Here is a 72,089-nt window from a genome sequence, read left to right as displayed (position 1 = left end):
CTGAGGCGATCCTGGACCTCGTCACGATCGGCCAGCTCGCGCTCCAGCTGGCTCCCCTGACGGCCTATCGTATCTCCCTCTTTCTGCAGCAACACCGCTGACGCCTCGAGCATCTTTGTGGTGGACGCCTGCCGCTTTTGAAGCTCCCCGAACTCCCACACATAACAGAGGAGCATGGCACTCCTATCCTCCTTGAGCTCACGGAGCTCCACATCCTTGGCCCTGAGCTTCGCATCCTTGGCCTAGAGCTCCTATGTCAGGCGCCTCACCTCGGACTCCGTGATCTGCTGCGCGGCCATGGCACCAGGTAGAAGCAATGGGGAGAGGAAGCAAAGGGGGCTAAACGGCTAAAAGGCAATGCAATCTACGGGAAGGCGGAGGGAGCCAGCCGAGGAGCGGGGAATCTTTTGGTTTTCACCATGGTAAAACACCAGTCAACAACTTCTCACATCAGGGAGCAGTGGGTTTTATAGGCGGAGTCATCATGACTAATTGTTGTCGCGCCTGCTCTCATCAATCAAAAAATTAAAAATCCTGCCGCACCTGCTCCCGTCAATCAAAAAATTAAAAATCCTACCGCACCCAAACACCAGAGCAACGCCGCGGTGGATATTTAAATTTACCTGCCAGCAAGTAGATAAAAAAGGGGTGAAAAAACAAATGTGGCGGCGGCCTAGCTAATCGGTCGAACTAGCCCAACTAGCTAGCCACCATGCTTCACTGATGTACTCGGCGGGAATGGTGGTCTTTTGTGATTTGACAACTCATTTACTTGCTTCGATGCTACGACCGAGGAGGACCCAGAAAACGCGTGGTAGGGCATCCCACGTTAGGAAGAATATATGCGTGCACCACCCAGGAGGACCCCAAAACCACGCGGTAGGGTGTGCCACGTCTCGGCATGGAGGAAAAATGTGCGTGTAAAAATATACTGTATCAGACGTAGTACCTATGGTTCGACCTCGGGACCCAGCCAGTCGGTCGAAAACATCCTACTAGCCACACAGCTTCATCATGCTAACGTGGCACGGAGGATAGGTGTGGTTAGCTCCATCTCGACCAGCCACAATGTCTCTTGTTCTGGGCGATTCTTCTATTTTCCAAGCTTTTTTTAGTTGTAATAACACCACGGCAAGCTAGCGCCGGTCTTCGTGTGTGCACGTGCAAAGTTTAGACGATGGAGAGGAGAGAGAGATAACAGACCTAGGACTCACCAGTAAGTGAGTCAACGGTCATGCACGTGTTGACGAGGCACTCCCTCTACTCTACTCAACGTAATACTGTATAAAATCAAGTTATGGGACAAAGACAACAACTGTTGTTGTTTCAGGCAATCGACTTATGCTTTCTAGTCCAGGTTGCCAGTATGAATCTTGTCATTCAGATTTGTTAGTTTTAGGTCCAAATTTAATTAATGACAAGTGGGACCCCCATGTGTTGTTCCGATATTTCAGTGTAGGATGGTTTTTTTGAACAAACACTTTGCGCGGTTAGACAAGTAACGGCACGAGTTACACATATTTTGCAAGTTTATGAACAAAAATGACAGCGACATAGAATATCACATCCACCCCGCAGCTTAGATGCTATGGTGATACGAGTTTTTACACTGTTGGAAGTGAGATCCAATGGCTTGGGAGTAGTCTTTGTAATTATGCGCAATTTCCAAACTCTCCAAAGGTTTTTTTGCAAATAAAACATTCAGTCGTGTGTGCCGCTACATCTTGGATCCAACGGCTCCCTGTTGCTCATATTAGGTGCTCCCCGTAGCTTAATTACTCGCTACGGTGATATGAGCATCTAGGTCGTATGATCAGTGACCAGATGGCACATGTGTAGTACTTGTACTTTCTGCGCAATTCCCAAACTCTCTCAGCCTTATATTGCAAAAACATTCAAACCTCTTACTGTTAGCCGTTAGATCTCCGTGAACTCGTATTACCATAGAATCTATGGTGCTGGAGCACCTCATATTCTCCCGTGCGAGAAAACATAAGGTGCTCTCGCAGCTTGGATGCTACGATGATACGAGCTTCGAGGTTGTTTGATCTGAGATCCAATGGCATCTGAGCAGTCTTTGTGCTTGTAAGCAGTGGCCGAACTCTTTGGGTGTTTTTCTGCAAAAAAAACCATTCGAACCACCGAGGAGGTGATGGGTCACAAATCCAATGGCTCCGAAGAGCTTGTATTACCAAAGCATATAAGGTGTGGTAGCACATGATATTCTTACATACAGGAGAATATGATGTCCTCCTTCATCTTAGATGCTACGGTGATACGAGCTTTGAGATCATTGGATATGGGATCCAAGGGCATTTGAGTAGTTTTTGTACAAATTGTGTGCAATTCTCAAACTCATCAAGGTTTCTTGTTAAAATATTAAGACATCATGTGAGCTGCTATATTTCAGATCTACAAGCTCCAAGCAACTCGTATCGGCATATAGAATCTAAGGTATGGGGGCACATGATATTCTCACGGGGAGGAGGGGTGGGGGTGCGCAACCAATTGGTGGTTGGGAGGGTGGGGACAAATATAATCTAAACAACCCTAAACAGAGCTTCACAATTTTATCTAAGGTCGAGGGGTTGACCCCAGACAATCATAGCTCCGCCTAAACACAACATTTGCATGTACTGTAGTGCTAGACTTAATATTCATGTTTCAGTTTCCTGTTCATTTTAAATATTGAATTGAGGACCATGCACGTCTTACATTTTACTCCCTTCGTTCCTAAATATTTGTCTTTTTAGATATTTCAAATGGGCTGGCACATACGGATGTATATATACATATTTTAGAGTGTAGATTCACTCATTTTGCTCCGTATGTAGTCACTTGTTGAAATCTCTAAAAGATTAATATTTAGGAACAGAAGGAGTATTTTTGAATTCATGTCATACATGCATGGTTTGGAAAAATAGATGCACTATACTTATTGGATTGTTGTTGTGTTCGTCTCTCTCTCTCTCTCTATATATATATATATATGTGTGTGTGTGTGTGTGTGTGGTCATATGCTTGATACATACAAAGTTTTCTCACCTCCATATTGTTCATCTTTTAAATTTGAATTTGCATCGGAAAACTTACTAGGGATACCATGAAATGTGAAATCCACGTTGAGATCACTATATCACAAACTCACTCTAATCCAACAACTCATCATAAATCAATTATCACGTTGAGATTAGTATTTGCAAGGAAAATACGGGCATTGTAATACACATAGATTCATTCGGCAATTTAAAAGGTTCCTTTCGTATTCTCAAATGGTAGGACCCAACGGCGTACCAGCCAGATCTTGGCTCGTGTTGATCCTAAAAAAACCGGGCTCATGTCCTTCTGGTGGCATGCGTGTTACACACATTAGGCAACCCCAACTAGTCGAGCATCCGCGTTTCGAGTCAAAATATCTGGCGGCCAACATTCCAGCCCTAGGAAATTCCCCTCATGTCCCCGATCCATAATGACTACCGATGAACAACGGAGGGATGCTTTAGTGACTAGACAACGTTACCTACCGTGCCGAGCACGGTTCAATTCCCTCGATCGCCGCTCGCCAAGGTCACCCGTCAACTGCATTGCCTAGTACTACTACTACTACAGTAGGATGAGCACAGAATTGAGCCCGTTTGTTCGTGCCTAGTACTTGAGTTAATATATCAGACAATGCACTAGTAGGGAGGGATTATCCTTTTACTCTGCGAATATAACTTGTCTGAAGTCTAACTAAGCAAAATGTTTGACCAAATCCTTTCTTAAAAAAATACTACAGGACAAATGTATGGCTTGATTTTTTATTGCATGATGCAGGTTATGATATTGTTTCGAATCCTGGATCTTAAATTTCAGAAAATCCAAAAGTGACCATAAATTCATGAAACTGAGCATGGTCACGTGATATGGCACAAATACTACTTCGTAATTTTTTTCTTCAATTTGAGACAAGCTGCTTATGACAAGTTGCACAAATGAAGAGCCAAGGTATTTTGGAACAAAGACCTGTCACGTTAAGGCAAACGCTTTCACTATTGAAACCATGGCGTTTACGTGCCGCCATGAGTCCCGCTTCTCATCGGCAGGTGCTGTCCGAGCAAGCGTGTGAGTCGACGGGAGGCGTGCGAGAAGACCCCTGCGCCGGCTGACAGGGAGGCGTGCGAGCAGACCAAAGTGTAGGCTCACCGGGAGGCAAGCACTTTGACCAGGCTCGCCGCCCACCTTCGTGCCAACTGCTCCCACTTTAAATGTCGCTGGCGCCGCAGTTTAAAATCAACCCCGCACTACCCGGTATCGCTACAATCTTCTCTCTTTCTCTCTGATTCTCCTGTCGTCTACCTCCAACCAGCCTGACCTAAACGTATGCCATGCCGCATCATGATGGTCCGCCCTTAGCTAGTCTTCGAGTTTCCTGAGGAAGACACCCAGCCGCAGTCTCATGAACATAAGGCACTTTGGGACGAGCTTGAACTGGCCTTGCGGGAAGATGTCGCGCCTCTCCCCGCTCCCGTTCCGGCTCCCGTCGCCCTGACTGTGCCAGCGCCCATCCCCGTGGCATTGATGGGCTGGGAGCCACACATTGTCGCCGAGCTTGATGCCACAGGGTTCCACGAGGTCCCCGCCGACTTTCACGTGCCTGTGCACCTGCCAGCGCATGCGCCTGCGCGTGCACTGATGCGCTCGCCTGTGCCGGTGCTCATGCACCTGCCAGCGCTTGCGCTTGCACGTGCACTGACATGCGCGCCCATGCCGGTGCCCGTGCAGACGAATGTCCCCGCCGCACCATTGACAGCGTCTATCCCCGCGCGGATTCTAGTGCCCCCTCAGCGGCATGGATGGCCATCGTCGACCGCTTCCTTGCACCAACGCCAGTCGCCTCCTCCCGCCAGTTGACTCGCTCCAAAGTCCAGAACATTTTGGCCTTCCTTGAAGCTAGGCTAACGTCCAGTAGTACACCAACAACGGTGCAAGACGTCACCGTCGCCGTTGGTCAGTGGCCCGATGACACACAGAGCACGGTAGAGGAGCCGCTTCCCACCGCAAGACACCCCCGCCCCCGCCGCGTAATCTAAATTTGCCATGAAAAATGTTCAGATTGCCATGCTTAAAATCCGAACAATTATCATTTCTGTTTATTTTAGATCGATCGTCGTATAATTTAAAGTCAGAGTCAGACTGAACGAAATCTATAGTTTGATCGATTGAATGTTCTGCTAGAGCCGTATCACATTAAATATAAAACGTTATCAAGCCACATGTATTCCTTGTCATCCAACGACCTAGACTGCTTCAATGCCGAGCGCTCAACACATTTAGGGTGCATTTAATTTTATGCCAAAAGTAGTGCTAATCACATAATAACACGCAAATAATATCCTACTTCATATCCGCATGCAGTTAATATACTTCCAAATTAACGTGCATTGCACATACACATTGACTAGTGCTGCTAGTACGTGAAACTAGTGCCGTAACTTGTGAACACGTCCAGATATGGTCAACGACAAGATCGCCCGCGAGTTCTTCGTGTTTGCCCGTGCGTTTAAACACAAAAGGGGAGGAGATAGAGAGCACACATGGAACCCACCAGTAAGTGAAGGCGAATAATACTAAAAATAATATTACATGTTATCCATTAAATAGGTTGTGGTAATATAAAAACATTATGTGAACAAAGGGGGGTACAACAAACATTGTTGTTCTATGTATATTGCCTATTGACGTGCGGCTTGAAGGCCCTAGTCGCATGTTCGATCCTCGTCCTTTATTTTTTAATTTGTATATGGGTCCAAATTTGTTTCATGACATGTGGGCCCCTCGGTGTGTAGTTTGTAGCACTTTAATTTGTGGGTCGAAATTTGTTCCATTCCAAGTGGACTATCGGTGTGTAGTTTTGTAGCTTATTTATAATAATTAAAGAGAACAACATAGTTTTTTGCAATAATACCATGGTGCGACATTAAAGGCGAGAAAGGACATGCGAGAGAGCGATGACCGAGCCAGAGGGAAATCAACTAGGGGAGTGCAGGGGTTGCAACGGTGTTTGGAGTAGTTGTGGGCCGAATGCTAGGAAAATATAATCTAAACCGACTGGAATAAATGCCTACACAAATTAATCCAAGGTTGGAGTGCCCCTCGCAATGTAAATAGCTCCGGCTTTGCGAGGGGTGGAGAGGTAGATACAATGTGTGGAAGATACGGCGTGAGAAAGCAAGGTCAATCGAGAGACATATAGATAGAGAGACAAAGTGAGTATGGTCCGACATTCATTGAACAGATATATATGCTCTGGAGAGATATTATCCAATTGAGCTTTTGGAAAGGGTGAGGGCTGTAAGATCGAGCTTGAGAGATGATCCAGTCATAGATGTGTAGATATTTTGTGCGTGGGAGGAAGCAGGGTCAATCGATCACATAGGGTCGTCGTGCGATCGAAAGAGTGAGACGGGTTGGAGAGAGTGACCTAGATAGACAATTTGTGGGAGAGAGTATACAATGTGAATAGGTCGAATTGGGCTCAAACATGGTGATATATCGTTTTTGTCTGAGAAAGAGTGAGGTCAATCGAGACATAGAAAGAGAGAGAGAGAAAGGGAGAGAGAGATAGAGAGAGATAGAGAGAGAGAGAGAGAGAGAGAGAGAGAGAGATTGAGCGAGCGTGGCCCGCCATGAGGTCGAAAGAGTGGGGCGGCTTGGATGGACTGACCTAGATAGACAATCTGTTGAGAGAGTAGAGAGTGTGTCGATCGAGGCCTGAACAGGGAGATATATCATTTGTGTGTGAAAGAAAACGAGGTTAAACAAGACTTAGATAAAGAGAGCTAGATTGAGCGAGTGTGGCCCGCCGTGCGGAAGAAAGAGTGAGATAGTCTCGAGGGAGTGACCTAGATAGACAACGTGCATGCGTGCGCACGAGAGGTTGGGGGGTAGATAGGCAATGCATGTATTTAGCGCGAGAGGGTGAGAGGGAGAGGGAGAGAGAGAGAGAGCTCGGCATGGGGTGCAATGGCGGGTCTGTGAGGTGAATACATTTGGTAACAGAGTGGAAAAAGGGGGTTGTGTAGTTGAGAGAGTTAGAGACGGAAACATGGAGAGAAAGAATGAACGTGTGTTGGAAACCGATAGCTTCCTAAGTTGGTTAGGAGAGGAAGATTGACCGATGCAGGAAGTATGTAGCATGTGTGCGGGGGGGGGGCCAAAAACAACATTTGAATGTACATAGTACGAGACTTAATATAGATGTTTCAATTCGGTGTACATTGTAAGATTTGAACTGAGGACCCGGCATATGGGTAATTATTTCGAATTCGTGCCGTACTAGGTTTCGAAACGTTGAAATTGACTCAATTTGTTGTGCTATTTTGTAGGTCACATGTTTGAATCCATCCAAAAGCTTTCTCACTATCATGGTGTTCATCATATACATATGAATTTTTATTAAAAAAAGTAGCGCGGATACAGTGAAATGCGAAATCCATGTAAGAATTGGAGATCGCTATGTGACACACACTCTAATTGAAATAACTAATTATGTGACACACACTCTAATCCACGTTAGCATGGATATCGTGGATACCGTTCCGATTTTTTTAAATAAGTCATTAATTAATTTATAGTATCTCATTTCAAATGACTATTTATTGCAAGGAAAACACGGGCATGCTAATACATACAGATTCATTTGCAAATGAAAGAAGATTCGTTTGCATTCTCAAATGTAGGCGCACCAGGTAGACCAGGGTCGTGTCGTGGTGGTCGCGTGTGTCGGACAGACGCTTAGCACCCAGCCACCCACCCCCGTCCCTCCCTCCCCCCTCCCCCCCAAAAGGATGACGACAAAATAAGTTCGCGCTTCCACGTTTCAGATTGAAGTATCTAGCGGCCCCAATTTCAGCCCTGCAAAATCTCCCTTCTCCACGGTCCCCTTCCACGCCCAGATTGCGCAAATCCCTAATTCACTGCCAGCCCAAGCAAAGTTCAAATCGCCCCTCGTCTCGTCTCTTTCCTCACCTCTGTGTCGGACGACGACGAAGACGATGGTCGCACTTCACCACCGTACCAGAGCTACCTCATCCACGCCCTCGTCCACCGCACCGGGTGGTCCACCAACAACGTCGGCCACTGCAACCGACATGCCTCACAGACACCGACTTCCACCGCATCAGGTGCGCTTCACCGACGCCGTCTCGCAGCTCACTGGGGCTACTTCACCGAGCACATCGTCGCACCTCCGCCACCCGAGGCCGTTGGGACTTCACCAACGGTCTCGTCCACAACATCGTAGCACTTCACTGCCACTCATGATCTGCATCCATGCGCGACCAGCCAACGCAGCGCATCACCCTCAACGGCTCTGAAGTGACCCGCACTCTAGCTAGGCGAGCATGCCCAAACGCTGACCCGAACTAGGTATCCACACATCACTCCCTTGTGCACTGTTCCGACGATGTTTGGATATCCTTTCATTGCTCTCTTAGCTTACAGGCCTATGCAACTCTGACTTAAACTCTTATTTCTTCTGAGATATCATCTGAAACAAGCAAAACCATTTTTAGCGAGGCATGACGGTGCTACAGAATCTGGTACACATCCTGCACACCCATATAACCTTGTAAGTATCTGTCCTCTAGTACAACAGCAAGGTCGATTCCTATTATTTGATCAACCATTCGCCGTGTCAAAAATTCAGAGGGGGGTGAAAGGAGCACAAGGCCTGCACATCCAAGCAAGTGGTAACATGGACTAGTACAACGAGCAGAGCGTAAGTCCCTGCATTTCATTTAATTCGTACTGGCATTCGTGTATGATTTGTGTGAAGTGGTGGATCCACGAATTCAAGTTACCAGGGGCGAACATTTAACTTAGAAAATACGAAGGCACTTGCACTTCGGAAATCAACATAACTTGAGAAATGTGAAGCTACATGCACTTTGAAAAGCAGCTAATGATCCAAAGTAGTTCAGATTATAAACACTAAATGATGCAAGCACCAAAAAACACAAAATGCAACATGGTGTACAAGGACTACAAACATGGTCTGTACGTGCCAAATTATTCGTTCTTTGGCTGAAAATATCAAAGTGTAATTTGATACGTCTCCAACATATCTACTTTTCCAAACAATTTGCCCTTGTTTTGGACTTTAATTTGCATGATTTGAATGAAACTAACCCGGACTGATGATGTTTTCAGCAGAACTGCCATGCTGTTGTTTATTGTGCAGAATACGAAAGTTCTCGGAATGACCTGAAAATCCACGGAGATAAGTTTTGGAAAATATAAAAAATACTGGCAAAAGAATAAAGGCCAGGGGGCCCACACCCTGTCCACGAGGGTGGGAGGGGGCGCCCCCTGTCTCGTGGGCCCCCTGATGCTCCACCGACCTCAACTCCAACTCTATATATTCCGTTTCACGAAGAGAAAAATCAGAGAGAAAGTTTCATCGTGTTTTATGATACAGAGCCGCCGCCAAGCCCCAATCTCTCTCAGGAGGGCTGATCTGGAGTCCGTTCGGGGCTCCGGAGAGGGGGATTCGTCGCCGTCGTCATAATCAACCATCCTCCATCACCAATTTCATGAGGCTCACCGCCGTGCGTGAGTAATTCCATCGTAGGCTTGCTGGACGGTGATGGGTTGGATGAGATTTACCATGTAATCAAGTTAGCTTTGTTAGGGTTTGATCCCTAGTATCCACTATGTTCTGAGATTGATGTTGCTATGACTTTGCTATGCTTAATGCTTGTGACTAGGGCCCGAGTGCCATGATTTCAAATATGAACCTATTATGTTTTCATGAATATATGTGCGTTCTTGATCCTATCTTGCAAGTCTATAGTCACCTATTATGAGTTATGATCCGACAACCCCGGAGTGACAATAATCGGGATACTTCTCGGTGATGACCATAGTTTGAGGAGTTCATGTATTCACTATGTGTTAATGCTTTGTTCCGGTTCTCTATTAAAAGGAGGCCTTAATATCCCTTAGTTTCCACTAGGACCCCGCTGCCATGGGAGGGTAGGACAAAAGATGTCATGCAAGTTCTTTTCCATAAGCACATATGACTATATTCAGAATACATGCCTACATTACATTGATGAATTGGAGCGAGTTCTGTGTCACCCTATGTTATAGCTATTACATGAGGAATCGCATCCGATATAATTATCCATCACTGATCCAATGCCTACGATCTTTTCACATATTGTGCTTTGCTTATTTACTTTTCCGTTGCTACTATTACAATAACTACAAAACTACTATCTTTACTTTTGCCACTGTTACCATTACTATCATACTACTTTGCTACTAAATACTTGTTTGACACGAGAAAAATCTTATAACGCTCCGGATGAAGGGAAGAGGGGGAGTTTGATTTCTCTCATGCGCCGGGGAAAAGAAAAGTGTGCGGGCGTGCCAGTGTACATAGTACACAAAAAATGGTATGGTAAGCAAGTATTTGATTAATCTCATCGGGTAAACAAAATTACAAGATCCCATAAAAAAAGAATGCGCTCCGTGGCCTACTAGCGTGGCCTGCCTGACTATGGCGATATGCGGTCTCCTGGTTCCCGGGGCCTCGAAAAGCTCCCGGTTAATTACTCCCGTGGGTTGCTCCGCGAGATACCTCCGATTAAGCCATGTGGTCATCTTCGTCGTCTTCGCTTTGCGTTCTCCATGCATGATGATGATGGTGTGTGTGTATGGTGTGGGGGCGGCAAAGCCCGTGTCCTCGTCGGTACACGTGCCACTCAAAACATGGCTTTGTGTTGGCCACGTTCGCCCGTGCTGCCGCACCTTGTCGGTCTTGACAACATTGATGTAGTCGGTGTTGAAGTTGCATGGGTCCTGCTCAGTCCAGACTTGTTTACGATGTAACGGCTTCATCGGGTTTGCAAGGGGTTCACCTCGCAGGAGTATTCTTATGGAGACCGGCGTCGGTGTAAAACCAATGCTCGCTCGTATCGGCAGTGTCGGTGTGGTTGGCGCCTCGTCTCGGCTGGACGCCGTGTTTATGGCGGTCCTCCAAGACAAGGGCACCGCCTCACGGGGCAATCGGAAGTTAGTGTTGGCAAAGTCACATTGCCTCCTCACCAGCACGCCTCATCTTCATGGGCTCTGGGTCGTGGAGACCGTCATGTGGCTCCATCTTCTCCTCCAGGTCACGGACAACACCAAGGGTGTGTGTTATCTTCTTGGCTCCGTGTCGCGGGCTCCATCTTGACGAGGTAGACTTGGTGGTGATGTCCTGCGAGCTCCATGCCTCCGGTCCAACTTGATGATGTTGACGTTGGTGGTGTCCTCCTTGCAAGCTCCACGCCGTGATTCTCCGCGGTACCGGGTGTTGGCGCTGGGCGTCGTCTTGGCGAGCTCCGCGCCGCCATCCAAGGCGGCACAGTGGCGACATTGTTGCGAGCCTCCATGTCTTTGTCCTCCATGGCCCTGAGTTGATGAAGAAGATGACGGGCGTCATCCTAGCGAGCTCCGTCTCGCCATCCTCCGCGGCACGCGGCACCATCCCTACGTGCTCCGCGCCTTCGGGCTCCAGCTTGATGAAGTAGATGTCGGCGGCATCCTCAATGGGCGCCACACCTCCATCCTCTAGCTCCAGCATGACGAAGTGGATGGCGGGCATCCTTCTTGCGAGCTCCCCGTCATGATCCTTGCGGCACCAGGTTGATGCTGTTGACATTGGTGCCATCTTGGCGAACTCCGTGGCGCCATCCACCGCGGCATGGCGGCGGCATCCTCCCAAGGCTCCACGCCTTCATCCTCCATGGCGCCGGCTTGATGAAGTTGACACTAGCATCGTCTTGGCGAACTTCGCGCCGCGATCCACCGCGGCACGTCGGTGGCATCCTCGCAAGCTTCCCCACCTTCGCCCTCCATTGTGCCAGCTTGATGAAGAAAACGAGGGTGTCGTCCTAGCGAGCTCCATGTCGCCATCCACGGCGGCATCCTCGCGAGCCTCGCGCCTTCAGGGCTCCAGCTTGACGAAGTAGACGTCGTCGGCCTCGTCACCAAGGGTGGCCACCAACCAAGGAGTCCAACGGGCTGCACGCCGGCAGCCCCATTGGTATTGCTATCGTCTTCAACGACATCCTTGCAGAAGGTGTAGGCGGGCTGCGAGATTGCATGCTCCACCAATATTGTCTTCGGCGCCGATTGTATGATGACTTGCTCGTGTGCATGAATGTTGTATGCCAAGAAGAAACAAGAAAGTAGATGCATTAGTTCAAAGTCTCATCATAGGAGAATGTGTGCTTCATCATGGCGCCTCCTGGACTGTGTTTTCTCCTTACTCCTTGTTGTTCGCGATGATGCCGGATGGCGGGATGAGGTGCTGGTCTGATGTTGCTGCGTGGGTTTGCTGTGCGCGTGATGGCGGCGATGTGGTGGCTGGATGTGTTCGGGTGTGGTGTTGCGTGCGTGGTGTGTTGGCTCCAGAGGTGTCCTTAGGTGTCCTTCAAATAGATGATAGCACGTAGAAGAAGAAGATTATTGTATGGTTACTGCATCTCTCCCTGCACACGTATTTCCACGGCCGACGTGCATGCTTGTCCGCCGTCATCCGATCTCCATGATGCTGCCACCACGGGCGCGTCTCTTCCTCGACGCCGCCGTCGCGGGCGCATCTTCTTCTGCGTGCTTTCTCTTCTCTCCTCTGCTCTCTTTGTGCGGCACATGATATATGAAAAACACACAATATCAAATAAAATTAGTCAGCGGGGCTTGGTCTGCTCCCGTTTCTTCATCTCCTCGGGCGCCTGCATACTTGCCGTGGGCAGCCCGCCGCCGTGGCCGTGACCGGTGTCTCTCCTCGTGGGCTCATCACATTGGCTGCATGGTTTACGAACGCGCCGTCGTCTCCTCGGCTGCGTTCGTTGTTGCGCTGCCCCCGGGTGCGTGAGATGTGTTAGCTAGCTCTTGGCCTCGGCTGCTTACCTTCTCACCTAGATGGCTTCCTCCTCCCCCTCACTTTGGAACGGGTCCTCATGTATTTATAGGTAGTAGACAGAACCCACGGCTATTGCCCGTCGGTGCAAAACATTCTAAAATTTGGGCCTCAGCGTCAGGACCTTTCCATCTTCAGTTTTCTTTCCAAGACGCTTTCTTCTTGCCCTGCACGTCAATCGTCAAACAAAATTGAGAGAAAGAAAACTTGCCTTCTTACGTGTAGCTTGCCTTTTTTTATCTCTTTCTAATTTTCTTTTCTTTTAGCTGGGTCTTCCGATATTTGTGTACGTACATGTGCTTGCCGGACGGACGCATATAATCAAATACGTACACGCACGCCGCCACCCGAACTCAAATACTTGCCCTCGCATGCATGGATTGGTACGTGATGCTTTTGTGCTAATTGATTTCCTGCTCATGCTCATGCTCATGCTCATGCATGCATATAACTAATCCATCAACCCAAGAGATGCACATTTTTCTCTCTGTCCAAAAAAAAGTGCACTATGGGTATATGCATATTTCATTTTTTCCTTTCTTTTGAATTTGTGCAAGACATTGCTAACACACATTTATGGGCACTCCTTGCTCCATGTATTTGTGCACGATGACCGGAAAAATATTTCACAAGTTATCATTAGACAACATTGTGTAATTTGTTCTCTTTCTTTTTTACTGTTTGTAGTACAAAATCTCGTTGAACAAATACCCCTCACCAAAAAAGTTTGAGCGCGAAGCAATCGAACTTAGTTTGGTGAAAACTTTTTTTTTGTTTAATTCGGCGCATCAACCTATTTTAGACTGAAAGTTGGATCACCCCAGGAATCGGCGCCTCCGAGTGCCCTCCCGAAAATGATGGTTGTATCCAGGAAATGATATGAGACTAGTGCAGGGATGTCCATCTACACTTGTATTTTGGAGGAAGCTTGTTGGATCGTATAACATGCATGATGCCAGTTAACTTAGCAACCCTACTCCGTCTTCATACCATGAAGAAACATCATGCCTTGTCCTGAAAACAAGAAAGAATTTTTTACCAATCTCGCCGCGACCGTCTAGTTTCTACGGTGCCAACCGGCTTGATTGGAGGGTTTCACAGATTCACGCTGGCCGCACTGGCACGTTGCACTGCTCCCATGATCTCCTTGTGTTGATGTAGGCGAGGCATCGGTAGACCGTCGATAGCTCCCCTTCATTGACTGGATCGTCACACCACTCATGGCGTGCCAATTCTGGTGGTACGCCGGGATGCCATCGGCCTTACGAATGATTAAGGGGTTGACGTTGCCCCCATGCTTTATTGTTGTTGAAGACGGGGCCACGGAGACACATCGGCACCACCTTCGTGATCGCAGGTGTTGCCTTCTGGCGCCCATTGTGCATGTCGGTGTAGACCATTGGTCGACGGGCTGTCGTCGGCATTGTCATGGACGCATGGGTATTGTTGCACCCAAACACCCATGACGTAGTTCGATGTAGTGGTTTGTCATCAGAATGCCGTCAACGATGACAGGGAGTGCCTCTCCATGGCTGCAAAGATATTGGAGGAGCACAACTAGGAACACCAAACGAAAAACAGGCGAAAAAGAGAGGAATTTTTTGTGGGTTTTTAAAATGTTGGCTTTCCCGTTATAAACCAGGTATAGGCGTGATATCCGAGAAGGCTACCGAAGAACTTGTCATTGGGAACCGTCGAAAGACCTTGATGATTGCAACTCAACAACTTAAATAGCTTTGGAGTACGTGTAAAAAGACGCCGTGTTTTGGGATGCTTCCGAGAGGCAACAAAAAATCATACTCTAGCCCATCATCATACCTAGGACCCCCACAGCTCAACATGCCCCCTGCACACGCCCCATGAACCCAGAGACTTAGGTGTGATAAGTTCAGGGTAAATGGTTTTAGGACAACAGCTTGGCGATTTTTCTTCATGCATATTGAGGGGTGGTGAACAGCTACCTCCCGCCTTCCTTCCAGTGGGTCCCTTACTGCTTGGGACCACTTGATTGCTTCTTGGACTGTTGGAATTTTTTTTTGAATTCGCTTCTTGGACTTTCTTAATTTCATCTTGATTTCTCACATGGATGATTGATTGGCCGCGGACTTCATGGACTTTTTTTGACATTCGGCTCGAACTATTTGGGGACTCTTCTTCCAGGGTTCTTCGGGACCCACCTTGGGAACTTGGAAGGGAACTGTTCACCTCTATGGACTAGGAAAAACCCTCTAGCCTTTATCCGGGGCTTCTAGTAGTGCACCCCAGGGTTGTCATGTGACTACGCACCGAAACCACTTGTGTTGGGTCAGGAAGCCCTCCATGATCTTTTCCTATGGTCTTCCCTGGAGTGCGAGCCTCTGTGAACACGAGGCATACCGGGAAACATGAAGAGCGCGGGGTCTCAATACTCAGAAGTGCCCAAGTAATCATCTCCGCTGCCTCCGGAAGCATACACCCGGTACGTGTCGTGCATTGTGGGTGTAGGAGCCGCTCCACCTGCAAATCGACACATTGTGCCGCCTTCCAACAAGTCCTAGGGTAGCCCAAACTTCAATCAACAGCGTAGTGCGATAGGGGAAAGCCATTTTTTTGTTGGACTTAGTCCGTAAAATTGGGGAAAACTAGATATATCCACTAAATGCAAAGGAGAATGCACCGTGGATCCGATAGCCCACACAAAAAGTTTCCCCAATAAAAAATCCAAAAGAGGCAAAATTTTAAGAAAAATATTTTTAAGCAACCTTCCGTTGATTGGGGGCATAGGTCGGACTCCCTGGGAATCAACGAGTTGGTATGCTCCCCCGTCGTAGACTTGCCCGATGATGTATGCTCCTTCCCACTTTGGCTAGAACTTGCCCTTCATCTTGTGCGTCATGATGATGGACCGCCTAAGCACGCTGACCAACTTGCCTTTTCGGAAGACACATTTCTTGACGAGCTTGTCGTAAGCTCTCACCATATTCTGGCGGTAAAGCTCCAGGTTCTGTAGGGCATGAAGTCACCCCTCTTCAAGGGCGTTGAGCTCCTGAAACCGTAGTTGTACCTGTTCGTCTTGGGTGATCTCATCTTGGATAGCCACCCTCAAAGAGGGTAGCTGGACCTCCCGTGGTAGGACCGCTTCACTCCCGTAAACGAGAGAAAATGGAGTCGCCCGTGTTGGGGTATGGACCATAGTGCGGTACGCCCACAAGGACTCGAGGAGATGGCCGTGTCAGTCTCTCATGTTCCTTGTCACTGTCTTCTTGAGTATCTTTCCGAGTGTCTTGTTGACTGGATGACTTGCCTTCGCCTCGTCGCTGCCTGGCAAGATATGGATTGCTTCATCGGTAAAGACAAGTCGGTGGAGTACAGCTTCGCCTTGTCGGAGCTTGGACGATGTCGAGGAAGCGTGTTGATGTAGAAGTTGGAGAAGACTTGCGTGTCGCCGCATGACAGCGGTGCTAAAAGATGACGATAATACTAGCTCGTCGATGTAGACCTTGGGGCGTTGCAGTTACGGGGATGACCTTCGCTCGATGTAGAAGAAAGGCGGCATGTCGGTGGAGTCTGTGTCCTCGCCAGGTAGTAAGTCAAAGAAGATGACGATGTCATGTGGACATCCGTCGGCATCAATGTAGATGACGCCCTCGCCAGATGAAGAGTTGATGAAGATTGCGACGCCGTGTAGTGTGACGTCGATGAAGATGGTGATGCATGTTGATGTAGCAGCGTTCCTCGTTATGCTGGAGGTTGATGATGGCGCCTCCAACATGGTCACGGGTGGTGTAGATGGCCCAACTTTTGGTGCGCTCCATGTTGGCGAGGAGCAAGCGGCACGCCCACCATAGGCGTGCTCCGAGGCTATGTAAATGGCACCCGCGTTCGGGCGATGCTTCACATTGGAGGCGGTCTGGACGATGCTCCATGTCTAGTGAGCTCCACATTGGCAGCGGTGTGGACGTCACCACGCCTTGGTCGAGCCCCCTGTTGGTAGAGGCGCAAAAGCCGTGCCCGCCTTTTGGGAGCTCCAAGAAGGTGTAGACGGTGCTCGCCCTTAAGCAAGCTCAGTGTTGGTGACGATGTAGGTGACGCTCCTCCTAGGGCGCTAACATGTTTGTGACGGTGTAGACCGACCACCACACAAGGCTAAGCTCCTTGTTGGCGGCGGTTTAGACCAAACCCCGCCCGGACCAAGCTCCGAGTGGGAGGCAGCAATGTAGATGATATCTCCGGCTTGGGAAAGCTGTGGGATGACGGTCGAGAAGCCGCCCCATCTTTTGAGATATCTATGTCAGTGGTGGAGAAGAAAGAGCTCCGCCTAGCCAAGCTCCATGGCAATGGAGGTATATGGTGCCCTGCCTTGGGGCACTCCATGTTGATGGCGGTGTAGATAGCACCCTGCCTTGGGGCACTCCATGTCGGCGACGGTGATGTAGATGGATCTCCACACCTTGGGCAAGCTCCGCGACGATGGTGGTGTGGACAACACACCACCTTAGGATAGCTCCATATCGGCGATGGTGAACAACCCCCACCATGGACCAGTCACATATCACGTCGGGAGAGCTCCAGTTTGTGGTTGCATTAATGATGCTTCACCTGGAGAGAACGGGTGGCGCATGGTGCTGAGTGGGCGATGCAGCTCTGTCTGCCATCACCTTGAGTTGTGGCTGAGCCCCCCGCCTAGGCGGGATGCGTGTAGTGGTGGAAGTGTTTGTTGTGGAGGTCCCATGGCTGCCATCGTTGAGTGGGTCAAGTGTTTCATCGTATTTGTCATGAACATCGTTTTGAGCATGGGGGCATGTTAGTATGCCCCCACTCTAAGTGGCGAGTCGGTGATGACTCGATGCGTCGTGGTGTTGGCGTTGGTGGCTCTGACTGGGAGCCGAGCCGGATAGAGGATGAAAGGATGTCGCACTAGCCCTCCTGTTGACAGTATTAGCACAGAGGCGTTGAGCTGCCTCCATGTCTTCATGGATGTCTACCCTGGATGAATCCTTCAATAGGGCACGCACTTCAAGCATTAGCTTGTGACGCTCCTTCATCTTGTTGGCGGTCTCCCACCTTTGCGCCTTCTTCGACTGCACATTTCAAAGTTGCACAGTATCCCGAGCTTGGGGCACATAGACCTTCTCGCCAAGCTCGATGATGACCATGGGCGGCAATGATCTGAACTGTACCATCATTGGCTCCGAGTTGCCGCCGCGGGATAATCCACCTGCATGAAAGGGTTCTTACTAGTGGAGATCCTTGCAGCATGTTGTGCACATTGGGATATTGGCGAAGACGATTTCGATGACCACATCGAAGCAAAGATGGGAGGAGAACCAAGTCCCATCAGGCGTGCCAATTTATTTGACACGAAAAAAATCTTAATGTGCACTCCGGGAGAAGGGAAGAGAAGGAGTATGGATTTCTCTCATGCGCCGGGGAAAAGAAAAAATGCGGGCGTGCCAGTGTACCGTGGTACACAATGAAAACAAAGAGATGGGGACAGTATTTTATTAATCAAAAGGATATAAATATAATTCCTGATATGCGCTCCGTGGCCTACTAGCGCGGCCTGCCTGACTATAGCGATTGTGGTCTCTGGTTCCCGGGGCCTCGGAAGGCTCCCGGTTAATTACTCCCGCGGGTTGCTCCGCGAGATACTCCGATTAAGCCGTGTGGTCGTCTTCGTCGTCTTCGCTTCGCGTTCTCCATGCATGATGATGATGGTGTGTGTGTGTGTGGTGTGGGCGGAGGCAAATCCTGTGTCCTCGTCGCTACACGTGCTGCTCAAAACATGGCTTTGTGCTAGCCATGTCTGCCCTTGCTGTCGCGCCTCATCGGTCTTGACAGCGTTGATGTAGTCGGTGTTGAAGTTGCATGGGTCCTGCTTGACTTGGACTTCTTGATGATGTAGCGGCTTTGTCGGGGTAAGCAAGGGGTTGCCTCGCGAGAGTATTCTTTTTTTTTTGAGACCGGCGTCGGTGTAAAACCAACACATGCTCGTATCGGCAATGCGAGTGTGGTTGGCACCTCGTCTCGGCTGGACACCGAGTTTACGGTGGTCCGTCAAGACAAAGGATGCCACCTCACATGGCCATAGAAAGGTGACATCTTAGAGGCCACATCGCCTTGGGTTGATGCTACACCAAGGGTGACCTGAACGCCGGCGATGCCATGGGCCTGTACACCAAACGACCTGTTCGCCGTGATGGGTGTGCCTCACTTGATTGGATGCCGAGTCTATGGCAGTCCGCTTTGTCAAGGATGCTGCCTGGAAGCCCGTGGGAGATGATGTTGTAGAGCTCACGTCGCCTTGGGTGGGTGCTACACCGAAAGGGGACCCATACGCCGGGGACCTGTTCGCCATGGTGGGTGTGCCTTCTTAGGTGGGACTGGTCTCGGACTGCATCGTCGTGAGCACCGGTTCCGCCATGTCATCTCCTCTGGGAAGAAAGACACCAGACCTATGCACCGTGATCGGAACGCCATGGACCTGTGCACCGGAGAGACATGTTTGTCACGATGGGTGCCTCGTCTCAGCTAAACGCGATATTCGGTGGTTTGCCGAGACAAGTATCACGCCGAGACCTGTACGCCATGAACCTGTTCGCCATGGTGGGTGTGCCTTCATAGGTGGGACTGGCCCCAGGCTGCATCGTTGTGAGCACCGATTCCGCCACGTCATCTCCTCCGGGAAGCAAGACACCAAAGATGTGCACCGTGATTGGAACGCCATGGACCTGTGCACTGGAGAGACCTGTTCGTCATGGACTTGCCTCGGGCTACGTCGTCGCGAGCTCCGGCTCCGCCATGGCGTCTCCTCCGGGAAGCAAGGGGCGAGACCTGTTTGGGGCATCATGGATCTGTGCACCGGTGGCCTGTTCGCCGAGGACCTGTGCGTCGGAACATGTACACCGTGATTGGAACATCATGGACCTGTGCATTGGGGACATATTCGCCATGACCTGTGTGTCGTGACTTGTTCGTCGGGGGCATGTAGGCCGCCTTGGTAGAGCACCAGGGCTAGCGGTTGGGCTGCGTTCGTTGGTGAGCTCCGGCTGCTCCTGGGTCATTTTCAACCAAGAACATGACGCTTGAAGACGAAGAGCTTAATGTAGACAAACTTTGATGAAGTCTGTGTAGTGTCCTGGTCCAATGAAATCGTCTCCGGCGGCGACGACGGGATCGAGTACGTACTCTCCGTGCATAGTGCATGCATACTGGATGTGAGGGAGAAACAAAAGAAAGAAAAATTAAATAATCATCTCACCATAGGGGAACGTGAGCTTCATGTTCATGTTGCTGCCGCCGGGGTTCCTTGCACTTGTACAAGCCGGCCGGATGGATGCGTGAGATGATGTTGCGGCCGTGTGGGTTCTGGGCGTGCGTGAGTTCTCCTTTTGTGTGAGTTGTGTTCTTCTGGGTGCCAAAGTCCTTGGTATTTATAGGGAGGAGTCAAACCCTCTGGGCCGCACGTCGGCGCAAACCTTCCGATATTTGGGGTTTCCATCTTAAAACATGCCTTTCTATGCCATCGTTCTTCTTGCTCTGCACGGCTGCAACACAAATCTTAACATACCTAGCTAGCTAGCTCCAGACTGAACGTGTGATTCTTTGGGAGATCAAAACATGCCATGTTCATGTATATCTGTTTAATAACACCAAAGAAAATAACACGTAAAACCCATACATATATCCAAACTAGCGTTTGTATTGGTTTAGAAAAAAAACAAGTTAACCGAGCATTGTACGGGTGTTATGTACACCGGCAAGCTTGCCGGCCGGCCGAGATACCCAAATACGTATATATGTATCAAGTTTAGGCAAAGCTAGCCACGTACATGCAAACCTTCTTTTTCTTGAACATGCATGCATAAGGTAAGTGTATATGATAATAAACCAAATCTCACCTATAATACTCTTTTTGCCGATGAATAATGAGTCGTCCTCGGACATCTTCTTACAAGGCAAGTTCAGTTTCCAATTTTTATACAAGGAAGCTACATCCTCAACATAGACCAAAGCTCCCGGTTGATGCTATTTCTTGACGCATCCGACCAGGGCTCTCGCACGGATCTTGCCATGTAAACATCATATGAGATCCTTTAAAGATGAGACCCTGGGCAGCATCTCAAAGCACACAAATTCACCCATTGTCGACGACACGTTCTATTGGAAGAAAAACAAAAGGTACAACTTCGTTATCTCTTCACAAGCCAATGCATTGCTTTACCTATGCATGTCTTGAATACATGCAAGCAGAACATGTGTTTCTTGGTCTCCTGCTAATTTTGAATTTGTTGTCTTCCCCCGTGTCATCAGGATACCATGGGAAAGAGGTCTGGGTGCAGTCGAGATGCTGACGACTTGACGAGTGGTACTAAGAAAAGCAAAGGTGAATCGACTCCTCCCCCACTGCCAAGCAGGTCAAAAGGTAGCTCTAGCGGTGTGGAGTATACGCGCTTGACGCCTCCGTTGCCGAGTGCACCACAATCTTCATGACATCAACCTAGCCACAACTCCAAAAATTCTGACAGGACGGTCCTCTCCCTTGACGCCGATGCTCCGCCACTAGGGAACCTGGAGGTAAAGAAAATAGTAATAATACCAGTAACAAATAAAACTTGTATGAATGCATTTCTTCCTTTAATCCCGCGTATATCATGTGTGCATGCAGGACAAGCTCGAAGATGTGTTGCCGCACGTGCCTATGAGTCACGGCGTGGAGCGACTCCTAAACGAGGTGATGGAAGGCATGGACCAAGACGATTTGGTCACCAAATCGGCACCTCCAGGTGGGTCTAGTTCGGCAGAAAAACACACATCACCATCAGCGAGTGATCCAGCTGCGAATTCTTCAACTGCGGCACGGAACGATCTCATTGCCAAATCCACCTTCCTGGTGACAAAACCTGCTTCTCTAGCAACATCAACTGGGACCACTGAAGCAAACAAAAAAGGGTCACCAGGAGCTAACAAAAAAAGGGTGACTGTGAATAGGCCAAGATCGTCTGCTTTTAGTACGTGTATACTACCCCAGCCCTCTTGCATATTCTGTCTATCTTTTTTATATGCTCTCTTGACTCTCTTTCTTTTTTCAGATGTCACAAACAAGTCAACTAAATTAGAAGACTTCTACTCCCCTGAAGTAAAGGAGCTCCAGGCAATACTTGAGAGACACTAGAACATCCTTGCTGGAGAAACTCAAAGTCCCTCTAGGTAACAACATCTCGACGCCAAGCCTTGTCCTCCCGCCTGGAACATCAGCAAAGTATATCTCCATAGGACTCAAAGATATACAAGAGGCGTTAAGGAAGCAGCCGATCAATGAGGAGCTAACCATAACTAGAATAGAGTCTGTGATAAGTATGTGGAGGATCCCGTATGCAAACGAGGTCCCGCCTGACCTTGAGATTCTGATTCACCATCCTGAAGAAGTGGTGGCTCGTCTGGGCGGAAAGGGTGGTCTTGCCACCTCCCACACATCGGCACTCGCGCCGGCGCAAGTGTCGTCTCTACTGGAGAAACTCGATGCAGCTCATGCGGGGATCACTCAAGGACTTCGCCACCTCGAGAAGGAAGGGCCGCGCCTAGAGGGACGCCTTGGTGACCTTGCCTCCATTTGCAACAGGCAAAAGAAGTTAGCTGAAGAACATCGGACACTTGCCGGCAAACATCAACAGCTTGCCGAGGAGTACAAGGCCCTTTGCGAGAAGGAAACCGAGATGGCGGCACTGGCCGAAAAGCGCACAGGCGTCCTAGCTGACATGATGAATTCTAGCTCCCGCCATCTTGAAGCTCACGAGGATGCCATCCGGACTTCTTCGAAGGTGGCCGAGTCACACGAAAGACACCGTGCAGAGGCGACTTCCTTCCTGGCCACTGGGGGAACACTTCCGGAGATCGCTATAGTCCTCGCATACAAAGCTCCCGAGTGAGGGAGCGGACTAGAGATCATGGTCTGATTTTTACTCGCCGGGTCCGTCATCACGGCCGCCACGTATAACTTAGGTATATATCTCCATTGTATATATTGCCACCTTTATGCATGCATGTATGTGCGTAGGCAGCCGGGCATATATGTGTACGTGCTACATTATCAAACTTGCCTCTGTATAGTCTGCATCATGATTTCATGCATGCATGTGCATATACAAGTACGTGCGTGCATGTGCCATGCAAAGGTATTTTGCCTTTGCATCAAAACTTCTCTTTGTAGGTATAACCTGCATGAAAATTCATCAATAAAAAGAAATTATTATTTTATGCAATACTGCACAAAAACCCCTCGAACAAATGCCCCCTCGTCGAGTTGAGATTGAGTGCAAAGCAAATCGAGCTTGACTCGACGAATATTTCTTCTGGATTGATTCAGTGCACCAACATGTGTGAAACCTGAAGAACAGAAGAAGTATCGAGCCTCTCTGTGACGCTGTGCAAGCGGTTCCAAAGATGATAGTCTAGTAACAATGTAAATTGGTGTAGGCATGTCCATCTACACTTGAATTCTTTTAAGGAGCTCGTTGGATTGTATAATGGGAACGATGCCAGTCAACAAAAGCAACCCTATTCCGTCTTCATTCCATGGCGAAACATCATGCCTTATCCTGAAAAAAATATTTACCAATCTCGTCACGACCGTCTAGCTGCTACGGCGCCAGCTGACTTGATTGGAGGGTTCCACATATTCACGCTGGCCGCACTGGCGCGTTGCACTGCTCCCGTGATCTCCTTGTGTTGATGTAGGTGAGGCATCAGTAGACCGTCGATAGCTCCCCTTCGTTGAGCAAACTGTCACACCATCCATGGTGTGACAATTCTGGTGGTGTGCCGGGACGTCATCAGCCTTACGGATAATGGAGGGGTTGACGTTGCCCCCATGCTTCATTGTTGCTGGAAACGGGGTTGCGGAGACGAATCTGCTCCACCTTCGTGAGCGCAGGCGTTGCCTTCTGGTGCCCATCGTGCGTGTCGGTGTAGACCATTAGTTTTCGGGCTGTCATCAGTGTTGTCAGGGATGCCTGGGTATTGCTGCACCCAAACACCCAAGACGTAGTTCGATGTAGTGGTTTTTGCTTGAATGCCGTCAACGATGACAGGGAGTGTCTCACCATGGCTGCAAAAGATGTTGGAGGAGCACAACTAGGAACACCAAACGAAAACAGGCGACAAAGAGAGGGGAAAAAAGATTGGGTTTTGAAATGTTGGCTTTCTCGTTATACACCAGCTATACGCGTGATATCCGAGAAGACTACCGAAGGACTTGTCATTGGGAACCATTGAAATACCTTGATGATTGCAACTCAACAAATTAAATAGCTTTGGTGTACGTGTATGAAGACCACGTGTTTCGGCATGCTTCTGAGAGGCAACAAAAATTCATACTCTAGCCCATCATCATACTGAGGGCCCCCACAGCTCAACGTGCCCCCCTGCACATGCCCCATGAGCCCAGCGACTTGGGTGTGATAAGTTCAGGGTAAATGGTTTTGGGACAACAGTTTGGCGATATTTCTTCATACATATTGAGGGGTGGTGAACAGCTACCTCCCGCCTTCCTTCTAGTGGGTCCCTTACTGCTTGGGAACACTTGATTCTCCCAAGTAATCATCTCCGCTGCCTCCGGAAGCATACACTTGGTATGTGTCGTGTATTGTGGGTGTAGGAGCCTCTCCAGCTGCAAATCGACACATTGTGCCGCCCTCCAACAAGTCCTAGGGTAGCCAAAACTTCAATCAAAAGCGTAGTGCAATAGGGGAAAGCCATTTTTTTGTTGGACTTAGTCCGTAAAAATTGGGGAAAACTAGATGTATCGACTGAATGCAAAGGAGAATGCACCGTGGATCCGATAGCCCACAGAAAAAGTTTCCCCAATAAAAAATCCAAAAGAGGCAAAATTTTAAGAAAAATATTTTTTAAGCAACCTTCCTTTGATTGGGGGCATAGGTCGGACTCCCTGGGAATCAACGAGTTGGTATGCTCCCCCATTGTAGACTTGCCCGATGATGTATGGTCCTTCCCACTTTGGCTAGAACTTTCCCTTCATCTTGTGCATCACGATGATGGACCGCCTAAGCACGCGGACCAACTCGCCTTTTCGGAAGACACGTTGCTTGACGAGCTTGTCGTAAGCTCTCACCATATTCTGGCGGTAAAGCTCTAGGTTTTGTAGGGCATGAAGTCACCCTCAAGGGCGTCGAGCTCCTGAAACCGTAGTTGTACCTGTTCGTCTTGGGTGATCTCATCTTGGATTGCCACCCTCAAAGAGGGTAGCTGGACCTCCCGTGGTAGGACCACCTCACTCCCGTAAACGAGAGAAAATGGAGTCACCCATGTTGGGGTACGGACCGTAGTGCGGTACGCCCACAAGGACTCGAGGAGATGGCCGTGTCAGTCTCTCTTGTTCCATGTCACTTTCTTCTTGAGTATCTTGCCGAGTGTCTTGTTGAAGGCTCCGATTGTGTCATTGGCTTGGTGTAGATGGTGGGGATGTGGTGATGAAGTGAAGGGGAGAGCGGTACGCCCATCGCTCCGGCCATGCTTAGCCATGTACCTTCGTCTTGTCAATTGTCCGATGATGAAGTGGGCGGCCTTCGCCTCGTCAGTGCTCGGCCTGGTGGTGTCCGCCTTGTCGGTGTCGGACTGGATGACTTGCCTTCGCCTCATCATGCCTGGCAAGATATGGATTGCTTCATCGGTAAAGATAAGTCGATGGAGTACAGCTTCGCCTTGTCGGAGCTTGGACGATGTCGGGGAAGCGTGCTGATGTTGAAGTTGGAGAAGACTTGCGTGTCGCCGCATGACAATGGTGCTAAAATATGACGATAATACTAGCTTGTCGATGTAGACCTTGGGGCGTCGCAGTTACGGGGATGACCTTCGCTCGGTGTAGAAGAAAGTGGCGTTCCGGTGGAGTCTGTGTCCTCGCCAGGTAGTAAGTCAAAGAAGATGATGATGTCATGTGGACATCCGTCGGCATCAATGTAGATGACGCCCTCGCCATATGAAGAGTTGATGAAGATTGCAACGCCGTGTCGATGTAGTCGGATGGCAGCGTATCAATGTAGTCGGTGTCCCCGCCGAGTGTGACGTCGATGAAGATGCTGACGGCATGTTGATGTAGCAGCGTTCCTCGTTATACCGGAGGTTGATGATGATGCCTCCAACATGGTCGCGGTGGTGTAGATGGCCCAACTTTTGGTGCGCTCCATGTTGGCGAGGAGCAAGCGGCACACCCACCATAGGCGTACTCCGAGGCTATGTAAATGGCACCCGCGTTCGGGCGATGCTTCACATTGGAGGCGGTCTGGACGATGCTCCACGTCTAGTGAGCTCCACATTGGCAGCGGTGTGGACGTCACCACGCCTTGGTCGAGCCCCCTGTTGGTAGAGGCGCAAAAGCCGTGCCCGCCTTTTGGGAGCTCCAAGATGGTGTAGACGGTGCTCGCCCTTAAGCGAGCTCAGTGTTGGTGACGATGTAGATGACGCTCCTCCTGGGGCGCTAACATGTTTGTGACGGTGTAGACCAACCACCACACAAGGCTAAGCTCTTTGGTTGCGGCGGTTTAGACCAAACCCCGCCCGGACCAAGCTCCGAGTGGGAGGCAGCAACATAGATGATATCCCCGGCTTGGGAAAGCTGTGGGATGACGGTCGAGAAGCCGCCCCATCTTTTGAGATATCTATGTCAACGATGGAGAAGAAAGAGCTCCGCCTAGCCAAGCTCCGTGGCAACGGAGGTATATGGCGCCCTGCCTTGGGGCACTCCATGTCGATGGCGGTGTAGATAGCGCCCTGCCTTGGGGCACTCCATGTCGGCGACGGCGATGTAGATGGATCTCCACACCTCGGGCAAGCTCCGCGACGGTGGTGTGGACAATGGAACACCTTAGGATAGCTCCATATCGGCGATGGGAGAACAACCCCATCATGGACCAGTCACGTTTCACATTGGGAGAGCTCAGTTTGTGGCTGCATTAATGACGCTTCACCTGGAGAGAACAGGGTGGCACATGGTGCCGAGTGGGCGATGCAGCCCTGTCCGCCATCACCTTGAGTTGCGGCCGAGCCCCCCGCCTAGGCGGGATGCGTGTAGTGATGGAAGTGTTTGTTGTGGAGGTCCCATGTCTGCCATCTTTGAGTGGGTCGAGGGTTTCTCTCATCGTATTTGTCATGAACATCGTTTTGAACATGGGGGCATGTTAGGATGCCCCAACTCTAAGTGGTGAGTCGGTGAAGACTCGATGTGTCGTGGTGTTGGCGTTGGCGGCTCTGAGTGGGAGCCGAGCCGGATAGAGGATGAAAGGATGTCGCACTAGCCCTCTTGTTGACAGTATTAGCACGGAGGCGTTGAGCTGCCTCCACATCTTCATGGATGTCTACCCTTGATGACTCCTTCAACAGGGAACGCACTTCAAGCATTAGCTTGCGATGCTCCTTCATCTTGTTGGCGGTCTCCCACCTTTGCGCCTTCTTCGACTGCACATTTCAAAGTTGCACAAGATCCCAAGCTTGGGGCACATAGACCTTCTCGCCAAGCTCGATGATGACCATGGGCGGCAATGATCTGAACTGTACCATCATTGGCTCCGAGTTGCCGCCGCGGGATAATCCACCTGCATGAAAGGGTTCTTACTAGTGGAGATCCTTGCAGCATGTTGTGCACATTGGGATATGGGCGAAGACGATTTCGACGACCACAGAGAAGCAAAGATGGGAGGAGAACCAAGTCCCACCGGGCGTGCCAATTTGTTTGATACGAGAAAAATCTTATAATGCTCCGGATGAAGGGAAGAGGGGGAGTTTGCTTTCTCTCATGCGCCGGGGAAAAGAAAAGTGTGTAGGCGTGCCAATGTACATAGTACACAAAAATGGTATGGGAAGCAAGTATTTCATTAATCTCATCGGATAAACAAAATTACAAGATCCCATAAAAAAGAATGCGCTCCGTGGCCTACTAGCGCGGCCTGCCTGACTATGGCGATATGCGGTCTCCTGGTTCCCGGGGTCTCGAAAAGCTCTCGGTTAATTACTCTCGCGGGTTGCTCTGCGAGATACCTCCGATTAAGCCATGTGGTCGTCTTCGTCGTCTTCGCTTTGTGTTCTCCATGCATGATGATGATGGTGTGTGTGTATGGTGTGGGCGGCGGCAAAGCCCGTGTCCTCGTCAGTACACGTGCCGCTCAAAACATGGCTTTGTGTTGGCCACGTTCGCTGGTGCCGTCGCGCCTCGTCAGTCTTGACAACGTTGATGTAGTCGGTGTTGAAGTTGTATGGGTCCTGCTCAGCTCGGACTTCTTTACGATGTAACGGCTTCATCGGGTATGCAAGGGGTTCGCCTCGCGGGAGTATTCTTATGGAGACAGGCGTCGGTGTAAAACCAACGCTCGCTCGTATCGGCAGTGTCGGTGTGGTTGGCGCCTCATCTCGGCTGGACGCCGTGTTTACGGCGGTCCTCAAAGACAAGGGCACCGCCTCACGGGGCCATCAGAAGTTAGTGTTGGCAGAGTCACATTGCCTCCTCGCCATCACGCCTCATCTTCATGGGCTTCGGGTCGTGGAGACCGTCATGTGGCACCATCTTCTCCTAGAGGTCACGGACAACACCAAGGGTGTGTGTTATCTTCTTGGCCCCGTGTCGCGGGCTCCATCTTGACGAGGTAGACTTGGTGTTGATGTCCTGCGAGCTCCATACCTCCGGTCCAATGTGTTGATGTTGACGTTGGTGGTGTCCTCCTTGCAAGCTCCACGCCGCGATTCTCCGCGGTACCGAGTGTTGGCGCTGGGCAGCGTCTTGGTGAGCTCCGCGCTGCCATCCAAGGCGGCACAGTGGCGGCATCTTTGCGAGTCTCCACGCCTTTGTCCTCAATGGCGCCGATTTGATGAAGAAGATGACGGGCGTTGTCCTAGCGAGCTCCATCTCGCCATCCTCCGCGGCACGCGGCACCATCCCTACGTGCTCCGCGCCTTCAGGCTCCAGCTTGATGAAGTAGATGTCGGCGGTATCCTCAATGGGCGCCACGCCTCCGTCCTCTAGCTCCAGCATGACGAAGTGGATGGCAGGCATCCTTTTTGCGAGCTCCCCGTCATGATCCTTGCGGCACCAAGTTGATGCTGTTGACATTGGTGCCATCTTTGCGAACTCCATGGCGCCATCCACCGTGGCACGGCGGCGGCATCCTCCCGAGGCTCCACGCCTTTATCCTCCATGGCGCCGGCTTGATGAAGTTGACACTAGCACCGTCTTGGCGAACTTCGCGCCGTGATCCACCGCGGCACGGCGGCGGCATCCTCGCAAGCCTCCCCACCTTCGCCCTCCATTGCGCTAGCTTGATGATGAAAACGAGGGCGTCGTCCTAGCGAGCTCCATATCGCCATCCACGACGGCATCCTCGCGAGCCTCGCGCCTTCTGGGCTCCAGCTTGACGAAGTAGACATCGTCGGCCTCATCACCAAGGGCGGCCACCAACCAAGGAGTCCAACGGGCTGCGCGCCGGCAGCCCCATCGGTATTGCCATCGCCTTCAACGGCATCCTTGCATAAGGTGTCGGCGGGCTGCGAGATTGCATGCTCCACCAATATAGTCTTCGGCGCCAATTGTATGATGACTTGCTCATGTGCATGAATGTTGTATGCCAAGGAGAAACAAGAAAATAGATGCATTAGTTCAAAGTGTCACCATCGGAGAATGTGTGCTTCATCATGGCGCCTCCTGGACTGTGTTTTCTCCTTCCTCCTTGTTGTCTGCGATGACGCCGGATGGCGGGATGAGGTGGTAGTCTGATGTTGCTGCGTGGGTTTGCTGTGCGCGTGATGGCGGCGTTGTGGTGGCTGGATGTGTTCGGGTGTGGTGTTGCGTGCGTGGTGTGTTGGCTCCAGGGGTGTCCTTAGGTGTCATGCAAATAGATGATAGCACGTAGAAGAAGAAGATTATTGTATGGTGACTACGTCTCTCCTTGTGCATGTATTTCCACGGCCGGAGTGCATGCTTGTCCGTCGTTCATCCGATCTCCACGATGCTGCCACCACGGGCGCGTCTCTTCCTCGATGCCGCCGTCGCGGCCACATCTTCTTCTGCGTGCTTTCTCTTCTCTCCTCTGCTCTCTTTGTGCGGCACCTGATAGATGAAAAACACACAATATCAAATAAAATTAGTCAGCGGGGCTTGGTCTGCTCCTGTTTCTTCATCTCCTCGGGCGCCTGCATGCTCGCCGTGGGCAGGCCGCCGCCATGGACGTGACCGGCGTCTCTCCTCATGGGCTCATCACATCGGCTGCATGGATTGCGAACGCGCCGTCGTCTCCTTGGTTGCGTTCGTTGTTGCGCTGCCCCGGGGTGCGTGAGATGTGTTAGCTAGCTCTTGGCCTCTGCTGCTTACCTTCTCACCTGGATGGCTTCCTCCTCCCCCTCGCTTTGGATCGGGTCCTCATGTATTTATAGGTAGTAGACAGAGCCCACGGCTATTGCCCGTCGGTGCAAAACATTCTAAAATTTGGGCCTCGGCGTCAGGACCTTTCCTTCTTCAGTTTTCTTTCCAAGACGCTTTCTTCTTGCCCTGCACGTCAATCGTCAAAAAAAATTGAGAGAAAGAAAACTTGCCTTCTTACGTGTAGCTTGCCTTTTTTAGTTCTTTCTAATTTTCTTTTCTTTTAGCTGGGTCTTCCGGTATTCGTGTATGTACATGCGCTTGCCGGACGGCCGCATATAATCAAATACGTACACGCACGCTGCCACCCGTACTCAAATACTTGCCCTCGCATGCATGGATTGGTACGTGATGCTTTTGTGCTAATTGATTTCATGCTCATGCACGCATATAACTAATCCATCAACCCAAGAGATGCACACTATTCTCTCTGTCCAAAAAAAAGTGCACTATGCATATATGCATATTTCATTTTTTTTCCCTTTCTTTTGAATTTGTGCAAGACATTGCTAACACACATTTATGGGCACTCCTTGCTCCATGTATTTATGCACGATGACCGGAAAAATATTTGCACAAGTTATCATTAGATAACATTGTGTAATTTATCCTCTTTCTTTTTTAATGTTTGTAGTACAAAATCTCGTCGAACAATACTTTGCTGCAGATACTAAGTTATCCAGGTGTGGTTGAATTGACTCAGCTACTAATACTTGAGAATATTCTTTGGATCCCCTTGTGTCAAATCAATAAATTTGGGTTGAATACTCTACCCGCGAAAGCTGTTGTGATCCCCTATACTTGTGGGTTATCAAGACTAATTTTTGGTTGCCTTGCGGGAAATATATAATTTTGTGCAAATCGAAGAAGAGAGTCTCCCACAAGCTTGGGGGATGCTTCTCCGATTACTTGATAATTTGCCTGATCAACCTCTTAAGAGAAAAATGAAATACCTTATATCTTTTATAATGGACTAACCGATACTTCCAAAGACTACTTGGATAGTTGTGCTGGTTGTGTTTTCAGGGAAAGAACAGTTGACCAAGCTGAATTACTATTGAATAATATGTTAACTAGTGAAAATAATTGGACTCTTCCTGAGCTAATTCCTGAGGCAATTCTTGAGCCAATTGAGCCAGCTCCTGAGCCTATTCCTAAACCACTCCGAAGAAGAGGAGTGTTCTATTTCTCAGTCCTGAAGATATGCAAGAGGCAAAGAAATCTATAAAGAAAAAATGTATTAAAGCTGAAGATGTTAAGAATTTACGACCTATTGAAGAAATACATGGTCTTAATATACCGCCTGTTGAAGAAACACTTTGTCTTGATAACCCGACACAGGTAGTAAAGGTAAATTCTCTTTATAGATATGATAAAGTTGAAATCCCGTCTACTAAATTTCATAGCCCATGCTTAGATGAATTTGATGACTTTATGGCTAGACAAGAAAGTTTTAATGCTTATGTTGGTAGAGAATTAAAGAATAATGCTTTCGAGATAGGATGCTTGAGTGATTATATGGCTAGAGTTAAAGGTGAACTTAAACTCATTAGCAAATATGCTTCTATGGTTACCACTCAAGCATAACAAGTACTTAAAGCTCAAAGTGATTTGCTTGATGAATTAAATAATAAACATGACTTTGCTATTAGAGTGGCTACTAGAACTGGTAGAATGGCTCAGGAACCTTTGTATCCTGAAGTCCACACTAAGAGAATCGAGCAGGATTCTCAGAGAAATAATTTAGAGGCACCTAGTTCTTCTAAGAAGAAGAAAAAGAAAAATGATAGGACTTTGCATGCTTCTAGTGAACCTGTTATAGACACACCTGGGAATCCCAATGATATTTATATTTCTGATGCTGAAACACAATCAGGTGATGAACATGAACCTGGTGATAATGTTAATGATAATGTTCATATTGGTGCTCAACCTAGCAATAACAATGATGTAGAGGTTGAACCTATTGTTGATCTTGATAACCCACAATCAAAGAATCAACGTTATGATAAAAGAGACTTTGTTGTTAGGAAGCACGGTAAAGAAAGAGAACCATGGGTTCAGAAAGCCATGCCCTTTCCTCCTAAACCATCGAAGACAAAGGATGATGAGGATTTTGAGCGCTTTGCTGAAATGATTAGACCCATCTTCTTACGTATGCGCTTAACTGATATGCTTAAATTAAATCCTTATGCTAAATATATGAAGGATATCATTACAAATAAAAGAAAGATACCGGAAGCTGAAATTTCCACCATGCTTGCTAATTATAACTTTAAGGGTGGAATACCAAAGAAACTTGGAGATCCAGGGGTACCAACTATACCATGCTCCATTAAAAGAAATTATGTTAAAATTGCTTTATGTGATCTTGGAGCCGGTGTTAGTGTTATTCCTCTCTCTTTATATCATAGACTCGAATTGAATAAGTTGGCACATACTGAAATATCTTTGCAAATGGCTGATAAATCAACTGCTATACCTATCGTTATTTGTGATGATGTGCCTGTTGTGGTTGCAAATGTCACTATCTTAACAGACTTTGTTATCCTTGGTATTCCCGAGGACGATAGTATGTCGATTATCCTTGGTAGACCCTTTTTGAATACTGCAGGGGCTGTTATTGATTGCAACAAAGGCAATGTGACTTTTCATGTTAATGGTAATGAGCATACGGTACACTTTCCGAGGAAACAACCTCAAGTTCATAGCATCAATTCTATTGGAAAAATTCCAACTATCATTATTGGAGGTTTTGAATTTCCTCTTCCTACTGTCAAGAAAAAGTATGATATTCTTATTGTTGGGGATGTTCATATCCCCGTTGAGGTAACCTACTGTTATTCAAAATTTCTCCGGTTATATGTTATTCGGAATGAGTTTGTTAACAAGACTTGATCAACCTTGTTAGTGGATTCTTTTTTATGATCATGAGATGGATGAAACTAGAAGGCACAACCTTCTGTACCCTCTTTTTACTTTCTATTATTTAGAATAAATAAAGAAAAAATAATATTATCTGTCTGTTTCTGAATTATCCGTGTAATAAAAAAATATCCCGAAAATAAAAGTGCTCCAAACGCCCTGCAAATTTAGTATGATTTTTTATGGAATATTTGAGGATTTTAGGCATTGAGAACATAGCAGGGGGGCAAGCACCTGACCACGAGGGTGGAGGGCGCGCCAACACCCCCTGGGCGCGCCCCCTGTCTCGTGAGCCCACGGTGGGCCCCCTCCACTTATTCTTGCACCCACACACTCCATCTCCCCCCCCCCAAAATCCCCATCCAGCTCAAGCACGAGTTCTAGCTCATTTTGCTGCGATTTTCGATCTCCTTGCTCAAAGCTCCATTCACAAAACTGCTTTGGGAGATTGTTGCTTGGTATGTGACTCCTCCATTGATCTAATTAATTTTTGTTCTAGTGCTTTATTCATTGCAAATTTTTGCTGCATAGGTGACCCTGTTGGTGAGCTTGCATGCCAAATTTGTGAGGTCCCAAGTAATTCTAATGCATGATATAGGCTCTAGGCACTTGTGGGAGTAGTTGCTATCAATCTTGTTTAGTTTGATTCACTTTTATTTTGAAGTTACTAAAAATTTCAGAATTTTTTAGAGAAAGAAGTATGTACAGGAGAATGTACCAAGGTTGTTCCTCAACTAAGAGAGGACCTAGGCGTGCCATGCGCGAGCAAGACGATGAACCACCAAGGGAAGCAGAAGTGCGAGCTTGCGAATGGCCGTCAGAGGATTTTATGGTCAATGCAGGCATTAAGGATGAATTTGACACATATGTGCATAACGCCGATCTTGAGGACTTCATACAAGATAAGTGTCCTCAGTACTACCAATTGAATGATTCATTCGTGAGAAGGTTTAAATTTTCATCTTCGCGTAATTCTCAGAATGTCCTGTTTGATATTTATGATGAATCTTATACTATGGACCTAGAAGATTTTACTACTGCCTGCAAACTCCCAGAGTGGGGCAATGTTCATGAACCCCACAAATCTGACTATAAAGACTTTCTCGCTAGTATTACTGTGGGAGAATCTAGGGATATAGCACAAGCTACCATAGGGAGCATTCACTTTCCTTCTATACAATATTTTGCTCTCTTCATTGGTAGATGCATTAACGGTAAAGATGAAGCATGTCACATGTGTGTCCCTGATCTTTGTGTCCTCAAGAGTGATGTGTTAGGTAATAAAGATTATAACTTGGGGGCAATAGTTGCACGTAGGTTGCATAATAATGGTATATCTGGAGATTTATTTGGGGGGATTTATGCGACTCGTGTTGCTAATTATCTTGGTATATCTCCACGAGAGGGTGATATGGAGTTGCCTCCTGCTTATTTAGATTATGACACGATGGTCAGACATCGTTTTCTTTTGAGGAATGAACAATTCCTCCAGTATCGGCTAATCTTTGACAGACGTCACGCTGTCCATGTTACTCTCCCTGCTCCTTCCCTTTTTGATTACCAGGCAAAACAAAGATATGTTGTTACCAGGGAGGAGGCAGCCGAACATGAGGGGAGAGTGGAGGAAGCTCGTCAACATGCCGCAGCTCGGGATGCATTGGCTGCTGCATCTCAGTACGACCCTAGTTATAACTTCGGATATCAGCCAGGCTATCCTTGGCATTAGACCAACTTTGGCCAAAATCCTAAGCTTGGGGGAGTACGTATTTCTCACCGACTTCACATTCATGTTCACACACTATTCTAGTTGTCGGTGCTCATACTCTTTGATTGTATTATCCATGCTAGTTTAATTTTCTTTTTCTAGCTTTCTTCTTGTGTATTTGTTAAACCTTAAGAAAAACCAAAAAAAATAGTTAGTTTAATTTCCTTGCTTGTAGAAATAATTAAAATGAAAACCCAAAAAGATTTCTCGTTCTTCTTTTACTTGTTGGGAGCTTTCCCGTGTAAATAGTTTTATTTCTTTTCTTTCCTTTGGGGGTCAAGAGTAGAAGACCATATTGAAAATGTTTAGTGGCTCTCATATGCATGATTGTCAATTTAACTTAGAGCCCATATTACTTTGTCTTCTCTCTTGAATTGAATGCTTGCAGATTCCAGCTTAGTCCAATGCATGTGCACTATTATTATTATACACACTGTTCGGTCGTGCAAGTGAAAGGCAAATATGACGATATATGATGGACTGATTGAGATGAGAGAAGCTGGTATGAACTCGACCTCTCTTGTTTTTGTAAATATGACGAGTTCATCGTTCCCGATTCAGCCTATTATGAAGTAAACATATTTGTAATGACATTTAGAGATTATAGTTGCTTATGCCATGCTTAATTAGCTAAGAGTTTATATTGGTTTACCTTGCGTGCCAACATGCTATTAAAATGATTATGATGTGGTATGATGGGATGGTATCCTCCTTTGAATGAATTGAGTGACTCGACTTGGCACATGTTCATGCATGTAGTTGAAACAAATCAACATAGCCTTCACGATATTTATGTTCATTGTGGATTATATCCTACTCATGCTTGCACTTCGTTTAAATTAATTTTAATGCATGTTCATGACTGTTGTCGCTCTCTCAATTGGTCGCTTCCCAGTCTTTTGCTAGCCTTCACCTGTACTAAGTGGGAATACTGCTTGTGCATCCAAACTCCATAAACCCCAAAGTTATTCCATATGATTCCACCATACCTTCCGATATGCGGTATCTACCTGCCGTTCCAAGTAAATTTGTATGTGCCAAACTACAAACCTTCAAATGAAATTCTGTTTTGTATGCTCGAGCAACTCATGTTTCAACTAGGGTTGTTTGTATCTTACATGCTAGGTGGGTTATTCTCAAGGGGAGTAAACTCCGCTCCTCATTCACGAGAAAATGGTTGGTAACCGAGATGCCCAGTCCCATTATCAAAAAGATCAAAGCAAATCAAATAATTAAACAAAACTCCCATAGGGATGTTGTTAGTTGGAGGCACTCGTTTCGAGCAAGCCATGGACTGATGCTTGTTGGTGGTGGGGGAGTATAAACTTTTACCATTCTGTTTGGGAACCACCTATAATGTATGTAGCATGGAAGATATCGCCATCTCATAGTTGTTGCATTGACAGTGAAAGTATGCCGCTCAAAATGTTATTCATCTCTATTTTAAAATCAAGCTCTAGCACCTCTACAAATCCATGCTTCCCTCCGCGAAGGCCTATCAGTTTACTTTTATGTTGAGTCATCACCTTCTTATTAAAAAGCACTCGCTGGAGAGCACACTGTCATTCGCATGCATTACTATTAGTTTTTATTGGGTATGACTTGACTGGATCTCTTTTACCATGAATTACAATGTTTAGTCAGTCCTTGATCTTTAAAGGTGCTCTACATTTATGTTTTGCGGTCTCAGAAAGGGCTAGCGAGATACCATCTTGTTATATCATATTATGATTGTTTTGAGAAAGTGTTGTCATCCGAGTTTTATTATTATTACTCGCTAGTTGATTATGCCATTGATATGAGTAAACATGAGACCTAAGTGTTATTGTGAATATGGTTAGTTCATAACTTTTGCTGAAAACTTGAATGATGGCTTTACATATTTACAACAACAAGAGCAAATAGAGTTTGTAAAAGTTTTTCTATATCACTTTCAGTTATCAACTGAATTGCTTGAGGACAATCAAAGGTTTAATCTTGGGGGAGTTGATACGTCTCCAACGTATCTACTTTTCCAAACACTTTTGCCCTTGTTTTGGACTCTAATTTGCATGATTTGAATGAAACTAACCTGGACTAACGTCATTTTCAGCAGAACTGCCATGGTGTTGTTTATTGTGCAGAAAACAGAAGTTCTCGGAATGACCTGAAAATCCACAGAGATAACTTTTGGAAAATATAAAAAATACTAGCGAAAGAATCAAGGCCAGGGGCACACCCTGTACACGAGGGTGGGGGCGTGCCCCCTCCCCCTAGGCGCGCCCCCTGTCTCGTGGGCCCCCTGATGCTCCACCGACCTCAACTCCAACTCTATATATTCCGTTTCGCGGAGAAAAAAATCAGAGAGAAAGTTTCATCGCGTTTTACTATACGGAGCCACCGCCAAGCCCTAATCTCTCTCGGGAGGGCTGATCTGGAGTCCGTTCGGGGCTCCGGAGAGGGGGATTTGTCGCTGTCGTCATCATCAACCATCCTCCATCACCAATTTCATGATGTTCACCGCTGTGCGTGAGTAATTCCATCATAGGCTTGCTGGACGGTGATGGGTTGGATGAGATTTATCATGTAATCAAGTTAGTTTTGTTAGGGTTTGATCCCTAGTATCCACTATGTTCTGAAATTGATGTTGCTATGACTTTGCTATGCTTAATGCTTGTCACTAGGGCCCAAGTCCCATGATTTCAGGTCTGAACCTATTATGTTTTCATGAATATATGTGAGTTCTTGATCCTATCTTGCAAGTCTATAGTCACCTATTATGTGTTATGATCCGACAACCCTGAAGTGATAATAATCGGGATACTTCTTGGTGATGACCGTAGTTTGAGGATTTCATGTATTCACTATGTGCTAATGCTTTGTTCCGGTTCTCTATTAAAAGCAGGCCTTAATATCCCTTAGTTTCCACTAGGACACAGCTGCCACGGGAGGGTAGGACAAAAGATGTCATGCAAGTTCTTTTCCATAAGCACGTATGACTATATTCGGAATTCATGCCTACATTACATTGATGAACTGGAGCTAGTTCTGTGTCACCCTATGTTATAGCTATTACATGAGGAATCGCATCCGGCATAATTATCCATCACTGATCCAATGCCTACGAGCTTTTCACATATTGTGCTTTGCTTATTTACTTTTCCGTTGCTACTGTTCCAACTACTACAAAACTGCTATCTTCACTTTTTCCACTGTTAACATTACTATCATACACTTTGCTACTAAATACTTTACTGCAGATACTAAGTTATCCAGGTGCGGTTGAATTGACAACTCAACTGCTAATACTTGAGAATATTATTTGGCTCCCCTTGTGTCGAATCAATAAATTTGGGTTGAATACTCTACCCTCGAAAGCTGTTGCGATCCCCTATACTTGTGGGTTATCATAACTGCACCTATAACCAGTGCGCAAACTACATATCAATATATCTATCCTGCACAAATATGCCAATAGTTTCAAACAACATATTAGAATAGTATTTATGCTACGTTGTCATGATACGGGGACTGTAGATGGCCTCGACATTTCCTAAAGCCATGAAAATGCACTATAATTTGCTTGTCATCAATGCCTGCAAATCTCTGTGTCTCTCTCAACATAGCGGATCGTCATTAGACACTAAATCCTTCAATCTTGCATTACATCCCTCATTAGACACTATATGTTCATCACCAGGAGCATGTAAAATGTTTGCATCAAATCCTTCATTAGTAGTCTGTTCATTAGACACCTCAGGCTCAAGAACAACATGAGCTTGTATGTTTGCACCGGAAACTTGATTAGACATCAGATTTAGTCAGTTCAATATTGATTGGAGGAGTTATAAAATAAGTAGAAATTGGTTTCATTTTCTCATAGATTCCCTGCATACAAGCAGTTTTACAACACCGTCTGGTTTAACTATTGGCCAGAAATTGAACAGTTGAATTAGATATAATCAGGGATATGATGTACCTGCTCATTGCGCATGCTACTCTTGCAAGCTGTGATTGTCCATTTGCGCAAGCTCAATGCCATGCCCATGCTGCCGCCGCTGCCTCGCTACACCCAGGGTTGGATCTTCATCTTCTTGTCCTTCCGTTCGCTTGAAGCCCGATGACCGCCCTCCAACGAGAGCGCAAGGAAGTGCTCTATCGGTCTGTCCAGCGGTGGCTAGGTTAGGAGTGAACCAGACTGGAGGCTGGAGCAAATGAATTGGGATTTTTCCAACTATCGATCGATATGGGAGGCGCTCGTTTGGGACGCGAGCTTGCTATAGGGCCTGCCTTGCACTTATGTTATTGGCCCATCCAAATTGAAACATTTTATTCATTTTTTACATTGCCTGCTCGTGCGTTGGGACGAACAAAACTAGCCTGGGCTAACTTGGACGACTCAAACTAGGTGCACACTTTCCAGCCACCCGAGGCGGCCGCCCATACCAGCCCCTATGGTGGTGTTACCCCTTTTTACGTGTATGATTAGGGTAGTGAAAAATATTCTAGTGGCGCTTTTGATTTACCCACAGAATGGTTGAATTGCTTGTTTCTATGAATTGAGTTTGCCAATAATGTGAAGGATGCCAGTCTTTTCATCCTATTGTAGATTGCTTAGATCTCGATATGCCAAAAGTAATCGCATGGAATATACAGTAAAAGCCAGTGTGATATGTGTGGCTACAACTAGTCTGACTACATGTCCTCATATAACATATCAAGGACGCATCATCTTACCAGATTAACCATTCGACTTACCAATGCAGTGTGGGAAGAAAGAAGTATTGGGACTATGTATCCAAGCAATTGATGCCATGGACTCCTTCATACAACATTGTAAGCGAAAAAGAAGTTGTAGTGGGCCTGTACAAATAGCTAGCGTAAGTTCAGTTACCTGCTTCTCGGAATTTTAGTTAGCCACTTATTACAAAATTGTTCAATTATGTTGCTTGGCTTAATTTAGTTTGCTACTGATTACATAATGTCATAGCCTGTTAATCCTATTATAGACTGCGCCTATCTATGTGTTTGATACTTACCGTTAAGAATTACATGTTTGCCTGAAATTAAATAGCTACTTGTTTGTTTAACTGCTTTGCTGCTGCAACAACGGGTTACAATGATGTTAATAACTACTTTTCAGCATCCAACTGAAACTCTTTAATTACTTGTTTGTTTAACTGGTTTGCTGTTATAACTCCCAGTTGAGATGTTTTGCTAACTTCAACTTTTCTGAATCCAATCGGAACTTTAATGGCAAAACAGGTTAGCCCAAGAACAAAGAGCGAGGTCACCATGGACGTTGTATCATCCCACAGCAGTGGCACCGGCCCAATCGAGAATTATGAATTTCCAACTGCTGATGCTCTAGAGGCTAAACTAATGGTAGAAAGAGATTCTGCTTCTGCACTTAGAGATGAAGTTGACATGTTGAGGAAGCAAACAGCACAATCGCAAGCAGTACTCAAGACAGCCATTAAATATTTGGTGGATTTCAAAACGAAGCAAGATGAGACTGACCACATTGTTAAGGTCCAGAAGGAAAAAAGGAAATTAAATTCCCACTTGGCAAATCATAGGTGAAATGTTCTTTCCATCGTTGAATAACCTTTGTGTTGTTCGTTAATGTAATCAATCAAACCATTTGTTTTAGAGATCATGTAATAATTGTTTTTTGTTTTTTGTTTTTTGGTTTGTAATTTTATTTGAGCACAAGTCTGTATTAATTGATAAGACTCGGAGACATTTCATTTTGATTGCTGTGCGAGACCTACAAATATGCCAATTGGGTTGAATGCATTCAACAATAATAGTAGTATAGATGGACCATAAGTGGCACGCATCGGAAAGGGCCAAGATGTTGTAGTAGCTTGGCTAAAAAAAGGATGTTGTTGTAGCAAAAAAAGTACAGTGGCATGGATTATGTATGTTAGTTGATATTATTGATACATATACTCTATAAGTGTTTATATGTCTGTTAGTTATGTACATTCTTGGTTGATTGACTCGCTATTTGAATCTTGATACATCGCTTGTGTACATATCTAAATGGTAGTACACATTATGCTGCGTGTGACATTTGAGTTGGACATGGAGTGTTTCAAATATTTGAATTCACCTTAAAGTGGATTCTAGCTTCTGAATTTGAGTATCGGCATTTGTAAACCATATTCATATATGATAGTGCAATACATCTTCGTCGTCCTTTTGAAGATATATAAAAACACATAGAATGATTTATAAAGATTCGTATAGGAATACAAAATGGATTCGAATTTAGTTGCCAGGGTAAACGTGGATGCTTATTGTCCCAAAATTCGAAAGAAGCGGCAAAATGTCCACTCCCACGTCGGCTGCCCGAAGCCAAGTGTTTGGGAGATGCAAATTACTGTCTACCCATTACATGGACAATCCATCGGCCCGATTTCCACTGCTCTAAATAGGGGTAGGTTAGTAACTTCAATTAGACATGACACGACCGCCTCTGAGCCCATTCCGACATGGTGGGCGCCAAACATGGGCGGCAAAACACATTTGATTCAAGCTCGTCCGAAAGACCTTTGTTTCTCCCTCTATTTCCCCATTCATACATGGTGGGCGGCAAAACAAACTCGACTCGGCCGAAATCGATGTAGGCAAATATTTTCAATAGGGGCAGATTTGTAACTTCACTCAGACGTGACATAACCGCCCTACCTGTCAGCCCCGTTCATACACCGTGGGCACCAACCATGGGCGCCAACCACCCTCTCGTCGCCTGAAATTGTTCTGGGCAAATATTGGCGAGATGCGAGATTACCATCGTATCCCCAACCGACGAGACGTCCAAATTTTAAACAGGGGCTAAGTTCATAACTTTCCCATATTTCATATAGGCGCGTCCTAAAAACATGTTTCCCCGTACCTCTCCCTCCATTTTCCCATTCATACACTGTCCGCGCTAGAACACCATCCCACACCAGCCTCCGTCCGCCACCCCATCCATCGCCGCCGTCCTCCACCCCATCCATCGCCACCATCCTCCACCACATCCATCGCCACCGTCCTCCACCATGCTGGAGCGCCTACCAAGACCGTGTCGTCCACTGCTAGAGATGGATGTTTCTCATCCACGGCGACGGACCAAGAGCCTTGCATCGCGCCCTCTTGCTTCATCGATGTTGTCGTCCTCTTTGCCGGGGCCGCTCACACGATCTTCTCTTCCACCGTAACAAAACTTATCCCCCGATGCACCCGTCTACCGTTGCAGATCTGCTTCAACGCCACCGACAACCATCGCACCCCCGATGCCTACACGGCGTCGCAAGAGAGGTGGTACTTCATATCTCCTCAACATTTTGATCTCAACCACATAATAGATCTTAACTTGGTTACTCTACTTTCTTTTCAGCTCTTAGATTTTAGTTCTTAGTTTGAAGCAAACAATGGATGCTAAATATCATTTCTCCGGTTTGCAGCTTCAAATATGCCATGGCACAGTCATAATACGGTTTAATTGATCATGCTTAGGGTTTAATTGATCATGTTGGTTCCGTGGTGGTTTCTTTAATAGAAATCGGAGGGGAAACCCTCTTTTGCTAAAAAAATATGCTTAGAGTTTCCCCCTTTTATGATCACTATACGATCATAATGCATGCTTCGTGTCATAATAGCAATGCTCCACCCATCAAGCTAAACAAGCTTAGTTGTTCAATTACGAATCTGATATTATTAAAACAGAGTCGTTTAATTGGTCAGCTAAATGTTCCTAAATTAGTTTCGAAAATGCATGTTCGCCGCTTGGGTGTGTATCTCTACAGGGTGCCCACGGTGGACCGGCCCACCCTGGGATTTTGGGTCATCCCAGGCCCTGATTCCCCTCTGTTCTGCTGCGTGCTTCCGATCTCGACTCGCCCCCAGCCGCCTGCCTCGCCGGTGACTTGTCGTCCCCAAATGGTATGACTCTAGGATGAGACGCCGGACTAACACGAGGTCAAGAGTTGCTCGCCCAACAGCGTCATCGCTGCCTGGGCGTGCCACCGTGCCTACCTTCCTAGTCCGTTCAGGGCTCAGGCGTGCAACACCAACTAAGCAAACCCGATTTAACCTGAGATACGTCCTCAACACTCCGTAGCCACTCCTCATCATCCATTTTCTAATTGATTCATTACTCATTACACAGGACTGTCATTAGGGTTTGTTGTGTGCTCAGTGCTACCTACACTTAATGGTTCAGATGTATTTCGGTGATCTTTAGTACCTGTGAAGTTCACAGGGTTTTCAAAATTCCGGCCTAGGAACAGACACTAGTCATTTTGGATTGTTGGTCGTAGTGACATTGACCCGGATTACTACTGCAAGCCAGGTTTGTTGACAATTTTACTTGTGTTTCTTACTCATTCGATATAATATCCAATTATTCACGTGATTAGTTGCAAACAATAAGTGCTAGACAAACTTCTTGGTTCAGATTTTGGACGGTCTCTTACTGCAGTTACATTTCTGCATACTTGTCCTAGTAAGCTCACAAGTAAATGATTGATTCACTACATCTATGCTTGCTTGTCATATTTGTCGTCAATATTCTTTTAGGGTGGAACACCCTGTTTGTAAATACTGGAACCATAGACATGAGTGAATAGTATTTCTCTATGTGATCTCTTCCATCATGTGTGGGAAACGAACACTGCATTGTATAGAAAGAAAGTTCATTTCCAGCTTTTACATAGGCTTCGATCTTTTACATGGAATACAATATGCCTACTTGCTTTGTGTCGCACTACCAACACTCCACCCTTGAAGCTAAACATTATGCCACTCATAATTCGTTAGATTGTTTGTTCAAATACAAATTTCATATGATTCTAATGTTCCTACTTCAGTTTTGATATGTGTGTCTGCCTGTTATAGAGACATAAGGGGTTTGCATTTCTGTGTGTGGTCTGGTCAGCACGGTTGGGGTGAACTTTGCATATGCAGGGGTTTATAGGGAGACACTCTTCAAGTTGAATCCACAATGCATTCCATAGATAATTTGACTACTTTTTATGTTTTCATGAATCTCAGATTCTGAACAGCATTATAATGTTTATGAGCTTGCACGCATGAAAAGAATAAAGCAGAACAATGCCATGGCTGTCAAACTTGGCATTAAGGGACTGAAATCAAGTCTGGATGCAATGCAATGCAAACGCTCTCCACCTACAGATTCATGCTCAGAATATGATCCTAGTAGTGATTCTGAGCTAGAGGGAGACCTAAGTCAATGTAGCTCCCTAGTGGAGGAGCTAGAGGAAGATGCCCTATCAAAGTGTTTGGAAAAGGTAGCGGCACCTGATAAATCAAATAGCCCATTAGGTGTAGTTGCAATATCACCTGACCCGCAAAACACCCCAACTTTAGCAGACTCTAGCCCTACTACACTGGTCATTTCTGATGCCCCAACTCAGCAGACCCCAACTGCAGCAAACGGTATGATTATGCCAGTTGACATAGCACCAGCTCTACGATGCAAAACCCCCATTCCAGCAAAGAGTACACCAAATCCAGTTGCCAAATCTCTTTTCGAACTAGAGAGAGCCCCAATTGCAGCAAATAGGAGCCCTGTTCCATTTCTTCCCAGTTTAGAAGATGAAGCTTATATTGTTGTCAGGAACTTTGTGCGCATCTTTCCTTCATGGAAAGATTATACCGTAGATACAGAACAATTTCTAGTCTTCCTCCGCAACTTATGCGTAAGTAATGTACTAATGTTATTCATGGTCATTACTGCATATGTTTCTACTGACAGAAGACACAAGATTTCATTCTTTTAAATAGGCGAGGACCAAACTGGATTGTGAAGACGGGCAAGGGTTGGTTGCGCTTTTCAAGCACTCGCTGATGAAGTATCGTCCCTACCTGAGGCAAGCGCACTTCGATGGCAAGCCTCTAAACGAAATTTATGTAAAGTCTTCGGTGCTACATTTATTTGACGGTGACTGGAATAATCTTGTTACACATTGGTCTCGGCTGCAGCGTAAGGTACTGTCTATGATATCACATCACAATTTGAACTACATTTCTGCATTTGCCTTAACGTATTACTTATACGAAAACTATTAGCAGAAGAACATTCATTCTCAAGGGACCACAGAATCTCGCAACTATACTGCACACTGCATTGCTGTTGTGAGTACCTCTTGCCCTGTATGACCGTACTTACTTTCATAGTTGTTTGATTATGTAGCATCAATGCACATGTTAGCCTCGTTATCTTCCATTCGGTGGACATTATAAGATCCGTATGGACTCTTACATAAATTTAGAATCAAACCAATGCTTTTGAAGAGGTTTAGCTCTGCAATCCTCTTGTAAGGACTGAATGTTGTCTATCACTATATTTACATTAACAGCTACTCCCTCCGTCCCATAATATAAGAACATTTTGTATAGTACACCAGTGTTCAAAACACTCTTGTATTATGGGAAGAGGGATTGGTTCATTGTGTAGCATTCTGCATCTTATCTCCCTCGCCCACCATTTACTAAAAAAGAAAAGATCTATATTTAATCTTACCAAAAAGTAGAATACATAGACAATGCTAGTGCAGAAGTGTAGCCCATTGCTCTTGTCAGTACATTTTGTCCTGTAACGCTTGTACTTCCAGGGATTGGTAGTTGATTATGTAGCATCAATCTGCATCTTATCTTCATTATCCTCTATCCCTTCCAGTATTATCATATCTATAATTACTCTCTACAAAATGTAGAGTACATGCAATGCTTATGAAGAAGATTCTGTGCTGAAATTCTTGAGTTATCCTTCCCTTGACATGGAGAAGGGCATTATAAAGCCGGTGTTAACTGTTAATGTAAGTAAGCCCTTCTAAAGCCTTTATCCTCAACTGCTGTTTAATTTGCTCATACTCCCTATCCTTTACTGCTGTTTAGTTTGCTGTTTCTACCAAAATGCATGTTCGCAAGAATCGTAAGTTCTAAGTTTTACTTGTAAAACCAAATTCCTTATTCATACCATGCACATTACTCAATACTCCCTATATATATGCTTGTTTTTGTGGATCTATAATCCAGCGTGTGGTGAACCAGCCCACGTTTGCACCTTGTCATCTCCTGTTTTATCTTACTGATGTGGCTGATGATATGAACAACATGCCATGCACATTAACCAAAATAGATGCAATGATTTTCTTTGCCCTTCATCTATGCGTGTTATGTTGACATGGTAATCCAGTAGTATGGTGAAGCTCCCCGCATTATGAACAATGCCAAATTATGCTATTGATATTTTGAACTTACTCTTTATTTTCTAATTTGAAATTGGATGGAATTGACAGCACAGTTATCATCTTTGTTTATACACGTGCAAAACTTGTCATCTCTCTGCTTTGTTTCAGGGTGATAAGCCTCATGCCATGCACAAGTCTGCTGAAGGCTGTGAGACAAACCAAACATATATTGCAGCAAAGAAAGCAAAACATCTTGAAGATAGCGAGACAACCTCAAAGTCTTGTCCTGGTGCAGTGTTCAAGTTACTTGAGACTAGCAGCCAGACAAGCTCACAGAATTCGTTGTCTGAATTAGTTTGACTTCTTCAGACCCAAGTTCTGGCAGAAAGGCATTCTGCAACTCAACTTTGACTTGAAGTCCTATCTCTAAGAAAGATTGCGGAGAACACCAATGAGAACCTCATCGCTAAACAACTACACGTGGAAGCTATAACTGACATGCTAGGCCGGTCTCACAGCCTTGCTCAGCAGCTTGCGCAGCAGTTCCCTCGGAAGGCTAACCTTTCTTGAACTGTCTTGGAAGTGGTCTCGGTTTAGTATTATTTTGTTACGCTGCAATGGTGCCCAGTTTTTGTAATCTGCTTCTTCGTTGCGCTTTATGATCACTGGTGGCGAACTTCGATGCCCACTGGATCTAATATACCATAAATCCTTTATTGTATAGTGTAGGTTTATTCTTAGTTACTAAGCCGTAATTTCTTTATTGTATAGAGTAGGTTTGTTCTTAATTCCTACTAGTTACTGCCATCATTCGCTATCTGAAAAACAATCTACTGTAGTCGACCGGGCCGAAACATTCGCCTCTAATGGGCCTGGTTTTTAGCGGGCCACAATTGGGCCGGCCTGCAACTTTCTTGGGCCCGAATGATTGGGGCCTTCACACTTTGCGCCAGGCCCACAATTTACACCGGCCTATATTTTAGTTGGGCCTTTTGTGGACCCAGTGCTTAGTTTGGCCCAGGTAGCGTTGGGCCACTAACAGGCTGAATATTGTACTAGCATGTTACGGGCCAGATGAAACCATGGGCCTTTAGCAGGCTGAAATGCATGTTGGGCCTCAATTTTCACTAGTCGTCGACGGGCCTTCAACAGGCTGAAATTTAGACAGGGCCTTTTTGGGCCCAGTTATATCACTGGTCGTTACCAGTCCGAACATATCTCGGGCCTTAGTTAGCCCACTGATATCATGGGCCTTTAAGAGGCCGAAAGCTTAGTGCAAGCATCAACGGGCCGAATTATGCGACAGGCCTTTAACGTACCCAAAGTCGCGTTGGGCTTAACTGTTGCCACCTTTATCACAGGCAGTTAGTGGGCCCGGTGTCCCATTGGACCATATATGGCCCATGGGCAACACGGGTCGTTCCCAGGCCGAAAGTCACACCGGGCTGAAATGGGCCCATGTATACATCGGGCCTCTAATAGGCTGAAAGTCACTGGGCTGTAATTGGGCCCAAATATTCGGCGAACAACTAACGGGCCAGATTTGGCTTCGGGTCATAAATGGGCCCAAATATTTGGCGAACAATTAACGGGCCAGATCTGGCTTCGGGCCATAAATGGGCCTTTATTAAGCAGGCCGTTATTGGGCTGGCCCACTAGTACCTGAGTAAGTACTGCGGGCCTTTGACTGGGCCGGCCTTTTTAACCTATATGGGCCTCTGTTGGGCCCAGCCACGTGTCGACGTATCATAGGCATGTCTCCTCCAATGGACGGGCGACATCTTGCCCACTAATGAGCTGACAGGTGTTCCCTCCGGCCAATCAAAATATTACACGTGGAAATTTCCCATTGGTCCCGGCTGTTAACGGGTTATCGGATCCAAAACCGGACTCGATAGCTTAACGGTGTTCCGTTACGATGGATGCCACGTGTCGGTCACCCTTGACGAAAGCACTTCTGTGACGTGCGATTTATCATCATGGAAGTGGACACTTCCGTGATGATAATTTTGGTCATGTCATGGAACACTTCTACGACAGCACAAGTATGACTATCTTGATTCTATCATAAAATCGTCATGGATGTACATGCATGACAAAAATGAGACCTACCGTGACAAACACGTATCATCACGGAAGTGTATTTTTTTTGTAGTGATGGCGAGGTGCTGCGTAGCGAGCGTGGCCTCAAGGTGCACATTCTTCGTCGCGACCTCCGGCACCTACAGGGCCACCAGGGCTTGAAAGAGTTCATCACCATGGAGGCCGATGAGGGTGGCAAGAAATGAGGAGCCTGGGCGCGCGGGCTGGAGCAGTACGGCAAGGTTGTCCATGCGGTTCTTGACGGCGGTGAACTTGCGGATGAAGTTGACCATCATGCCATCCATGCGAGAGGCGAAGGTGGCATTGGCGAGGACTACGATGCCGGCGGTCGCCAGCACCATCTGGGAATGCTGCGCGGTGCGGGGCCGCAGGCCAGTGCCTTGGATGATTTTGCACAACCGACTGCCGCTCGCGTCCATCGCCTCCATAGGTGCTTGTGGCTTCTGGTCACTTGGTCTTGGATTGGAGTGAGAAATGTTGCGTAGAGACTAGGAGTAGATGGATTGGAGTGGTGGGGCGCCTTTATATGAGATTCCAAACTCTGTTGCATTCACATCGTGCTGGCTCTATTCTGCTTCTCCAATTAATTCCCTTTGCATGTAATTGAGGATGCATCATTGACCGTTCAACGTCTCGGGAACCGCTACCCTCTCCCTCATTGTCATTCAAGCACCTATGGAGGTGACTGCCGCTCGCGTTTATCGCATGTCAGGAGACGTTCCTGTCGATGATGACGTGCCTATGGTGACTTCGTAAATTTCAAGATGATAGTGTCGGCTCAGTCTTTTGGAGGTGCTCATAGGGGTAGGGTATGCGTGTGTGCGTTCATAGGTGTGAGTGTATGCGCATGTATATGAGCGCTTGCATATGTACTGTGTTAAAAAAACGTAAATGTGTGTCAAAAAGAGACTAGTCAGTATACTAAATATTGTGCGCCGCGGAGAGGAAAATGAGAGAACTACGTATTTATTTATGGTGCAAATTCACTCATTTTGGTCCATATGTACTCCGTCTCGGTGTAGTCTAGTCACTTGTTGAAATCTGTAGAAAGGCAAATACTCCTTTCTGGTTTACAGGGCTATACTAGCAAGTACGTACTACAATAGTGGGCTCACATAGCAATTTTGTCTCATGCAAGAGCCTGGTATATGCGTGCTCCAAGGTTCACAACTGCCACGTTCAGGTTGCGCTTGGCTCATCGTCTCCTCGAGAAGACGAACAATGATGTTACTACTACTGCTTCTACAGTATCGAATCCATTGCTGCATGTCCGTCCACCGCGAGCGGGAGGGATAGCTTGTTGTAGTACTATAAGCAAAAGCATGTCCTTGTCTGCAAGAAACCGCGTGCATGGGTGAGGGAGAAGGCATGTAGTAGTAAAATCAAGCTTCTCCTCGTTGTACGAGTTGATACGACACATCATAGCACTGGTCCCACATGCTTGCCTCTAAACTTGGCTGAAAGACCCGCAGTGTACAATATATTTGCTGCAACCTCTAACATTTACCCACCACAAATTAAAATATATATTCCTATCTTGACCAGATGAGCGTGCAAACTACAATCACCAGGATGACAGGTAGGGCCAAAAGACTATTTTAATTAAAAAAAACTTCGAGACGGCCACGTAGCATGGATCCGACCCCAATGATTTTAAGCTTACACGCACGGTACACGCTATCCTAGACTACTCTACACATGAAACTGCCACACGAGCGTCCGGGCTGCACTTGGCTCTTCGCCTCTTCAGGAAGTGGAACAATGATGGAGTACTGCTGCATTGGAGGAGTACTACAGTACGCTTCTGGCCATCTGACACCGATTGAACTGCTGCATGTCCATCGCGTGCGGGAGGGAGAGCGTGTAGCGCAAGCTTCTCCTAGTCCTGCGAGCCACCACGCTCATGGGCGAGGGAGGGACGCCGCTTCATTGACTTAGTGCTCCTACCTTTGCATGTATGACAGGTGGGCCCAATAGGTGGGTGGCCAACCTGTCATACAGCCAAAGGCAGGTGCAATTAAGTCCGTGAGGGAGAGGATAATCAAACTTCTCGTTGTTGTACGAGTTGATGCGACACATCAAAGCAGTGCACTCGATATATTTCAATAATTAGCGTTTACCGATGCATTAATTACAATGCATGCATGCATGTCTTGACTCTCCTTTTGATACTTGCATGTGTTGATTGAATGCACCTTGAAGTAGTATGAATATGTGACGGTAAAGCTTTGTAATGCCCTGGACCTAAAGTGAGAGATGGTTGTACACGAGGAGGGCGAGATCATGCAGATGAAACAGGACCCGACGATGGAGCTCTCTATGCTCTTGATGGACCTCACCTTGCTCCACTGCCCCTTGTTCCTCCGCCCCTTGAAGCCTCCAGTGTATGAGATTCGAATACACCTCGTCCGTTCGGCTGTTCGAGCAAGGTGTAGGTTTCTTGATTGATGTGCCGTTCGTTTGATTTCTGTAATGCAAGGGAGGGAACCAGCGGCAGTGCCATAAGTGCAAGCACGGCGGTTGCTTTGACGTGTGGAACATGGTGGTAGACATCGTCCTTTCGTTGGTGAGGGTGGAGTGCCCGCACGAAGGCTGTGGGCTCTACGTCACTTACCACAAGCTCGCCGATCACCAGAGCGTGTAACCGCGCGCGCCCTGCAAATGCCCCGTGCCTGTCTGCGGCTACGAAGGCCCGCCACCAGCGCTCTACCACCACATCAGCACCGCGCATCCCATACCCGTGCACAGGATCCAGTACGGCAAGGTGATCCGGCTGCAAGTGCCACTGTTGGAGCCACGACTCTTGCTGTTCTCGGAGGAGAACGGCTGCGTGTTTTTCTTGGTTGGCGGCGTGCTCGACATCGGTGCGCCTATCGCCATGTCGGTCATCTACAGCAGAGCGGGGGCGTCCCCGCTGCCACACTACATGGCCAAGCTGTGGGCGAACGGCCCACCGGGGGAGCACAAAGGCACGATCGACGCTGTTAAGGTGGAAATGGAGGTGACAAGCAGCAAGGATCCCGGCGACATCGCTGTGCAGGAGCTGACCTTCTTCACAGTTCCGTCCAAGCTACTGGCCGGGGCTAAGCTGGTGTCCCTGCATATTCAGATTGACAAGCTCACGTCCTAAATGTTCCTACAGTGTCTTATGTTTATCTTAGTAATATGCTAAATAGGGATTAGCTCGGTCTACTTTAGCTTAAGAGACGGTGGGTTTTGGTGGCGATGCAGCAATTACTTCGACATCAGATCAGTAATTTCCAACAGTTGAACGGATATTTTGTGTCTATTGGATATAAAGTTCTTTTGTGTAAGAAGTACTACTTGTCACCAAAATGGATAAAAGGAGATGTATGTAGACGTATTTTAGTTCTAGATACGTCCCTTTTTATCCATTTTGATGACAAGTATATGCTTGTTTGTTCACGAAGTGTTTCATACTTCTGTGAGTTGACGCGACACATCAAAGTAGTAGTACTACTAGGAGTACTCCCTTCGACCCTAATTTCTCTGCGCATAAGTCGAGGCGCAGATACCAAGTAGGGCATGGTTGTGTTGGACAACTCACCGGACTGTGTGATACGTCTCCAACGTATCTATAATTTTTTATTGTTCCATGCTATTATATTATCTGTTTTGGATGTTTTAAAGGGCTTTATTATACACTTTTATATTATTTTTGGGACTAATCTATTAACCGGAGGCCCAGTCCAAATTGTTGTTTTTTGCCTATTTCAATGTTTCGTAGAAAAGGAATATCAAACGGAGTCCAAATGGAATGAAACCTTCGCGAGAGTATTTTTGGAACAAACATGATCCAGAGGACTTGGACTAGACGTCAAGGAAGAAGCGAGGAGGCCACGAGGCAGGGAGGCGCGCCTACTCCCCTGGGTGCGCCCCTCACCCTTGTGGGCCCCTTGCAGCTCCATCGACCTACTTCTTCCTCCTATATATATACTCATATACCCTGAAAACATCCGAAAACACAATAGATCGGGAGGTCCGCCATCGCAAGCCTCTGTAGCCACAAAAAACCAATCGGGGCCCTGTTCTGGCACCCTGCCGGAGGGGGGATCCATCACCGGTGGCCATCTTCATCATCCCAGCGCTCTCCATGATGAGGAGGGAGTAGTTCACCCTCGAGGCTGAGGGTATGTACCAGTAGCTATGTGTTTGATCTCTCTCTCTCTCGTGTTCTTGATTTGGTAGGATCTTGATGTACCGCGAGCTTTGCTATTATAGTTGGATCTTATGATGTTTCTCCCCCTCTACTCTCTTGTAATGGATTGAGTTTTCCCTTTGAAGTTATCTTATCGGATTGAGTCTTTAAGGATTTGAGAACACTTGATGTATGTCTTGCATGTGCTTACCTGTGGTGACAATGGGATATTCATGTGATCTACTTGATGTATGTTTTGGTGATCAACTTGCAGGTTCACCTTGTGAACTTATGCATAGGGGTTGGCACATGTTTTCATCTTGACTCTCCGGTAGAAACTTTGGGGCACTCTTTGAAGTACTTTGTGTTGATTTGAATAGATGAATCTGAGATTGTGTGATGCATATCGTATAATCATACCACGGATACTTGAGGTGACATTAGGGTTTTGGTTGATTTGTGTCTTAAGGTGTTATTCTAGTACGAACTCTATGACAGATCGAACGGAAAGAATAGCTTCGTGTTATTTTACTACGGACTCTTAAATAGATCGATCAAAAAGGATAACTTTGAGGTGGTTTCGTACCCTACAATAATCTCTTTTTTTGTTCTCCGCTATTAGTGACTTTGGTGTGACTCTTTGTTGCATGTTGAGGCATAGTTATAAGATCCAATTATGTTATTATTGTTGAGAGAACTTGCATTAGTAAAAGTATGAACCTTAGGCCTTGTTTCCTAGCATTGCAATACCGTTTGTGCTCACTTTTATCATTAGTTCCCTTTATGTTTTTATAATTTCGTATTACAAAAACCTATATCTACCATCCATATTGCACTTGTATCACCATCTCTTCGCCGAACTAGTGCACCTATACAATTTACCATTGTATTGGGTGTGTTGGGTACACAAGAGACTCTTTGTTATTTGGTTGCAGGGTTGTTTGAGAGAGACCATCTTCATCCTACACCTCCCACGGATTGATAAACCTTAGGTCATCCACTTGAGGGAAATTTTCTACTGTCCTACAAACCTCTACACTTGGAGGCCCAACAACATCTACAAGGAGAAGGTTGCGTAGTAGGCATCACTGCGCACCAGGAAGATGAAGCTCGTGTTGTGTTGGTGCCGTGTGCGGCCTGCACAATAACCAAAACCTCGCGCCTCTAGCTTAGTCTCTGCGTTTTAAACTTCTCAATCTCAAGGCCAAGGAGGAACGTGATTCCTATGATAGAGCCAATCGGATGGTTGAGAACACTACAATTCGTAGCTATAGATGCGTGTGTGAGAGAGGACGAGTGCGTGCGTGCACCTTTTCTCTTCCTGTATAACATACTAAACTCAGATTACAAGTGTATGTGGGTCGCATCGACCTAGGGAGCTAGAGATGGTGCGTGCGAGAAGTCCCGAGAGATAGTTTTAATGCGTCTGAAAAAAAGACTAGTCTATAGCTCGCCACGCGGCTATTCCTGTCGAACGCCCCAATAACCGTAAGATATGTATCGGACGGTGCCAGTTATTGCACGTACACAACAGTAGAAAAAGAACTACCATGGCATATGCTACACCAGGTCGAGAACACATGCCCATGTTACGCCATCCGGGAATAGTGCCGCACTTCGAAACTAGAACCGTCAATAAATTTTGAGCTTGCGTCTCGTCACATTCCAAATTACTACTACTACCATGCTATATTTAATTGCAAACCTGTTCACACCGATCACAACCTAAACGGTTTCCCACTTAGGAGTGTATTGGTACTCGGTTATAAATACTACTATGCCAAGATGAATACACATTCCTCCTCAACTCCTCATCCACAAAAACAAACAAGTCATTCAGGATCCTTACCTTGCGTCTGCCATGGCCAGCATGAGTTCTGGGTCGAGAGATTACCATCAGGGAGAGGCGAGCACGGAAGCGGAAGCACAGGAGATGTCCCGCCTCGCCGCGAAAGCAGCCAACATGTCCGGACGCACGGAAGTAGATGCACAGAGCTCCTGCCGTGCCACCGAAGCAGCACGGAGGTCTCGTCGTGTCGTCGATGCAGCAGACTGGTCCGGCTGCGCCACAGAATCAGCAGAGATGTCCCGCCGTGCTGCGAATGCAGCAGAGCTGTCTCGCCGTGACGTGGCGGCCTGGGAAAATGTCTCGCAGGGAGGCAACGACTCTTATAGGTGCATGCATCGTCCATAGCCAGATGGATCAGATATCTGGCTGGACGAGGTTGCAGGACGACATGAAAGCCTCGTTTGAACAGGCTACCGACGTCATCCGGGCCGAGCGCGACCTGCTGAGGGCGAAGGTCGTCCGAAGTGCAGACCAGCAGGAGGAGACCAGTGCGTTGTTGAAGAGGACCGGCGTCATCGTCAAGAAACTTATGGACGAGAATGACATGCTCTACATTGAGCGCCAAAGGCTGGTGGAGGAATCTGTGGATGCTCTCAAGCAGCATCTTGAGGACACGAAAGATCTCATCGCCGCTCGCCGCGGACACTAGTTCACGCGGCCTGCAGCAACGCATCAAGTAAGTAGAGATCAGCGAGCCAGATCGTTATCTTCCTTCTTCTTTTGCCCTTGTGTATTTCGGGCGTAGCCGCATGTGGCTTTTTTAATTATTTTCCTAATTATGTAAGACAATTATTATCCACTGTCGTTGTCCTTATATATTCATTAGTCATGCTATAAGTCGCATTAGATGCTATATAGGTCTCTCGGATCTTACATCAAGATCCATGCTTTTAGATTTTCTTTTTTCTCTCTTAAATCTCAGTCGAGTGAGACATTGCCACGCCATTAAACAGAGGCTCGGGCGCCATTAATGGAGACCTTGGGAGAGAGGTGGATGGAAGATAGAGCTCAAAGGGCTTTCCTCCCGATAAGCATGCGCACAGGTCTAATTGCACGCCTCTCGTACTCAAATAGCTACCCTGCCAGGTGCCTCCTAGCTAATAAAAAAAGGGGACGCATGGTGGCACGTAAATGGTAAATAGAACGCCCATGGTTTCAATTACCACTTAGTTGTAACGTGACAACCCTTGTTCCAAAATGACTTTGTTGATTTTTAATGTGCGCGCCTTCGCAAATCGGACAGCAAAATTACCACAGCATGTTGGTGCCATGTCATGGCCCCAAGCCAAGTTTCATTATTTTCATGTGGGTTTTGGATTTATAGGAATTAAAAAACTAAGTTTCTCATTGTTTCCAGCCCACCCACGACGCCCAGAATTTTGAATTTCATTCCCATTCTTGCATGGGACCTAGAAATTTAACCGAGGACACACATGTGATTTTCAACCAACATTGGTGCACTAGAGCATGTGCTTGTATTTCAAATATGAATTATGCACACAATGGTGACATGTTCCCTCTCAGAACCACGAGCCTTCTTGAGATAAGCTCCGGTATGCAAGAAGATTATACCAAAATTTGTTCCTATTCGGCCAAATTTTTTTACCACAACATGGTAGTACCATGACATGACACCGTGCCAAGTTTCATGATTTTCAGGCGTGTTTTGGATTTACAAGAATTTTAAAACCAAGTTTCTCAATGTTCTCGGCGGAGCCACGATGCCCAGATGTTTGAATTTTATTCCCATTTCTTGCATGGGACCTAGAAATTCACCCGAGGACACAGATGTGATTTTTCAAACAACTTTGATGCACGGGAGCATGTGCTTGTAGTTCAAATTTGTATTATGCACATTAAATGACCAGAAACTCAATTAATGTATAAAAAGGCCAAACGAACCCGGAATAATTCCAAAATTTAACAGGGCACTCATGTAGTATTGCCTTTGTAAAGAAACTCAAGGGGGGCAGCGTATATTGTTTCGCACCCAAAGGTGGCATGTTCCCTCTCAGAACCACGAGCCTTCTTGAGAGAAGCTCGGTTTGCAAGAAGCTTATACGAAAATTTGTTCCTATTCGGCCATTTTTTTACCACAGCATGGTAGTACAATGACATGACACCATGCCAAGTTTCATGATTTTCAGATGTGTTTTGGACTTACAAGAATTTTAAAACCAAGTTTCTCAATGTTCTCGGCCGAGCCATGATGCCCAGATGTTTGAATTTTATTCCCATTTCTTGCATGGGACCTAGAAATTCACCCGAGGACATAGATGTGGCTTTTTGACCAACTTTGGTGCACGGGAGCATGTGCTTATAGTTCAAATTTGAATTATTCACATTAATTGACCAGAAACTCAATTAAAGTATAAAAAGGACAAACGAACCCGGAATAATTCCAAAATTTAACAAGGCACTCATGTAGTTCTATGTTGCCTTTGTAAAGAAACTCAAGGGGGGCAGCGTATATCATTTTGCATTCAAAGGTGGCACGTTCCCTCTCAGAACCACGAGCCTTCTTGAGAGAAGCTTCGATTTGCAAGAAGCTTATGGGGCTGTTTGGATGGCAGCCCCAAGCTGCCCTTCCAAAATTTTGGTCATTGACCACAGGTTGGGCCAGTGTTTGGATTGCAGCCAAGTTTTTGGCTCACAACCAACTTTTTGGCCAGCCGTTGTGATTCCGCACTAGCGTGTGGGTGAGTTCCCGGCAGCAATTTCCTTCGCCAAAATTTTGGCATGCCGTTGTTTAGGTTGGGCTGGTGTGGGCATAATCGTAACGGCCCCTATACCAAAACTTGTTCCAAATCGGCCTAGTTTTTTACCACAACATGTTAGTGCCATGACATGACACCATGCCAAGTTTCATGATTTCCAGGCGAGTTCTGGATTTACATGAATTTAAAATCCAAGTTTCTCGATGTTCTCGGTCGAGTCACGACACCCAGATGTTTGAATTTCATTCTCAATTCTTGCATGGGACCTAGAAATTCAACCAACAACACACATGTGATTTTTCAACCAACTCTGGTGCACCGGAGAATGTGCGTGCAGTTCAAATTTGTATTATTCACATTAAAAGTCCATAAACTCAATTAATGTATAAAAAGGCCAAACGAACCCGGAATAATTCCAACATTTAACAGGGCACTCATATAGTACTATGTTGCCTCTATAAAGAAAATCAGGGGGAGGCAGCATATATCATTTCGCATACAAAGGTGACACGTTCCCTCTCGGAACCATGAGGCTTGTTGAGAGAATCTCCAGTTTTGCAAGAAGCTTATACCAAAACTTGTCCCAATTTAGCCAAAAATTATACATATGAAAATTGGGTTTAGATTATCCCGAACATCTCGCTACCTACACCAATGTACTATGATTTGAATTCGACATAAAATGGATACAAATATTTGAATTGGAGATCATATGGTACATGTAGTTCATAGTGAAAAATGATTACTGCTATATGCATGCTTTTTGTTATCAAGATAATATTTTAATGATTGTATAACTTGACAACAGTCATATTCAAATAAGGAAAATTGATTCAAATTTAGTCCATATGGTAGACGACAATATATATGTTCACAGGGTGGAGTAAAATGTTCATATATGATGGAGGATCAAAATGTATGACTACATCAATTATAAATTGCAAATCACCTAACGATATATTCGAATTCAACATAACATGGATTCAAAAATTGAAATTTGAGATCCTGGCATTTGTAATCATATAAAAAGGGACATTACTCTTTCTTTTGGTGGGAATTGATTTGTTTCTTGTTGTTGTTGAGGGAAGTGCGAATCGATTTGGTACTGTATAGGGTAATCTTGTTCTCCCGATTTATTTTACATTTTTCTTGTAGTTTTTTTCAATGGCATTTATAGCAATATAGTAAAAGGGGACATGACTCTCTTGTGCCTTGTATGAATTGTTTTTTGTACACGTTAAGTTTGTTCTGCCGAACAAGGAATCCGCACCTTCTTATCCTGAAATTTTCAAGCTCGAGTATCTTTTGTCTCACCTGTTTTGGAACTCCCGGCTCTTCAACCCATGTTGCGCCTGGTTATCCCGAAATTTTTATGTGCGCGAAAACTCCCTCCTCAACAGAAATTGGTCTCATAGCCCAGACACACGAAATCCCCCTTCTGCCCCTCAGCCGAAAATGAAGCTCGACATCGCGGTGTCAAAATAGATGAGGGTGCGCTGGTAACTTACCCTACATTTCGGACAAGCGCGTCCCTAATCCATGACTCCCCCCTTCCTTCCCCTTTGTTCCCCCCAATCATACATCGAGGCTGCCAAAACCCGCAAAACCCCACGCTCCTCCATCGGCCTCCCGACCGCCGCCCAGCCGGAGACTCTTCCCCGACTACGTCGTCCACCACAACAGCTCGCCGTCCCTCATCCCCCGCACTGGATGAGGATCCGTCGTCGATCTCGTCGTCCCACCGGATCAGCTGCCCCGTCCTCCACCTCCAAGGAGCTGCCCGATGTTCGCCTCATCTATCGTGCCACCTCCATCCCCACAGCGCCATCTTGACCTGCCCCACCGGAATAGCAGCACCATCACCAATTCCTCCGAAGAAGCCGAGGCCAACTCGGCGCCACCAAGGAGGTTCTGCACTCACCGCTGCATTTTATCTTTTATTCAATCTCACGGGGCTGCCGATGCTCGATACCGAGAAGCCATGGAGGGTCTCCATCACCAGCGCCATTGCCGACCACTTCATCCACGGCGTCTTTCCCCCATGTCGTTGCTTCCTCGGCGGAGATTTCCACAATGGCACTAGCTATAGCTGCTCTGGCTCTCGCTCCCGCTGCTGCTGCTGCCGCTCTGGCTCTCGCTTGCGCTATCTGTTCTTCCTGTCGGTCGCGCTGCTGCATTGCTCTTGCTTTCGTTCGTGCTGCTGCTTTGCTTTGCTATTGCGGTCGGTCGTGCTGCTGCTCCGCACTTGCTCTAGTTCGTTCTGCTGCTCTGCTCTTGCTCTCGCTCATGCTGCTGCTGCTGCATGACCTACGGCAGCTACAGGAGTTGCTGCTTTAGCACTCACTCGTGGTTTCCCTACTTGTGCGTCTGCTGATTTAGATCACTGCTTCTCTGCTACTAGTGCTCGAATGCCCTAAACATCTATTGCAATGCTCTGCTACTAGTTCAATCAGTTTCGACAATAAAATTCAGTTTCAACTGTAAAGTTTAGTTTCTTCAGTTAAGTTCCGAGTGAACAGTACTTACAACATCTGTTGGCGCAGCGATGGCACGGCTGATGCTTTTTACATATAGCACATTTTGGTGATGTATTTTACATCATCTATTGCAGACGATATTAGAGTCCCACTTCAATGTTGTATGTCTTGTCCTGCTTCAGCCTCGCCGCCGTACACCTCACCGGAGTTGCTCCAACGACAGAGCCTTCCATCACAGCGGAGCAGTACCCTCAACGCCGTTTCCAGCGGCCTTGGATCTTCTTCCCCGCCTCCGATAGTCACACCAGCATCACCATCCTCCACGTCCAACCCAATGATGCTGAGGTCCACAAGGCTATGCCAAAGAGGTTGTACACTCGTCGCATCACTTTGTTACTCTGCATTCATGTCGATCCCTCAGGGATCCTTTGCTATGGAACTACTATGGTACTACTATTCGTGCATTTGGTTAGAAGGAGTGGAGCAAAGCAAAACTGGAGGATTTTTTTTCCTTTGGTGTCTCTTTCAAAGAAAAAATGTAGGAATTTTAATATTCACTTGGACGTCCTTTTCAAATTAATATGCATGAAGAATAGAACTAATTGCATTACTGGCATAATATGATTCTTATTTTTTCATTTTCACATGGTTTGACTTTAATTTGACGATGTTTCTCCATTCATGTGTTCTTCCAATTCATGTGAACCAAACACCCAGGTTGACTAAAATCCTATGTTTCCAAATGCTCTATTTTACACGTGCATTCCTATCCTATTCATGTGTTTTTCCTGTCCCTGCGTTTATAGAATCCTCCAATTCTAAGGAGCCCTTACAGATTTACTTCATTTTTAGATAGGCGTCAAAGAAAACTCTATGTGTTATGTCCTGCTCTTGCTGTGCCGTCATCCACCCCACCTGAGTTGCACCATCGACAGAAGTGTTCACTGCAGCAGAGATCCCCCCTGCAGACTTTCTTTCGCCACCTCAGATCATCTTCCTTGTTGCCGGCAGCCACGCCAACTACATTACCATCATCGACTAAGCAGATGAACCTGAGGACTACACTGTTCCGGAAGAGAGGTCGCAGTCTTTCGTGTTTACTTACGTTATACATCGGTTATTATTACCTGCTACTTTATCGTTCCAAGTTGAGTTTTAAAATGCTCGTGGGTCTCATATCGAGGTAGCAATGAATAGTATCTATCTACTAGCTGGTTCATCTAGGGTCTTCTATGTGGTTCATGTTGGGTGGGCAACAAACAGTAGATGAAACATTGTCTATCTTTTTAAACTGAAGCTATAATCTACCTGCTATCATTAGTTTTGGATCCATCCACTCGTTTGCTACCATCAGTCTTGATTTTTGCATGCACCCCTTAGGCCTTACAGAATCTAACTATTTTATTATTATGCATATCAGATATTGTACACAATCATACTGGACATGTAGAGAAAAGATAAGACCGTTGCATGGGAATATAATGCCATGCAAACGCCGCTCCATGGTGGGCGAAGTGCCCCCCCCCTCTCGCCATTCCAGATTGTATTCCAGAGGAAGATAACTATTCAGATGGGGATTCAGAGGGAGCCGACCACTCCTGTTTACCACCTGAGGTGTTTGCTCTAACCTGGCATGCTGATGTTGGTCATATCATGCATATGGCGCCTCGCATTGCTTACATTATACATCTTATATGTCATCAGCTTAGTTTAGATTTTCTTTGTGTGAATGCCACCTATTTGGTTTCTTATCATACTCCCACCATTCCTAAATATTTGTATTTTTAGAGATTTCAACAAGTGACTACATACGGAGCAAAATGAGTGAACCTACACTCTAAAATATGTCTATATACATCCGTATGTGGTAGTCCATTTGAAATCTCTAAAGAGACAAATATTTAGGAACCGAGGGAGTATATGGGAATTATGCAATGCCATCTTCTTTAGCCAGGCATCATATAAGTGAATCATGCAATGCCATCCTGTTTAGCCAGTCATCGTATATGTCAATTGTTGCCATATTTTTTTCATAATGTATTTCATTTGTCAACAATGTTTATACATTCATCTACTCTTCCTATGCATCAGCCATTTGAGTCGGTCATGGGAAAATCTGGAGTGAAAACAAGGTCTTCTGAGCAGTCAGTGCTACCTGTCAATGCAGATTTCTTGCTGGTTACAGATAGAGGAGAATTGAGAGACAGATGACCAACCATATCCCCCCCCCCGAGGTGCATGCTCTAACTTGGCAGGGTTATATTGCTCATATCATGCATATGGTGTCTTGCGTTGCCATGCCATCTGCTTAGATTAGACATGCTTTGTGTGAATGCCTCATGTTTGCTTTCTATATCAGATATGTGAATTATGCAATGTCATGTTTTTCGGCTAGTTATCATATATGTGAATTATGCACCCCCATGTAGCCAGGTATCATATATGTGAATTATCTCATGCCATCTTTTTTTTCATTACATATTCCATTTGTCGACAATCTGTGTATATTGAACTACTCTTCATGTGTATCAACCATTTGAGCCGTTTATGGAAAAATCTAGAGTGAAAACAAGGTCTTCAGAGCAGGCAATGGTACCTGTTAAAGCATATATCTCAATGGTTACAGGGATCTCCTCAGAGGAGGATTCAGAGGCAGATGACCAGTCCTATATCCCACCTGAGGTGTAAGCTCTAAGTTGCAATGTTTATATTTCTCATATCATGCATATGGTGTCTTGCATTGCTTAGTTTAGACATCATATGCACAATATTGAATTCCATCTACTTAGTTTAGTGATCATACACGCGAGTGCCAGCTGCTTAGTATATGAATCAATTATGTCCATTATATCATGCCATCCTGTATACTTAGACAACATGTATGTGAATTATTTCATCCCAGCCCATTTTAGAAAGACATCATATAGTTTTGTCATGTCATCATGTTTAGATACTCATCATATGTTGAATTATGCCATTATATCCTGTTAAGTTATCCATCATATATCTGAAACTGTGTCATGCTATCCTGTTTAGTTAGGCATCATATATGTGAAATTGTGTCATGCTGTTCTATTTGGTTAAACAACATATATGTCAATTACCACATCTGTCTATCATACAATGTATGTACGTTCAATTTCTTTTCTTGTGTATCAGCCATTTGAATTGGACGGGGTGATGGCAGTATCTAAGGGAGCAAAAACCCGTTCTTCACAAAAGACAGTGCTACCTGTAGATGCAGATAGAACCATGGTTATACTGGCCCACAAACTAGCCCCACCACACATAATCAAGACTCTTCCAGATTGCACACTTACACCGTTGGGTAGAGAACCAGCTACAACCCATCTAACCGCAACCCCAGCGGATAGTAACCCACTTCTAGTTAATAAAGCACCATGTCCACCACAGAGTACCCCCACACGAGCAGTTCGTAAAGCAACTGGAGTGCCCAAAGCACGAAGACCACCACAGCTAACCCAAACTCCACGTTTAAAGCAGAAGAGCAGCTATTCTCAGGTCAGATTCCGTAGCTATGGTCCATACTACTTTGCTGTTGCATCACGTATTTAATCATACCAACTACTTTTGAATTTGAAGGATCCAATTGAAACTCCAATGGCACAACATGTATGTTTTAAACCTATTTCTCTAACTGGATTATTGTTCTAACTTCTTGCTCTATGTTGATTTCAGTTTCAGTTGTATAAACAATTATGTTCTCATGTGATGCACATTACAAGTGTTTCCAATGTTGTGTAGTTTCTCACACTTATATTTTGTCTATGCTGCTGTGTCTTAAAAATATACGAGTCGAACTATGTCTCTATCTTGATTAGGCAACATAAACTAGAAGATATGGACAATACAATGACCATAGTACATAGATATATGTTTGTTTCATGTTTTTATCCTCCACCTTACTACTGAACCAGTTTACGTAAATGAGTTTCTTATACTACATGCTAAACCTGTGTTGTGTCTGCTTGTTTCTCTTGTAGTATGCAAACAAAATAATGGAGAAGAGCACCCCACTATGCAATGGTAGAGAAAGTAATGTAGATAAGGTTCAAGATAGTGAGACAACCCTGTTGGTCTCCAAGAAAGGTGATAAAAACAATCTTATAGACAGTGAGAAAACCCCACAGTCTTGCGTTGATGTAGTGTTTGAGTTACTGGCCAGTACCGCTAGCACAAGCTCTTCGAACTCGCTGCCTGAATCACTTCGGCTTCTTCAGTCTTAGCTACAAGCTGAAAGGCATCAGTCAGCTGTGCTGCGGCAAGAAGCCGAAGGACTGAGGAAGTCCCTGTAAAATTCAGATGCATACTTTCTTGTGCAATAGCAAGCGCTAGAGGATTTAAGCGCCAAACAAGAGAAAGTTAATAAGCTTGTTAAGCATCTTTCCAGCATTATGGGTACCCAGGATATTGTTTATTGAGCTCTTCTGAAGTGGTTTCAGTTCTGGACTTGTTTTGCTGTGGTGTGTATATGTTGCTTTGTTCCCTATATTTGCACTGGTGGCGAACTTTGATGCCCAGTGGATGTAATATGTGTAATTGCTGTGATAGCCTAGCGTAAGTTGCTTGCTTATTTATTTCCTTGTTGTCTTGTTTATTTGTTTGCTTGTAGTCAGTGCAGTTCTTTTTCCACGGTTTGCTAGTGGCCGCAATAACCAATTTTTTAAAACTAGGCCACAATAACCATGGGCTACATATTTACTGTAGTGACCCTGGGCCTCCTACGGGCCATAGAAACAATGGGCCTTCTATGGCCGTAGAAACAATGGGCCTTCTACGGGCCGTATACACAATGGTCCTTTTACGGGCCGTATCATCAATGGGCCTTATATGGGTCGTATGATCGATTGGCCAAACACGGGCCAATAACAGACCGCATTATGGTCGTAAACAGGCTAGAGTTGGAGTCGTCCGTTCATGGTCCTACCATAATGGGCAGTCATTAATAGGCCGTATTTGATGACGCTATGAAAACGGCCCAAGTATTAACGGGCCACAAACGGGCTGACTGTAACAACAGGCTGAATTGGCCCACAAGAAGAAAATGACAGTAACGAGCCATAAGTAACTGAATGCTGGAAATGAGACCAAGAATAAATGGGCCCTGAGAAGGCCAAAAGATAACATGGGCTGGAATCGGCCCAATGGAATAACAGGTCGTTAATGGGTATAAAGTGATACACTGTTCATTACGCGTCAGTTTCACCACGGGCCGTTAATGGGACAAGAGTTACAAAGGGCCTCATATGGGCCGAAAGACGTCACGGGCCGGAAGTTATAACGGGATGGAATCATATTGGACGGCCCAGATGACGCTGTTGGGCCTAATTCGGGTGGGTCGTAATGGGCCATGGGTTAGTGGGCTGTAAATAGGCTATATGCGAACAGGCCGTTAACATGCTTCCGTGGGCCGGCCCACCACCTTTTGATCAAGTCAAACGGGCCGGTCTTTTCACAGGAATGGGCCTCTGTTGGGCCATGCCACGTGTTGACGTATCATAGGCGCCTTCGGTCCAATGAGGTGATGACATCTGTCCAAACGGTGAGCCGACACATGTTTTCTCCAGCCAATGATGATTTTACACGTGGAAAATCCCGATTTATCCAGGCTGTTAACGGGTTATCGGATCCAAAACCGGACCCGATAGCTTAACGGCGTTCCGTTACGGTGGATGCCACATGTCGGTCACCCTTGACGAAAGCATTTCTATGACACGCGATTTATCATCATGGAAGTGGACACTTCCGTGATGATAATTTTGGTAATGTCATGGAACACTTCTACCATAGCACATGTATGACTATCTTGATTCTGTCATAAAATCGTCATGGATGTACATGCATGACAGAAAACGTGACCTTCTGTGACAAACACGTATCATCACGAAAGTGTATTTTTTTGTAGTGTTAGTACGAATTTTTGGCTAGCAAAATATTCTAAGCAAACACCACATGTTGGAGGATCCATAACAATATAGCTTCTATGCAAATATACACAACCATAACTCATTATGTTGTCCTCCTTGTACAACTTCAACTACTTTTGTTCAAGTTTTAAAATAATTAATGGGTATTCACAATCATAGAAGATGTACAAGATAATGTATTTATATGTGAAAGTTCTCTTCCTTATACTAATCATTCATGAATTTCTTGTATGACCAATATTGTGATTGTCAAGCTTCAAAAGATTTCACATTCTAAACCCAATGTGAAGCTACTACTAGGCATGATATGAACATATAATTTCAACTTCATGATATTCAATTCATTCAAGAATTTACTCATAGGATAAAAGTGAAGCACAAGAGTAAATGATAAGCTACTCCAAAAAGATATAAGTGAAGATCAAGCGAGTAGGTATGTAAATGGGTAGCTATTTGAGGACTCTCTTTTATTTAAAAATTCCATATCTAAGTATTTTATTAAAATAGCAAGCAAAACAAAATCAAATTAAATTCTAAGAATAGCACAGATCATGTGAAGAAGCAAAAACTTAGGCTCAACCGAGGCTAACCGATAATTGTTGATGAAGAAAGGTGGGATGACTACCGGGGCATCCCCAAGCTTAGATGCTTGAGGCTTCTTGAAATATTATGTTGGGATGCCTTGGGCATCCCTAAGATTGATCTTTTGTGTCTCCTTAATTCCTTTTATATCACGGTTCCCTAAATCTTAAAAACTTCATCCACACAAAACTCAACAAGAACTCGTGAGATAAGTTAGTATAAATCAATGCAAAACCTTATCATTCTCAACCGTAGCAAATCACTAAAATTATTATTTAACATTTCATACTAAATGCCTCTGCATATTTAACAGTCCTATGCTCAAATAGAATCATGAAATAAGCAAACATATGCAAACAATGCAAACATAACAGCAATCAATCTAAATAGGACAGTCTATAAAGAATGCAAGAAGATACATACTTCTCTAACTCCAAAATTCTCAAAAATTACCACACATTAGAAAAAAATTCATATCTTATTGTGAAAAAAAATTCAACATTTTATCACATTCTTACTTTCCTCAAGAATTCACGCAATAGCATGCAACTTTCTGTTTTCCAATAGCAACATATAGACTTGCAAAATAAGCATGGCAAGGGTTATACTTGACATTTTTATTGAAATAGGAGACGCAAAACATTATTATAAATAAAAGAAAGCAAATCCTAATAAAATAAAATGATGCTCCAAAAAAACTCATATCATGTGACGAATGAAAATATAGCTCCAAGTGAGGTTACCGACAATGTTCGAGACGAAAGAGGGGATGCATTTTGTAGCGCCCAAGATGTGATTCTACCCCAATCACGTGATGAATTCATGATTGGGGCACAATCGCATTCCGAGAGCATAGCAAGGTGGATATCATTACAACATACCATGTACTGAATAGATGAGAATACAAGATAAAGGCTTACACTCGCCACAAGCTACAACATGAATACAACAGTTCATCAATACATAGCAATCATCATAAAGAAGAGCAGGATCCGACTAAGGATGAAATCAAACGAAAAAGAAGGATGACATTCACCCTGCTAATGCCCAGGTTCCTGACCTGTAACCTATCCCTTGATAGAAGAAGAAGCGGAAGAAGAACTCCAAAACAAGCATGCATCGCTTTCACGTCAGATCATTGCATTACATGTACCTGCAACTATTGTTGTAGTAATCTGTTAGCCACGAGGACTCAGCAATCCCATTACCATGGGAATCAAGGCTAGCAACACTTAATGGGTATTTAATGGATATGTGGTGAGGTTGTAGCAGCACTAAGCATTGTATGGTGGCTAACTTACTAGTATAAGAATAAGATGAGAAACTATGCAAACGGTCGCAAACTATTATTGATCAAGAAGTGATCCTGAACTACTTACGACTCAAACATAACCCCACCGTGTTCTCTTCCCGAAGTTGCTCGAAAAGAGATAGTCACGGTTACACACGCAGTTCGTGTATTTTATTTTGGATCTGGTGTCAAGTTCTCCACAACCGGATATTAAAAACTCCCATCTGCCACATAACCACAGGCACGGCTTCCGGAAAGATTAAACCCTGCAGGGGTGTCCCAACTTAGTCCATCACAAACTCTCACGACTAATGGAGGAAAATCCTCCTCCCGGAACAACCCGGTCAAGCTTGGAATCCCGATTCACAAGACATTTTGACAATGGTAAAACAAAACTAGCAAGACCTCCCGATGTGCCGACACCCTGATAGTAGCCACACGTGTCTTGTCTCAGGCCACGATTGAATTGTCCAAATTTTCGGTGGGCCAAATCCAGAGTTGCCCCTGGTGGTCACAGGGGTTGACAGGTTTGGACCAACACTCATGAGAGCACTGGCCCGGGGTTATTAATTAATTATCCTCGGGGTCCAAAGTCCCTATGCAAATTTTAGTTGTTTTTAGGCAAATGGTAAAACTAGAGTTGGGCCTTCATGGAATAGTATTATTCAAAGCGAACTATCGAGGGGGGCCCATAAACTCCGACCGTATTAGGAACGCAAAATCAAGGAACATAACACTGGTATGACGGAAACTAAGGCAGCAAGAGTGGAACAAAACACCAAACAAAAGGCCAAGCCTTCTACCCTTTACCAAGTATATAGATGCATTAATTAAATAAGAGATATTGTGATATCCCATGATATCCATGTCCCAACATGGAACCACCTGCAACTTCACTTGCAACTAGCAACGCTATAAGAGGGGCTGAGCAAAGCGGTAACATAGACAAACAACAGTTTGCTAGGATGGTGGAAAAGGTTAGAGGCAATCATGGCAATTTGGGAGGCTTGATAAACAATTGGTAGGCAGCGTGACATAGCGATAGCATCGAGACAACTAGCAAAGCAAAGATAGTAGTGGTTGAGGGAGTCCTGGATTAAGGGGTCCTCGGACAACCAGACTATATACTTTGGCCAGACTGTTGGGCTATGAAGATACAAGATAGAAGACTTCTTCCCGTGTCCGGATGGGACTCTCCTTTGCGTGGAAGGCAAGCTTGGCGATTCGGATATGTAGATTCCTTTCTCTGTAACCGGCTTTGTGTAACCCTAGTCCCCTCCGGTGTCTATATAAACCAGAGGGTTTAGTCCGTATGACAAGAATCATAATCTCATAGGCTAGGCTTCTAGGGTTTAGCCATTATGATCTCGTGGTAGATCAACTCTTGTAATACTCATATTCATCAAGATCAATCAAGCAGGAAGTAGGGTATTACTATCATAGAGAGGGCCCGAACCTAGGTAAACATTGTGTCCCCTGCCTCCTGTTACCATTAGCCTTAGACGCACAGTTCGGGACCCCCTACCCAAGATCCGCCGGTTTTGACACCGACATTGGTGCTTTCATTGGGAGTTCCACTGCACTGTCACCAGAAGGCTTGATGGCTCCATCAATCATCTACAACAACGCAGTCTAGAGGGAGATCTTCCTTCCTGGACAGATCTTCATATTTGGTGGCTTCACACTACGGGCCAGCTCGCTTGGCCATCTAGAGCAGATCGATAGCTATGCCCCTGGCCATCACGTCAGATTTGGGAGCCTAAATTTTGTGGCCGATATCTATGCAGACTTGATCTTTGACGGGTTCAAGCCCATGACGGTCGTCCCCGGCCACCATGATGAAATGACTTAGATCTGTCATCTGGCTACGCGCAGGAGATAGCGCCCGTGACCGCTCTGGCCCTAGATCCAGAGCAGACTGCATCGTCCGAAGATGGGAAGCTTAACCCCGCCACGGAGGCCGCAGACACAGCGGTGCTCGAGCCGCACACAGACCCAACATTGAGCTGGGCTTGTGTCACCGGAACCTTGGACTTGTCTCCGGCCATGGGTTTCGGACCGTGTGCATCCGTGTCCATCGAACCTAATTGGGCGCCGATCTTAGAGTTCAACTCCGCGGACATCTTCCACCACTCGCCTTTTGGTGACGTATTAAACTCATTAAAATCCCTCTCCTTGTCGGGGGACTCTTGGCCAAACTATGTCCGGCTCAAACGGGAAGTGGAAGATGAAGAACTGCGTTGCGCACCCACCACCCACTTTATGGCAACTGTCGAGGACTTAACCGACATGCTCAATTATGACTCCAAAGACATCGACGGTATGGACGACAATGCCGGAGAAGCGCAGGCACAAAAACCACCACCCTTAGGGCGGTGGACAGCTACATCCTCATATGATATCTACATGGTGGACACACCTAATGAGAAGGAAGCCGACAGCGATAATAGCATGCCTGTCGATGAACCTCCCAAGCGCCAGCGTCAGAAGTGCCGACCTCAATCCGGAAAAAGGAAAAACAGCAACATTGTCACGGACGACGATGATAATCTGAACCAAGCCGAGGACCCGACCTAGCGTTGGAGCAGGGCGTGCGAGAGGATGGCGAACATAGTCCGGAGATGTTGTCTGACCACAGCGATGCCAAAGATAACAACTATCAACCTATCTATGAAGAGGAGATCAGCCTTGGCGACGACGAATTCGTCATCCCAGAAGAACCATTAGAACAAGAACGCCTCCATCAAAAGCTTATCGCCACTGCAAGGAGTCTGAAGAAGCAAAAGCAGTGGCTTAAAGCCGCATAGGATACGCTCAATGACAGATGGAACAAAGTGCTAGATGCTGAGGAAAAATACGGCGGTAATCGCTAAACAAAGAGCTATCCTAAACGTAAGCTGCTGCCCAAATTCGACGACGAGGCTATCACGCCTATCCCATCGAAAAACAATAGGGCCGACAGGCCAGACCGACCACATCATGGTCAAGACAGAGCGGCTAGCAATGTCGTACACAAGCCCACACCCCCTCCCCGCAAAGGAAGGAAAGTTGCGGCCCAGAACCAGAAACACGGTCTACGTGAGGACCTGGACAAAAAAGCTGGGAAAACTAGGTCCATCTATGGATCCAGGGAACGTGCTCCTACATGGGATCATGATTATCAAACAAAATATGCCGGCCATTTACCAGCTTGGAACCAATACCGAACATTGCAACCGTCGGACCCAATCCACAACACAGCCAGATACAGGGGTGCCGCACACCCCCTGTGCTTCACCGATCAGGTGCTGGAACATGATTTTCTAGAAGGGTTCAAACCCGTAAACATCGAGGCATATGATGGAACGACGGACCCTGTGGTTTGGATAGAATACTTTATTCTTCACATCCACATGGCTTGCGGAGATGATATCCATGCCATCAAATATTTACCCCTCGAGCTAAAAGGACCAGCTCGGCACTGGCTAAAAAGCCTCCCTGAAAATTCCATCAGAAGTTGGGAGGAACTTAAGGACGCTTTTCGGGCCAATTTCCAAGGGACCTATGTCCGGCCCCTGGATGGAGACGATCTAAGTCACATAATCCAACAACCCGAAGAATCATCCCATAAGCTTTGGAACCGGTTTCTCACTAAGAATAACCAAATCATCGACTGTCCGGACGCCGAAGCCTTAGCAGCCTTCAAACACAGTCTCTGGGACGAACAGCTATCCAGACACCTCGGCCAGGAAAAGCCAAGGACAATGGCTGCCTTAACTACACTCATGACCCGCTTTTGCGCGGGCGAAGACAGCTGGTTAGCCCATAGCAGCACCAGTGATCCTAGCACATCAGAGGTTAGGGATGGCAATGGAAAACCACGACGCAACAAAAACAAACGTCAGAACAATGAAGAAAGCCCAGACAATACAGCGGTAAACGCCGGATTCTGGGGCTCCAGACTCGATCAACGGCAGAAGCCATTTAAAGGCAACAAAGACAGCCCATCCAACCTGGATAAAATCCTAGACAGGCCCTGCCAGATCCATGGCACTCCCGATAAACCAGCCAATCATACCAACAGAGAATGTTGGGTCTTCAAGCATGCCGGCAAACTCAACACTGAACACAAAGAGAAGGGACCTCAGAGTGAAGACGAGGTCGAACCTCGCCAGCTGAACATGGGGGGACAGAAGAAATTTCCACTGGAGATCAAAACAGTAAACATGATCTATGTCACTCATATCCCAAAGAGGTAGCACAAATGCGCACTCCGAGACGTTTATGTTGTCGAGCCCGTCGCCCCCAAATTCAACCCATGGTCGGCCCGTCCAATCACCTTTGATCGCAGGGATCATCCGACTAGTATCTATCACGGGGGTTCAGCTGCCCTAGTGCTTGACCCAATAATCGACCGATACCACCTCACTCGAGTCCTCATGGACGGCGGCAGCAGTCTCAATCTGATATATCAGGACACTGTCCGCAAGATGGGGATAGGCCCGTCAAGAATCAAGCTAAGCAGTGATACGTCTCCAACGTATTTATAATTTATGAAGCATTCATGCTATTTTACTATCTGTTTTGAATGATTATGGGATTTATTTTACACTTTTATATTACTTTTGGGACTAACCTATTAACCGGAGGCCCAGCCCATATTGCTGTTTTATTGCCTGTTTCAGTATTTCGAAGAAAAGGAATATCAAACGGAGTCCAAACAGAATGAAACCTTCGGCAGCATTATTTCTGGGAAGA

Source organism: Triticum aestivum, chromosome 6B (assembly GCF_018294505.1).
Source record: "Triticum aestivum cultivar Chinese Spring chromosome 6B, IWGSC CS RefSeq v2.1, whole genome shotgun sequence".
In the NCBI taxonomy this organism is placed as follows: Eukaryota; Viridiplantae; Streptophyta; class Magnoliopsida; order Poales; family Poaceae; genus Triticum; species Triticum aestivum.
This window is presented reverse-complemented; position numbering follows the sequence as displayed.